The 72,089-nt window shown below is 45.8% G+C and overlaps 1 protein-coding gene, 1 long non-coding RNA gene and 1 pseudogene across 4 annotated transcripts in view; 2 read left to right on the top strand and 1 right to left on the bottom strand.

Annotated features, from left to right (window-relative positions):
* card14 (caspase recruitment domain family, member 14) overlaps positions 1–17,928 on the top strand; it is a 46,955-nt gene extending 29,027 nt beyond the window's left edge. Inside the window, exons 16-20 of one of the 2 annotated variants that reach the window (XM_084318043.1) lie at positions 1–83; positions 5,219–5,383; positions 6,518–6,636; positions 7,859–7,974; positions 16,349–17,928. The exon at positions 1–83 is cut by the window's left edge and continues 35 nt beyond it. In XM_084318043.1, the coding sequence (XP_084174169.1) occupies positions 1–83; positions 5,219–5,383; positions 6,518–6,636; positions 7,859–7,974; positions 16,349–16,556 (691 nt within the window). In that variant the 3' untranslated portion in view covers positions 16,557–17,928. Of the gene's footprint in view, positions 84–5,218; positions 5,384–6,517; positions 6,637–7,858; positions 7,975–16,348 lie in introns of those variants that run through there. The other variant, XR_014619871.1, reaches the window with a different exon arrangement.
* Positions 17,929–46,134: 28,206 nt separating this feature from the next.
* Positions 46,135–47,035, top strand: LOC311231730 (Y-box-binding protein 1-like; annotated as a pseudogene). The gene has a single exon. The product of its transcript is annotated as a Y-box-binding protein 1-like (transcript).
* A 15,819-nt stretch (positions 47,036–62,854) lies between these two features.
* Positions 62,855–67,544, bottom strand: LOC311231349. Its single transcript, XR_014619859.1, has 6 exons — positions 67,486–67,544; positions 66,571–66,600; positions 66,345–66,399; positions 65,293–65,377; positions 64,781–64,854; positions 62,855–62,923 (listed from the first exon to the last, which is right to left on the bottom strand). It is a non-coding gene; the product is annotated as an uncharacterized lncRNA (long non-coding RNA).
* Positions 67,545–72,089: the final 4,545 nt, after the last annotated feature.

Here is a 72,089-nt window from a genome sequence, read left to right as displayed (position 1 = left end):
CGTCAGCACCGGACGTCAGGGGAGGAACCCTCTCTGGATCAGTGTGGAGAAGGACAGTAAGACCAAGCTGAGTACAGGGCCAGGTAGGACACGCGCACACACACACACACACACACACACACACACACACACACACACACACACACACACACACACACACACACACACACACACACACACACACACACACACACACACACACACACACACACACACACACACACACACACACACACACGCACACACACACACACACACACACACACACACACACACACACATACACATACACAAACAGGGTCATCCTGTAACCATTCCCTTTCCAATACAAGCTACTCAGGAATATACTGCTGTGAAGGTGATTACTGTGTGTGTGAGGGTCCTTTAGGACAGGGGTTCCCAAACTTTTCAGGCCGGGACCCAGAAAATTAGGCGTCAGAGAGCCGCGGCCCAATGCACATCGTCAGGCTTTTTTTCTTCTTTTTTTTTGCCAGGCGACCGATTTTTTAAGCCAAATATCACTTCAATCCTATTAAGTTAGTTCAAGTTAGTTATTCATTTATATGTGCTATTTATGAGAGGGCTAACTTGTTGCAAAATAATAATGATAATAATAATAGCCTCATTAAAATACTATTATTGCTTCGGTTGTTTTCAGCGTTTTATGTGCATAATCTGTTATTTAGTTTGAAATGTTCATTGAAATAAGTAGATTTTTCGTTTTTGTTTATTTATTAAGTTAATATAAAACCATATAGTCACATTTTAGAATAGAATAGAATAGAATTTTAGAATACAACTAGAAACACTGTCCTGGCCTGCTTCTAAGTTCAGTGGCCTTGTTTTTTTTTTTTTTTTGATTTTTATTTTTTTTTTATCATCTCTCTGCCCTCCCGTGGCTGCTCGCGGCCCACCTTTGGGTCGTGACCCCGACTTTGGGAACCACTGCTTTAGGACTGCAGTCTCTGCTGAGGAGGTGTTTGTTCAGACTCTTCATCAACACAGCTTGATGTGATGTTTCCAACAATAGTGTGGGACAGGCTGTTCCATGTTGTTATAGCAGAGTGAAGAAAGCTCCTGTCAAGGCTTTTGGTGTTAATCCTGGGGAGTGACAGGGCTAGGTGGTAACCTTCAGATGTTATAGTCCTAGGGAGTGACAGGGTGTGGCTTGGTGGTAACCTCCAGGTGTTATAGTCCTGGGGAGTGACAGGGCTAGGTGGTAACCTCCAGGTGTTATAGTCCTGGGGAGTGACAGGGCTAGGTGGTAACCTCCAGGTGTTATAGTCCTGGGGAGTGACCTGGCTAGGTGGTAACCTTCAGGTGTTATAGTCCTGGGGAGTGACAGGGCTAGGTGGTAACCTCCAGGTGTTATAGTCCTAGGGAGTGACAGGGTGTGGCTTGGTGGTAACCTCCAGGTGTTATAGTCCTGGGGAGTGACAGGGCTAGGTGGTAACCTCCAGGTGTTATAGTCCTGGGGAGTGACCTGGCTAGGTGGTAACCTTCAGGTGTTATAGTCCTGGGGAGTGACAGGGCTAGGTGGTAACCTCCAGGTGTTATAGTCCTGGGGAGTGACCGGGCTAGGTGGTAACCTCCAGGTGTTATAGTCCTGGGGAGTGACAGGGCTAGGTGGTAACCTCCAGGTGTTATAGTCCTGGGGAGTGACCTGGCTAGGTGGTAACCTTCAGGTGTTATAGTCCTGGGGAGTGACAGGGCTAGGTGGTAACCTCCAGGTGTTATAGTCCTGGGGAGTGACCGGGCTAGGTGGTAACCTTCAGGTGTTATAGTCCTGGGGAGTGACAGGGCTAGGTGGTAACATTCAGGTGTTATAGTCCTGGGGAGTGACCGGGCTAGGTGGTAACCTTCAGGTGTTATAGTCCTGGGGAGTGACAGGGCTAGGTGGTAACCTTCAGGTGTTATAGTCCTGGGGAGTGACAGGGCTAGGTGGTAACCTTTAGGTGTTATAGTCCTGGGGAGTGACAGGGCTAGGTGGTAACCTCCAGGTGTTATAGTCCTGGGGAGTGACAGGGCTAGGTGGTAACCTTCAGGTGTTATAGTCCTGGGGAGTGACAGGGCTAGGTGGTAACCTCCAGGTGTTATAGTCCTGGGGAGTGACCGGGCTAGGTGGTAACCTTCAGGTGTTATAGTCCTGGGGAGTGACAGGGCTTGGTGGTAAGTGGTAACCTTCATGTGTTATAGTCCTGGGGAGTGACAGGGCTAGGTGGTAACCTCCAGGTGTTATAGTCCTGGGGAGTGACAGGGCTAGGTGGTAACCTTCAGGTGTTATAGTCCTGGGGAGTGACATGGCATGGTGGTAACCTTTATGTGTTATAGTCCTGGGGAGTGACAGGGCTAGGTGGTAACCTTCAGGTGTTATAGTCCTGGGGAGTGACAGGGCTAGGTGGTAACCTCCAGGTGCTTGTTACTTGGCACATGAGCTGTTTCAGCTCTGCTGGGCATTTTAAAAAGCTGCGATGGTGGCGCTCCAGTAGCACACTCTAAGGTTGCTCCATAGAGACAACAAATGGGGCTTGTAACGATCACGGATGCCTAGTCTCGCTAGCCCTTTCGTTGACTGTCGCCTGTGGTCTGGGCTACCTGGATTCGATTCCTGGCTGCCCCCTGAATTCGCTACTTTGGTGTCAGAAGTGGGATGGTGGACCGTGAGGCAGTGTTAATTTAGTCAACGAAAATGATTACTAAATATGGTCGTCAACAAAGCTTTTTCCCCTGACGACAACGAGACGTCACGTTAATGGAGATCATGTGACACTAACGTGACTAAATGATTCATGCAATGTTGTTGACTAAAAACTACAACACAAAATGTAGTTTACAAAATAAAATCTTGCCGAAATCTCTCTTCATTTTAAGACGAGACAAAAATAATTATAACTTTTAGAATAATTCATGTTATTATTAGTGCAGCATTTCCGTTTCCTGTTATGTGCAGCACAAACGCTTTGAATAATTTCCTCACCCGCATTATTTGTTCTTAGCCAGCATTCTAGATAGCAGTAACTGCACACGGCATGGGTTTAATGGAACAATGGCGGGGCAACTGGGTCTCGGTGTAACCAATGTAACCGAGGTATAGTCCGCCTATACTTTCAAATTATAGTCAAATAAAATCACGGGAGAATTGATATCTGGTCATCAACATAGCGGTTTTATTCACCTTCTTCCTCTTTCCACTCCACAACAACAGACCTGTCACAGGCGCACACCCCACTCTTCCCCAAAACAAAACCCCAAGAGGGCGTGCAACTCCACCTAATAACGTCAGCATCAATAATAACATAGTGTAGCGCCGAAGAATTGGAGTCGGAGGTGGGGTGTCGAAAGACAGCGCTAAACGTTTATTCAACATCAACTTCAACGTCAACACTCTGTTTACTAGCTAGCTAACAGCTAGCCAACAGGAAAGTAACAAACAATATTGTCTGTGCGGAACCCTTATCCCCAACACATAGTTCCGTGGGTGAATTAAGTTGATCCACCACAATACACATTAAATAGCTTACATAAGTTGAACCAGCTAGCACTAACGTTAGCTTGTTTTCGTTTAGAAAAAGCTCACGCCGGGCGGTCAGGTGGCGTGACGGAGATTGCGTTCGTCACCAAACCCCGGAGCGGCTAGATTCGCCTGTTCGAATCCAGCTCACAGCTCCGGGGTTGTCACCAGCTTGGCTGGCCGTTCACACTAATACAATTGGCAGTATTAGAGGGTGGGAGAAGCTGGCGGGGTGGGTCCGGGTCGTTGTAAACAGCGACTCCTACAGTTCGGTCGGGGCGCCTGCTAAGCACGGATAGGACTTGAGTGGGATAGTGTGATCCTTCCACACGCTACGCCCTCTCAATGAGAATCCGCGCTGCCAGGTGAAAAGAAGCGGTTGATTGGCTGGACGTGTGTCGGAGGAAGCACGTGATAGCCTCCACTCTCCCAGACCGACTGTGGGGGGTAAGTGCGCAGCGACCAGGAAGGGGATTGGGAATTGGCATAACGACTAACATTGGGATGGGAGAAAATCGGAGGAAAATGGAGGGGGAAAAAGATTTAAAAACAAAAAAAAAACAAAAAAAAAGAGCTCACGCCAACTTATGAGGCTGTAACTGAGTGGCGAGACTAAACAAAAAAGACTAAAACTAAAATGCTCAGACCTGTAGTTGACTAAAACTTGACTAAACGAAAAATAGATAAAGGTGTCTAAATATGACGAAAACGAAAAAGAGCATTTGAGACATGACTAAGACTAAAACAAACAAAAAATATTGCGAAATGAACACTGCCATGAGACCATCAGAAGCGAGTGCGCCCAGAGGTGAGGGAGCTGATAGACTGCAGCGTGGTTTCTTTCGGGAAGCGCGCCCCCAAATCAAGTTTATATTCTAGCATATTCTAGCCAGAAGGTCTGAACGAGAATTAAAACCTTTGGGTGTTACAGTACGTTCAGATAAAAAAGAGAAATTGTACCTTTACAAAGATAAATATTGTCTTGCTTTACTCACGTTAGTTTGACAGTTGATAACTAGACATGCTAGTGTGTTTGGTCTCAACAGTGGCATTCTTGACCTTTACAAAAACAAGACCATTTCTAAATGTAACCTAATCAATATATCGATGGCTGAAACACAAAACCTCCTATCTGCTAAATTTCTGATTTTCTGATTTCATTTTGGATGATGAGAAACATCCTATCTGCACCTATTCAGTCTGTCTGCAAGATATTTTCCAAAAGCCAAAAGCAGTGTATTGTACTGGGTATCCTTTTGCGTTTCAGCCATCGATATATATGTCACAGAGCATTCATAGCAATCTATTTCATATTCATGGTTAAGATAAACCTATATTTGCTTGATATCGCCTCGCTCAACTTGAAATATTTTCACCTGGAGCAAAGCTGCGTCTGTTTGCATCTTTCAACTGACTTTGTATGCGTTCTTGCAGCCTCTACATTCTGCTTTGCGTTGTATTTGAACACCATAAGAGCTCACACAAACATGTTATGGCCTCAAAAAGTCATCCCCATTCATTGTCTATGGAACATTTGCTTTTATAGGCTCTTTTGTAATGTTTTTGGAAATGTTTTAATCTTGTGATGTTTCTAATGTTTATTTGTAACACCATTTTAACACATTAATACTGTACAGTATTTCCCTAATCCACTCTGTTACTACCTGGTACACATGACTAAAGTTGATTTTATGATTGTGCCTCCAGGTGACACATGCTCGCCCAGAGGATGGGTGACCCTAATGCCTTACACTCTGGTCACCCCCCACTACCCCCCCATCTGCAGGCCGGTCCTGGTGCTGCCCACCATCCTGGGACGGGTCCTGGACAAGAAGCTGGCAGAGTGGCAGGGCTTTCAGCTCTGCCAGCCTGGTGAGGAGCGCTGACATGCTTTATTATTACATTTTTAGATTTGATTAGATTCAAAGATTGTCGTCATACAGCATAAGTACAGTACAATGAAAAAAAGTTTGTCGTCCAACCAGAGTGCAAATGTAACAGTAAAGTGCAATAGTAATATATAATGTACAGGTGATTAAACATATACATTTATATAAATAATATATAAATTAGTACTACTGTGTATAGTGCTAATCGGATGTATGTACAGAGTTGTAGTATTAATATGTACAGTGATACAGGTATAAAGACACTATGGTAGTAGTCATACTGGCCAGCAGTGTAACTAGTAAGACTAGGTAAGGGATATGTACAGATATAGATATAGTATCTACCGATATGTAAAAAGGATTTATATGCAGGTATGACAGATGTGTTGAGTTGTGCCCTTCCTGAGTTGTGCTCTTCCTGATGCCTTGTCGTACAGAACTTGTAAGTCGCTTTGGATAAAAGCGTCAGCTAAATGACTAAATGTATATGTGGATAAATATATATACGGTAAGAATAAATATATATATATATATATATATATATATATATATATATATATATATATATATATATATATATATATATATATATATATATATATACGGTATATAAAGCATTAATGTACATGTTATCATACAGAGTTACATGTATATTAATTATATGCAGCTGTATAAGTACAGAAAGAGGACCATGCTGCCATGATGATGATGATGATGATGATGATGATGATGATGATGTAAACACATATCGGTGTCAGAGCAATACTAAGATCTAAGTGCTGCATGTATCGGCGGGTATTGGCTGATACTTAAAGGATCTGTACTGGGTATTGGCTGATACTTAAAGGATGTGTACTGGGTATTGGCTGATACTTAAAGGATCTGTACTGGGTATTGGCTGATACTTAAAGGATGTGTACTCGGTATTGGCTGATACTTTAAAGGATCTATACCGGGTATCGGCTGATACAAGGTTCAGACTCAGAATCGGTACAGTATCTGCAGTGAAAAATAAATAAAATTGGTGCTGTTGGTGTATTCCTAATAATAGTAGAGGTAAGGATTAGTAATTCCTAATCCTTACCTCTTAATCCACCCTCCCCCCTCTTTCGTCCAGAGGTGTTGAGCTCCAGTGAGCATGCAGCCAGGCAGCAGAAATCTGAGGTTCTGGAGCAGAGTGATCAGGGAGAACACCACTGTTACACCCTGCAGAGTGTGGAGAAAATCATGAAACAGGTCAGCCCCCTTCAGCGGTTCACACACAATCGCAGTGATCACAGTGCAGAGAGTAGCCAGTCGGACAATAATGCCCTTTGTTCAGAGACACCCGGCTGCTCTATCGCTGCACTACGTACAGATGTAGCGTTTAGGAAATGCATGCAGTCATTCCATTGTAAAGCACTTTGGGTTGTGCTCGAAAAGTTCCAATAGTAATGCAGCCATTCATTCTACTGTACTATTGAAACCAGCAGTAAGCAATTTGATGCACTCAACACTGGACATTGTTACTCAGCTGATAGAGTTGTGCCCTTCCTAATGACTTGTCGTACAGAACTTGTAAGTCGCTTTGGATAAAAGCGTCAGCTAAATGACTAAATGTAAATGTAAGCAGTCGTACTGTAATTTTGCACATTCACTCATTCTTATCAGTTTCAAGACCGCCTTTTATTTAGTGAGGATATGAACTAAATTAAATAAACGTTGATACTTTGTTACTACTATGGTGTCCATCCGCCTGGCGCTTGAAAACAAAACCTTCTTGTCTTTGTCGACAGAATGGGATAGACCACTGTACTTCCACGTTACATTGAGCTCATGGGAGAGAGAGCGGGGGGAGAAAATGAATGAATGTGGATGAGAGCCTTGACATTAAGTGGTTGTAGCTACGGCTGTGGGGGTGCAGGAGACATGATCCAATATACCTTTTTATACGCCTGAGTCTCCTGAACACGGAGAGACTAGTCCCAGTCAATCGACACTTTCTCTGCCGAGCTATAGTCACTTTTCCGCACCTACTCCCGAACTCGCCCAGATTGTCCATGTAGGTGCGGAAAAGTGACTACAGTAGCTCGGCCGAGAAAGTGCTGATTGACTTGGGACTGGTCTCTCCGTGTTCAGGAGACTCAGGCGTATACAAGTCTATTGTATCATTTCTCCAGCACCCCCACAGCCGTAGCTACAACCACTTAATGTCAAGGCTCTCATCCACATTCATTCATTTTCTCCCCCTGCTCTCTCTCCCATGATTTCAGAATACCGGAAGTGTTGCGGTCGTCTATAGCGTTCTAAGTTGACCGATCTCAAACCCTGCCCCTCTTTCTTGATCCTCCAATCACAGATCAAGAAAGAAAGAGGGCGGGGTTTGAGATACTGTAGGTCAATTAATAACATCTCCTTCCTCTTTCTGCCCCATCTGTCCCCCCCCCCCCCCCCCCCCACTTCATCCCTCCCTCCACAGGGGACGCACTGCATCTTGCCTCTAGGGCTGGACTGTGTGCGCCGTCTGCACAGAGCGGAGATCTTCCCCATCATCATCTTCATCGGTCAGTCTAAAGGCAGCGCACGCAAACTCAGGTAATTCTCTCTCTTCAAGAGAAAAGAGCCCTTCTCTATTACTTTTGTTATTTCTATTGTCATTATTGTTGTTATTATTATTATTGCTATGTCCTGTGAAGTCCTGTTTATTGTTATTATTACTGTATTTTGTTTTGTCTTGTTTCATGTAAGTATTTTTACTCAAGTACTGTACTTAAGTAAAATGTCGAGCTATTTGTACTTTATGTGAGTATTTTCATTTTATGGAACTTTACTCCACTACATTTCAAGGGTAATATTGTACTTTTTACTCTACTTCATTTATCTGAACCCAAGAAAAGGATTTTGCATAAAGAACACAATATATACTAAATAAAAAATTTATGAAGATTATATACTTTCACATTTTAAGCCTGTCAACGTCAAGAGGACTTAATCAGAGCAGCATAACTGGACCACATACCACTTTAACATAACCTTTAATCAGAGCAGCATAACGTGGGGTTATTCTATAACCCTAGTTATATGAGTATAGCGAGCGCTCTGCTCTTAGTGGAACTATCCCTTTAATCCATTCTAATAATGAAAAAACGTTCTCCACATGTACACCCCTATTCACCTCCGCCTGGCCACACTCACATCCGCTCCTATATAAGCGGGGTCGTGGCCACACAATCAGCTCCTTCCCAAGTCTTTCACCACCAGAGGAGAAGACCGTGGGGTCCTCAGTGAGTCAGAGCAGAGCGCTCGCTATTCTCATATAACTAGGGTTATAGAATAACCCCACGTTATAAATCGTATAGCTTTACGCTCTGCTCTTAGTGGAACACAGGAGCTGAGCAGAGCGAAAAGCTAGACAGATGTACCCGCTGAGGCCCCCTACAACCATCAGCCGGAGAGGATCCGAGCCCCCCGGCCCCCCCTAGTGGAGGATGGGAGGGAGATCGGATCCGACTGTGCGAAGAGGGTTTAGCACCTCAAACGCACAGGGTGAGCAGACCGTGGGACTTACCTTTGTTTAGAATGGCCCGCGACCACTCGAGCGCGCATCACACATGCCACCAGGGAATGGACGTGAAGCAAAAAAAAACGTCACAGCCCCCAATATCACGGGGTCGGGGGTTAAAAAAAGCCAAACCCTGTGGCAAGGCCGTAGCAGCGGAGCGCGGAGGAGGTCCCAGCCCTAGGCCACAACCCAAGGACTAGGACCCCCTGAAGAAGGGGCCTGGTGAGGCCAACGAGGCTGCGGCATCGAGACCCCACCAGACGGTCACCACCCCCCACATCACCAGCGTATCGGACAGGGCCTAAATCAAGTGAAGGCCCTTCCCCCCTTGGCACGTCGCTCTGAAGCGCTCTTTTTCAAAGAGGCTACCCCCCCACAATACTGTGGGGCCAGTCGGCGTGCCAGGGAGACAACCCTCCAAGGAGGTTGATCCCTCAATCCAGGCAACAGGCCCCAAGAGCAGAACTCGACCTGTGCCCGGAGCACTGCGGACTAGACAGGCGCCTAAAGGGTCTACTGCAAAAACAGTATCCCGGTGGAAGGGGTGTTCGGTATGCTGTGCACTATGTCACAACCTCCACAAACCCGGCCCCGCCAATTCTCAATCCAGCGGGTTCAAGGTTCAAAGAAGAGGCTGACACAATTGGCAGACGTCATGAAAGATGCAGGGGCATACTCTCGGGCAGACGGGGTCAGGCCTGGCCTCAACCCGAGAGTCTACTCTGCTACCAACACACCGGGGAACCAACCACCCCCCTATGTTTAGTTTAACAGGAGGCGGTTGTTCCCTTAACCCACAAAGAAAACTCAGAAACATAACTGCGCGTATACACAGGCTATACAAGCAGTACAAGTGTTTCAGCCTTCAAAGGGTTAACCCAGGCCAACAGGTCGACGAGAACGAGTTCGGACCTGGGCCTGGCGGACCGGGACCTACACAGGGATGCCTAGAGGAGTTGACAGCAACCTCCCCGACAGCCCCCTCCCATCCCCGTTCTAGCAGGGAGGGAGGGGTGAAACAAATGGAGAAGGACCAAGCCCCCTAACACAGCGCAAGGTACAACACAGTATGGACCAAGCACGTCACTGTTAAGGGCAACTCGTGGTGGCATACATACAACACACACATCCATGACATCAATCCCCGCAACGCCCGGCCCGACCCGGCCCAGCATTTTCCCCCCGGAAAAGCACAAAGTCCTTCGGGGTACCAGAACAGCAGATCTGTGCCCCAGTGGGCAACAGGGTTAAACTGACCTGGTCCGGCACGACCAGAACCAGTCCCGTGTCCTAGTCACACCGCCATCCCCAGTCCTAAGGGGCAGGTACGCGTGTCGATCCAAAACATCACAGAGGGCGCCACCAAGACGGTCAGTACGCGAACGCACTGCTCCTGGTGGCCCACCTCATGGGCGTGAGACCCCTCCGCCAATGTTTTGATCTACTCCGTCATCTCCCCCCGGAGATGCACGTGAGCCGCCGAGTCTAACCTAGTGCACTGGCGCTCTGTAGAGATAAAAATCTCCTTCCCAGTCGCCCGCATAAAAAACGCTGTTTCTATGAATTGGGCAACCAAGGCGCGCCAGCCCATAAAGTGGTTCCACATTGAAAGCACCCAGGGCCAGCGCTATATGCACGTCGAGAGCCCGAAACACATCGACGGCGAATTCTAATAAGAAACACCAGACAACGTTTCCTCCATGCTGTCTGGGACGAGCAGCAGGAAGCCGGCCTATAAGACACAGACACAGGTCTCATATAACGCGTCTGAGGGTAAACCCTGTCAATTCTGCTCTTTATATAAGAGGGGAAGACAGAAGTTCCGACAGAGAGACCTCTACGTGAGTAACAATTGAAAAAGATATATGTAATAATTGGGCCAAGTGACCAACAGAGCAGAGCAGAAAACAAACAGTCCTCGAATGCATCGCATCACCCAACTTTGACAATGACAGCGGTCTGCAGCACAGAGCCTGAAAACTCACGGATGTCTCATGGCCAATAGGAAAAACGCGCCTAGTGACGTATTCCATGGCCGGGGAAATCCCGTGACCCACCCATCCTAATATGGAGTGGAACCAGGGAACCCCCCCCCCCCCTTCCCCCTCCCTGTGACGCGCTGACCCCTCAGCCCAACAGGGAGACTGACAGGCAGGAGGCCCAACCTCCTGGCCAATCAGTAAAGGGGGGGAGGGGTTTATTAGTCCACCCCTTATGACCCCTCACCCCTGATACAATGCAACAACAAAGCAGAGCCATGACACCAGTTGTAGCACGCTACATGAAAGCGCAAATACCTGTTAGGGTAATAGCTTCACATTCTGCACACCAGCCACAGACGATAACCTTGTTTGTGCAAAAAAACTACACGGCTCAGGCTTATGTGCGAAACTTGCCACCTGAATTTTTATACCTTTACCCTAAAGTAAAGAAAAAACAACAGCCAAAGAGAGGGGCCAAAGGACCTTGGTACAAGAGCTATATATGTACAACTTCTGCAGGCTAACACCCAACCCAGTTGTGGACTCAATGCCACATTTACTTAAACATAAAAACACGAACACACACACAACCCTCTTTACACAATAAAAAAGGCAAAAGTTCACTCTTACTACTGCAAGAAGAACACCGTCTTTTATGACGAGAGAAGACATAAGTCCTCGACCAAGTGCTAGCTACAGGCCTTGCTAAGTCATACATAATAGCGACCAAAACTATTTTCAGAGAAAACTGCACCACTCCCTAAGCAAGAGCGCAACCCCAGCAGTAGCTGAAGGTTTACACCGTATCCCCAAATATATAGTGAATCAACACACATCTTGTAACAAAAAACAGTCCCTCACCAGGAGGGACCCTTTATTTAATAACAAAAATCATATTTGGGGGGGGAGGGCGGGGGCAAACAGGAGAGTCACTAGCGTCGCCTGCCGCATGCAGAACGCTGTTTGCCCCCACGGGAAGCCGGCCCGGAGGGACGGTGCTGAGGAGCCTCCTGGCGATCCCTACCGTTCCCTCCGGGCACAGGACGACTGGCTGCAGCGGTAGTGGTACTTCCTCCACTCCTGGCCTTCTTCCTAGAAGGCCCAGCAGCGGCGGTGGTGACGGTGGCGACGGCCGCAGACCTCTGCCGATGGCATCGGGTCGGGGAAAGTGGGGTTGGAGTCATCTGCTGCATAGCCGACCCGAAAAGTCCAGCATCGGAGAGGGGGGCACCTCCGCCTGCTCCAGCCAAAGGTGGCGCTGGATGAGAGTGGCCAGGGCGCGCTCCTTCCCGGCAGCTATCGCCTGCAGCTGAGTCAGATGCAGGATGGCTCCAGCCACCTGGGCGTCGAGGTACCGTTGACAGTCATCCAGTACCGCCCCGCCCGCCATCAGCCCTGACATGTAGTGCGCCAGCTGCGCAATGTTGGAGGTTGCAGTCAGGCTGTGTCGAGGCGATGTACACCTGGTCACTCCATGAAGCCAACTGCCTAGCCGATTTCCCCTGGGGAACTGGCTTCAGTAATGGCTCCCACACCATCTCGGGGCAAAGGATGGATGCCATCGGGCTATCAAGTCGAGGCACCCGGTCCTTTAGCCCCTCAACCAAACCCACCACCCGCGTGACTAGCACGTAGGAGGGGGTAAGGCCGACGATGCGGGATATTACCTGTCCCTGCGCTACGTAAGCCTCCATCGATGGGAAGAATGGGCAGACAACGCCCGCCTCCCTCACAGGACGGCGTTGCCAGAGATGACCTATCATGTCATCGGGAACAGGTGCCGGCAGTGGCTGCGGCAACGCCACGCCATTGGCGGCTGCGGCGGCCGCCATGAGCTTGGGGAACAAGGCAAGCAACTCCCCTTGCATACCTTCTTCCACGTCACTTGCGTCCCTCGCGTACGGGAGGCTGCACCGGGAGCCATCGTCCGACACGGCAGATAGCTGGGCATCTCGTCTCCGGGGTGGCGATTTTAACCCAGTCCCAGAGTACGAGGGTCCCCAGGGAGACGTAGCACTCTCTGCCACTCCCTGAAGGGGAGAGTGTCTCGTCTCCGCTGGGCCTTCGAACAAGAGAGCCCCTGCCCCCTCCATGTAATCCTCAGTCTCCATCGGATATGGAGAAGAGGCGAGGGAACTCTCGCTCGGATCCAGCACAACACTGCCACTAGGCCGTTCACCCCCGCTGTTCGCCGTCCTACGACGAGAACGAGCCGAGGCGAAGAGTCTGCGACGCAAATCCTCGGCCACCAGAGGAACTGTCCGCCTATCGGCCGACTGCCCTCTGGCGGGAAAACCAGGGCCGGAACTCAGCCACCTCACAGGAGATGGGAGCTCAACGGCCCCTCGGCGAAGCACACTCCCCTCCGGGCGCCGCTCAGGCGCACCTGCCTGCCACAACCATGGAGCCAGGAACGCCCCACGACGCACGGAGGACGCCGCAACAGTGAAGCGCTGGTGGAGGGTAGAGTTGTAGTCGTCTAGACCCTCCGACGGTGAAGACATTATCTCTTTGTTTTCCCGAAAATTAGCGAGAGAGAAAAAACAAAGATACAATGTCAACGTAGCTCCTTTCCAACAAACTACTTTTAGCACTAAACTAAAGTGGTGTATACACAAACTTCTCGGTTGTGAAAGTAGGGAAGGAGCTGATTGTGTGGCCACGACCCCGCTTTTATATAGGAGTGGATGTGGGTGTGGCCAGGCGGAGGTGAATAGGGGTGTACATGTGGAGAGAGTTTTTTCATTATTAGAATGGATTAAAGGGATAGTTCCACTAAGAGCAGAACGTAAAGCTATACGATTTATAACTGGACCACATACCACTTTAACATAACCTTTAATCAGAGCAGCATAACTGGACCACATACCTATAGAGGTCAATGGATACACAAATGTATACTTTTACTTAGATAGATACTTAAGTGCATTCAATAGCAAATACTTCTCTACTTTTACTTAAGTAAAGGAACTGTGTACTTCTTCCACCACTGGGTCCACCATCGGTCCCACTCGACATTAACGTCTTCTGGTGGTCTCTGTCTCTCTTACTATTACTTAATCACACACACACACACACACACACACACACACACACACACACACACACACACACACACACACACACACACACACACACACACACACACACACACACACACACACACACACACACACACACAATCGCATACGCATAGCCTTCACTATCTAACTACACACACTACCCCCCTCTCGCTCTCTCTCTCTCTCTCTACACATCAACTTGTCCACACATGCACACACACACAGCTGTCTCATAAGTATACATCACTATCCAGATATCTCTGTACATCATATCTATAATTCATATTATGTACGTCAATGCTCCTCTTGTTTTATTGTTTTGTCTACTCTCCTGTATAAATACTCTGTTAGCGTGCCATTCTACAGAGATGTAGGCTAGGGCCCATTGCCGTAACCTAGGTCTCTCCGTGTTGCAACCGAATACCCACAATGCAACAATAAAATTAGATAACCATCTGCCCTCTGCCCTCAAAATAAAGGGACAGCTCAAATACCAAAAATAATAGGTTTTACCTAATTTCGTGAACTACAACACAAACCTTGAAAGTAGGATGTGAAATTGAAGTGTACCCCCCCCCCCCTCACACACACACACATGTACGAAAGAGAGAGAGAGAGAGTAATATAATTTAAAAACACGCCCAACTTGTGGAAACCAGCCCAAATTCTGTCCACCCGCCCAAGCCCATTTTCCCCTGCGCAATGCAAGCCAAACCAGACCAATTGAATGAATGAAAAGTTTATTGAATGAATGAATGAAAAAGTTAATTTTTGGACATGTTATTCTCCATATTTCTCCAAACAACTCACGATATCTTGTTCCGTCGAACCAAACAATCATAGCAACAAATTAAAAAAACATTAAAAGAAAAACATAAAAAAAAGAAAAAAAGAAAGAATTATAAACAAAAGGTCAAGAGCAATGTGTTTGGTTAGCAGACATGTCCAAAAAAGGAGTAGAGGGAAGCTAAGCTTATTCAATTGAGCGGGGAAACCGCAAATCCGGCAACATGGCCCACCGCAATCAATGTGATAAATAGTTCTCCTCACTCCACCTGACTCCGATCTCTGATCTGAGACCTGATCAGCAGTGTTGTGCTAGTTACTGAAAAATAGTAACTCAGTTACTTTACTAGTTACTTCATTTCAAAAGTAACTCCGTTACTTTACTAGTTACTCACACCCAAAAGTAATGCGTTACTGTGAAAAGTAACTATTTAGTTACTAAAAAAAAAAAAAATATTGCTCCCATGCCCTTACAGATACTCAAAATCGGTTGATCAACTTGACAGTTTCCATTCACATCACTGAACTCTGCTAAGCAATGTGGTCTATACAAACACAAATCTGACACAAACACAAATGTTGTCCCGAATCCCGACGTAATAAGAAATGCGCCGTGCCTAATTGTATCGCCGCTTAGGTTGAAGGAACAACCTTGATGTCGCTGGAGCGTTTCATTATAAACGTCTTGCAACGTTGTTTAAGATATCAATCGTGCATTGCAACGTTAGAATAGTTAAGATATCAATTGTGCATGAAAGGACTATATTTATATTGTTTGATTATAGTATTGATGAGATTCCCTGGCAGATTCGTACAGTAAAAATCCGTTGATCAACTTGAGTTTCCATTCATTTGCATTCACATCACTGCACTCACCAAAGGTGGTCGAGATGTAACGTTAGTCCAGCCCCTCAAACATTTTCTTTATCTCATTTCCATGTTGTATATTCTCTCTCCAAGTAGTTGGAAAAAGTGTTCCGTCCCATTTGCTGTGTGTCGCCTGGTATCATGCTAACTACTGTAGATCCCTGAAAGCGAGTGGCTTCAGATGAGTCCTGGTCGTTAACGTTAGACTCCGCTACTAGCTTCGTTGAAACACAAATGACATTTAACTAAAACGTTATTTTCTTTGTGCTTGACAAAAGAGAAATAGTGAGAATATCCATGTGTACAAACGCGAGTAGCTGGGCGCTGCCATGACAGTCAGGAGGACTATAGTAAACAAAACACGGCCACAGCACAGCGTGTCCCCACAGGTGAGTGACACACAGACAGGAGTCAGGAGGACTACGCTGGATCACTACCGCTCGCTATCAATCTACATAAAAATAACGCAGTAACGAACCATTCAGTAACGCTAACGGCATTACTGAATTTCAAAAGTAATGCATTAGATTACTAGTTACCGCCAAAAGTAACGGTGTTACTTTGTAACGCGTTAGTCCCAACACTGCTCATCAGCTATCAAAACATTCGCGCACGGTCCCGTCGCCACCGTTTTCATGTTGAACTTCCCATTGTTTTCCGTTCACCCTTCCCTCACTCTGACCTCTGACCTCCCTTCCCTCCCGGCCCAGGTCCAAGCTGCAGCGTCACGGCTGGTCCGAGGAGCAGTTGCTGGCGTGCTCGGAGAACGAGGAGCCCCTGCTGGACAAGCTGGCCTGCCTGTGTCGCAGCATGGCGCCGGGCTCCTGGTGTGACCACACCGCGCTGCTCACCAGCCTGCGCACGCTCATCTGGGAGGAGCAGAAGAAGATAGTGTGGGTTGAACCTGACCTCTGGTAGAAAAGTAGAGAAGAAGAGAATAGAACGGCGTTCAAATTTGTCAACATGATGAGACGTTGAGGAAGAATCTAATAGAATAGATGAAAGAATCAGCTTTACAAGTGTAAACATTTCTGTGTATGTATCTATGATACCAATATGAGTACGGCTTTATGCTTGTGAACGATCCACGTCGCTCAGCATTGTTAACAGCGCAACAGAACGTGCAGGGCTTTTTCCCATCTGTTTTGAGGAAAGCCTGTCTAACTGACCAGTCAGATCAACTGTTTTAATAAACGGCTGTTAGTAACCACTCGTATGTGCAGTTTAAGTTTTCCAGGTGCATGTAGAGTCTCTAAATCTTGCGGATGTCCGCAACTCTTTGGTTTTATGTGCAAGTCGCACAAGATTCCAATCTGGTTTACGTCAGAAGCATTCCACTTAGACAGCTCTTCTCAGAGTCTTCACTGACATAATGATGCACAGCTTTGGATGATATAGATCACAGAATCCTGACTGAGAGGCTTGGACTGGTTCTCTTCCTATCTCTCGGGTTTTTCTGTTACTTGATCCCTACATGTCTGAAATTGCTGCTCTTGCCTGTGGTGTGCCTCAGGGTTCTGTCTTGGGTCCTATACTATAAATAGTATACATATACATATACATATACATATACATATACATATACATATACATATACATAGTTTGCTATGTATATGCTTCCCTTATGTCATTATTAGCAATTCTAAAGGTATCTCATATCACTGTTATGATGATGATATTAATGATCATCTAATGATATTCAGCTGTATGTATCTTGTAAGCCTGCTGAGACTGATTAACTGTCATGTGATCTCCTGCTCTACGCGGATGATTCGGCTCTCATGGTGTCAAATAAAAACAAAACGGATATTGAAAGCAGACTTAGCATGGAGTTAGGGAATGTCAGTCAGTGGCTTTCAGAAAACCGGCTGTCTCTCCATTTTAGGTAAAACAGAATCCATTTTATTTTCTACCACAAGGAAACAGAAAACACAGGAAGGTCACCAGTACCAAATCAGTGGTGTATCTAGGGTGTACTTTAGGGGAAAGCATGGCGAAAAAAGTAATAGCCAAGGTCAACAACAGAATAAAATTCCTAGCTAGAAACTCAAAATACCTGGACAGGAAAGCTCTTAGAGCACTTGCAGGGGCACTGGTTCAGTGTCATTTTGACTATGCTTGCCTTGTCATGGTATGACAGTGCCCCCAGCAACTTGAGAAATAGACTTCAAACTGCCCAGAACAAGCTAGTTAGGATAGTCCTGCAGCTCCCCACTCGTACTCACTTAAGACCAGCCCCACTTCAACAGCCTGGGGTGGCTCAGGGTGGACAAAAGAGTATCAATGATAAAGCCAGGGGCGTAGCTGGGGGGGGGGGGGGGTAGCTTAGGATGATTCCAAGGGCCCAGCACTGGGGGGGGGGCCCAAACATTATTTTTATTTTTATTTTTTTTTACTAGACATCACTCAGGTGTATTATTGATGCTCTCATTGATACTATGTTTGTTTCTGAAGTGTGTGTGTGTGTGTGTGTGTGTGTGTGTGTGTGTGTGTGTGTGTGTGTGTGTGTGTGTGTGTGTGTGTGTGTGTGTGTGTGTGTGTGTGTGTGTGTGTGTGTGTGTGTGTGTGTGTGTGTGTGTGTGTGTGTGTGTGTGTGTGTGAGATATATATAGAGAGAGGGGGGGCTTTGGTAGACTATTGCATTGGTCCATTCATTGAAGATGAACGCAATGCGACATCCTTTACTAGGCTCACCCGCCAACAGTGCAGGTGCTGAACTGCTGATCCGAATGTATAGGTAAAAACCATATTATGCGTTTTCATCAATAAGAAAATGGCACAAAAAAAATCGCTCGCATTCACTGGGGGCCTACAAATACATTCTTTCATGGGGCCCAGAATCTGGAGCTACACCCCTGGATAAAGCTATGCCTAGTATATAGAATTTATAAAGGGGAGGTGCCAAGCTACCTTCAAAATTACTTTCAATATGTAAAAAACAACCATAGCCATGAAACCAGAGGTAGAGACACAAACATAGTTGCATTTAGATTTAAACTCATTTAGTATGGCCAGCAGACCTTCCTTTACTCAGCTGCAGTTCAGTTAAAAAAAACATGTACGATCATCGGCATAGGAAAGAGAGGGTAGCATATTTATTTATTATTATTTTATCTTCAACTGTATATGCATATTGTATCTTAATGTTTTATGATGTTGTTTTATGTTGATGTATGTCCTGTTTTTTAATACCAGGGACCATGATGGAAATACGTGCTTACATTTTATCATGTTTTTATCCCTTGGATGATGTCTCTAATCCACAATAAAATCAATCAATCAGTCTGTTTTGCACAATTGTCTGACTGCCATTAAAGGACTGGAACAACTTTTTTTTTTACAGCAGATAAGACTGAGGTTCTTATAATTGCTTCAGATAGCGTGGTTCCACGGTTGCTCAATGTATTGGGTCCCTTTGGTATTTATCTTCTTGTCTTGACTCTGGAGAAAACAGTAAACACACCCATAATGTTGGCATGTTCCTTTAAGGTTTTCACATAATTGAGTCATATGTGAGCTGCTCCATCCTTATAGACTGTTTCAAGTTGACAACATAAACAATTTAAATGGACCCAAGTTTATTTCCTGTTGCAATGTTTGCTAATGCAATAATTGACAGGAAATATACTTGGGTCCAAGCAGTTCCATAGCAACAGAATTCCAGTGAAACCGTCTATATCACCAGTAGGTAATTTAGGTCTTCTGACCAGGGCTCACTGGTTGTTCTTCACTCCTCACTCTCAATTAAAACAAAAGGTGATGCTTCCTTTGAACACTCAGACATTGAGGAACGCTCTTCCTGTAAACATACGGTCTGCAGTCTCTGTTAACACTTTGATTGCCACTCACAAGTTTTCTCGGATTTATAATAGTTACGTTGAAAGCCACTCACGAGATTTCTCTGATTTTTATTTTATTTTTTAGCGATCTGAAATCATATTGCATCACGCGAGCCTACCCTAGCCTACCCAAGAGCCGCCGGCGATCAGATGTGGAAAAAAGCGCCCCCTATCGTCTCCCAGATGACATCAGGGATTTTGGAATGGACTCAATGAAAATGGATGGGGGAAAAAATCCTGTACTCCACATTTTCCAGTCCACTGATGCAGCCGGGGTTACCAGAGTTCATTATGGATCCTCTGAGCGCCGCGGATCATGAGTTCTACTGTATACACGTTAGATCTATACACTTATCGATTTTTTCGAATGGTGATCAGGAATTGGAATATACCAGTTGGATACCATCTGATGTCAGGTAAGGAATCTATGTTATCAGTGTTAGGATAATCAGACTCGTTTTGATGAAGATATAAGCTGTTTTGTGAAATGTGCTCTCGGTTTCACTGTAAAATCCATGAGGAAATGAAATCGGCTATTATCAGCGCGCGGCTCGAATGGGCGTGCGTGTACCTATAATATTGATCATCTAGCGTTTATTTGAAAACGATTCATAAATAGGCCGACAAATATCAACGTTCTGGAATATTCCAGTAAAAGACGATTATCACAGAATGGCCCAGAATGGGCTGTTTTTTTACCTCAAAACGGGTGCTTTTCAAAATGCTCTCAAACGGAAATGAAGTGATAAAAAACCAATCTGCCTTGACAGCACTGACTGGAAAATGATTCTTTGATAAGCGACGGGCAGATTAGACACATAGCCATAATTTAAAACATAGATTAGGCAATATTAACGTTAACATTGAAGTGGATGGTGGCATTCAAGCACTAAGTTGTGCGCCCCCTGGTGGCACTGAAAGTTAATGCCTTTAAAAAGTTCCTATGGTCTTATTTTTTTACTATTTGACTCTTGCAAAGCACTTTGAGACGCCGCTCTGTGAAAGGTGCTACACTAAATAAATGTGACTTACGTACAACCATTAATCTGCCATAAGAGGGGTAGTGATAGAACTGATGGAGCAAGGCTTTCTGTCTCATAATGGGCTTTACTGTTTTCCTCTCAGGAATATCTTCTATCTTGTGTACTTGACTCCCTATTTGATGTATTGGGGGTGTTGGGTTTTAATATAGAAATCTACCATTAAGATAATATCATTCTATACTGTGTATTGGGAATCGTATGGACTAGGGCTGTAGCGGTACGTGTATTCCTCCTGTGACTTCATGGTACGGACGTCACGGTTCGGTACATGCAGCCATACGACAAATATGTCTCAAGGGGGGACTATACGACACTAGGTGGAACTAGGGTTGAATACGTCTCAGGGGGGACTATACGACACTAGGTGGAACTAGGGTTGAATATGTCTCAGGGGGGACTATACGACACTAGGTGGAACTAGGAATTGAATACGTCTCAGGGGGGACTATACGACACTAGGTGGAACTAGGGTTGAATATGTCTCAGGGGGGACTATACGACACTAGGTGGAACTAGGGTTGAATACGTTTCAGGGGGGACTATACGACACTAGGTGGAACTAGGGTTGCACATTTTACAAAATGAAGGCTTACTTTGATCTTTAACCCTCCAGTCACCCTTGTTGCAATTCTGGTCAAATAGCCTTTTTTTCACGTGTGTTTGTGGATAGCGTTGGCTAGATTTTATGTAACGGATGGTATCGTGAAGCGCAGTTAAGAAGGGCTGGGGTGAGTAGCGGTGCTATGGGTTAAACTCACTCTCACATCCTCAAAAGACGCATAGACTGAGCGCTTAGAAGGGATATCCTTTCTTGGCGCAGCGGTTTGTGATGTCGGCCCCGGTGCGGGAGACCGGGGTTCAACTCCCACTCGAGGCATCGAAGTTTAAGGTGACGTTGTCACAACCGTTACATATATGCCAAAAAAGTAGCTCAGTATCACATCTTGGACACACATTACAATAATCCATGTTTTTCACTATTAAGCGCATGGAACATAAGTGTCACACCTTTCACCCTAGTCGCAGAAATGAACAGGCTAGGGTTAGGGTAACCCTAACCCCCTAACCCTAACCCTAATTTAAGAAATGGTTAAAATCCTGAAAATGAATAAATATTCGATAACTATGGTGAGGACCACTGGCGGACTCAGGGGGGGGGGGCAGGGGGGGCGACCGCTCCCCCTGGTGCCCCCACGGTCGAAAAACGCGCGCTTAAGTGCCCTTTTGAGTGAAAGAAATTAGAGGGTGTGCCCTATTGGTGCCCCCACGGTTGAAAAACGCGCGCTAAAGTGCCCTTTTGAGTGAAAGAAATTAGAGGATGTGCCCTATTGGTGCCCCCACGGTCGAAAAACGCGCGCTTAAGTGCCCTTTTGAGTGAAAGAAATTAGAGGATGTGCCCTATTGGTGCCCCCACGGTTGAAAAACGCGCGCTAAAGTGCCCTTTTGAGTGAAAGAAATTAGACGATGTGCCCTATTGGTGCCCCCACGGTTAAAAAACGCACGCTTAAGTGCCCTTTTGAGTAAAAGAAATTAGAGGATGTGCCCTATTGGTGCCCCCACGGTTGAAAAACGCGCGCTTAAGTGCCCTTTTGAGTGAAACAAATTAGAGGATGTGCCCTATTGGTGCCCCCACGGTCGAAAAACGCGCGCTTAAGTGCCCTTTTGAGTGAAAGAAATTAGAGGATGTGCCCTATTGGTGCCCCCACGGTTGAAAAATGCATGCTAAAGTACCCTTTTGAGTGAAAGAAATTAGACGATGTGCCCTATTGGTGCCCCCACGGTTGAAAAACGCGCAATTAAGTGCCCTTTTGAGTGAAATAAATGAGAGGATGTGCCCTATTGGTGCCCCCACGGTTGAAAAATGCGCGCTAAAGTGCCCTTTTGAGTGGCAAAAAATTAGAAGGTGTGCCCTATTGGTGCTCTTCCAATGGTCTAAACTTGACCATGTGCCCCACGGTTAAATAATATCACGCAAAAGTGCCCTTTTGAGTGAAAGAAATTAGAGGACGTGCCCTATTGGTGCCCCTCTAATGGTTAAACGTGACCATGTGCCCCCACAGTTGAAAACATCGCGCTAAAATGCCCTTTTTGAGTGTTGAAAATGAGAGGACGTGCCCATTGGTGCCCTTCCAATGGTCTAAACTTGACCATGTGCCCCGACGGTTAAATAATGTCACGCAAAAGTGCCCTTTTGAGTGGAGAAAATTAGAGGACATGCCCTACTGGTGCCCCTCTAATGGTTAAACGTGAACATTTATGCTAAATATGGGGTATGCTTGGGGATAACTATATAAAACGTTATACACTGTTATCTTCATTTTAAGGGTAAATTGGTTTTGCGGCTCCAGATGTATTTTAGTTTGTGGGAGGGGATGGGGGGGGAATGGCTCTTTTGATAGTAAAGGTTGCTGACCCCTGCCCTAGAGCAGTGGTTCCCAAAGTCGGTGTCGCGACCCAAAGGTGGGCCGCGAGCAGCCACGGGAGGGCCGCGAGATGATTTAAAAAAGAAAAAAGAAAAAAAATCAATTTTTAATTTTTTTTTTGTCACTGAACTTAGAAGCAGGGCAGGACGCGTGAATATTAAAGGCAACCAACTTGTGTTCAGCTTTTCGTTCAGCGTTTCTCTGATTGGCCACACGGCCAATCAATCAATCCACTAGCACACGCCCTCGCGCAAAGAGAGACGCGGCAAAAGCGCTGGTCGAACCAGCGGTGTTCTGTTGTGTGACTGTACTCTACAGCGGTGTTCTGTTGTGTGACTGTACTAAACACTTCCACCACATGACCGACATTTGACATACAGTACACCTCCTATCTATGTTGGGATTATGTTTGGTCATGACAAAACAATAAAAATCGCTTCGCAAAATATGAGAGCGCGCCGCTGTCATTGAAGGGCTTCCTACAACAGAGCACCGCCGCTGCTGCTGCTGAAGCTGTATCAAGCCGGCGGCGGTGCACGGACGCCGGGGAAAAACCACCGCGTTGCCCCGCTGGCGCTTCAGGCTCAGCAGCCTCCACGGGCGAAATAACATATAACGTTACAGTTCCACACTGATGTACAGTGAGTGTCTAATATGGCTGTCGCGAAGTCATGCCTCTCCCTCTGAAAGCCCATCCACGCTGTGTATCATAGACTACGTTTCGCGTTCCATTGATTAACGCCATTACCTGCTGTGCTGTAGGAAGCAGAGGTACAGTAAGTTACAGTAGGTGTAGGTTACATGTTTAATCAAAGCCCATACAATTTTTTAGATGAATGATTGTGGATATAATATAGAAAACACATCATTATGATATTTGAAATATTATGAAAAATTGTATGGGCTTTGATTAAACATGTAACCTACACCTACTGTAACTTACTGTACCTCTGCTTCCTACAGCACAGCAGGTAATGGCGTTAATCAATGGAACGCGAAACATAATAACTTTACGCTTTCTAGTTCAGCGCATTTCATAACTGTATGGGCTTTGTTTATACACGAGTGCGAATCTGGTAGTCTATGATACACAGCGTGGATGGGCTTTCAGAGGGAGAGGCATGACTTCGCGACAGCCATATTAGACACTCACTGTACATCAGTGTGGAACTGTAACGTTATATGTTATTTCGCCCGTGGAGGCTGCTGAGCCTGAAGCGCCAGCGGGGCGACGCGGTGGTTTTTCCCCGGCGTCCGTGCACCGCCGCCGGCTTGATACAGCTTCAGCAGCAGCAGCGGCGGTGCTCTGTTGTAGGAAGCCCTTCAATGACAGCGGCGCGCTCTCATATTTTGCGAATGCATAAACTATATCCGCCATAATTTAAGATATAGTTTATGCATTCGCCAGAATATGAGAGCTCTGTCAGCGATTTTTATTGTTTTGTCATGACCAAACATAATCCCAACATAGATAGGAGGTGTACTGTATGTCCACTGCTACCGCAGCTGAACACAAGTTGGTTGGAACAGCAGCCTGCCGCTCGCTTGCCGCTCGCTTGCTCCTTGGATTTCATTTGGGACGTGCGCTTGCCTGCGCATGGGGGCGGGGGGGGGGGGGGGCGCGGCCAATCAGAGAAAAGCCGAACACAAGTTGGTTGCCTTTAATATTCACGCGGCCAGGACAGTGTTTGTAGTTGTATTCTAAAATTGTATTCTAAAATGTGACTATATGGTTTTATATTAACTTAATAAATAAACAAAAACGAAAAATCTACTTATTTCAACGATTAATTTTAAACTAAATAACAGATTATGCACATAAAACGCTGAAAACAACCGAAGCAACAATATTATTTTAATGAGGCTATTATTATTATTATTATTATTATTATTATTATTATTATTATTATTATTATTATTATTATTATTATTATTATTATTATTATTATTATTATTATTATTATTATTATTATTATTATTATTATTATTATTATTATTATTATTATTATTATTATTATTATTATTATTATTATTATTATTATTATTATTATTATTATTATTATTATTATTATTATTATTATTATTATTATTATTATTATTATTATTATCATTATTATTTTGCAACAAGTTAGCCCTCTCATAAATAGCACATATAAATGAATAACTAACTTGAACTAACTTAATGGGATTGAAGTGATATTTGGCTTAAAAAATCGGTCGCCTGGCAAAAAAAAAGAAAAAAAAACCTGACGATGTGCATTGGGCCACGGCTCTCTGACGCCTTATTTTCTGGGCCCCGGCCTGAAAAGTTTGGGAACCCCTGCCCTAGAGCATGGCCCAGGGAGTGCTTAGTGTGGGGGGTTTTGTACTTTTGTTTCACTTCAGGTGCATAAACAAATAAACAAACTTGAAACTTGCATCTGCACCTGCATCTGGGTCTCTTGGCAGAATAGTCAGCCAGGCTGGGGTCAAAGCCAGACACACACACACACACGCACACATGCATTAACGATAGGTTATGACTATAACCAAGTTCTGTTAGTTAGGGGCGATGCTTGGCATCACACTGCACTATCTCGCGTACGTGCACGCGTACTGAATAAACCACAAATGTACCTCTAATACCAGTATTAGTCTGACCACACCCCTCATCAGCTTACCTTCATAAGCAGGTGTGTGGTCACCTGCTCTCCTCCTTCCCAAGCTTTCACCACAAGGTGAGGACAAGGGCTGCAGCGGCCGTCTGATGCCAAGCATCGCCCCTAACTAACAGAACTTGGTTATAGTCATAACCTATCGTTCTGTATCGTTAGTGGCTTAGCTTGGCATCACACTGCACAAGGGAGGCCAAGCGGAGCCACTGGCTGACAAATACACCCCGCTGACAGCCCCCCCACAACCATCAGAACAGGGAGGGCCGAGCCCCCCCGACCCCCCCTAATGGCGGGTAGCCCCCCTATTAGGGACGTCACGGGAGGGCGACGGACCCGACCGTGCGAAGAGGCACTCAAGCAACTCAACGCACAGGGTGAGCAGACCGTGGCTTGACCCCACGACTACACACACGCACAACCCGCATGCCACCCGGGAACGAACGGAGGAACAACCTCGTTACTGCCCCCAGAATCACGGGGTCAAGGGCAAACCCAACCCCGTGGCAAGGCCGTAGCAGCGGAGCACGAAGGAAGACCCAGACCCACCAAAAGGACTGGACTCCCTAGAATGGGGGCCCGGAGAAGTCCATGATGCCAGCATCAAGACCCCACCAGGTGGGCACGTAGTGCCCCGCCCCCCACATCGCCAGCGTATTCGGACAAAGGCCCCTCAGTTACTGCACCTGGTATTCCCAGGCGGAATCCCATCCAAGTACTAACCAGGCCAGAACCTGCTTAGCTTCCGAGATCGGACGAGATCGGGCGTGTTCAGGTCGGTATGGCCGTAAGCCGAGCGGGCCCCGTCCCCCCAATAGTACACCGCCTGGCACACTGACCCTGCAGAACAGGCAGTCAGCATGGCCGTAAGCACACAAAAAAGGTTAACCAACGGAAGCAGGCAGCGCACCGGGGAAAAACCAGGCAACAGGCTGTTAACCCTAGCCTGGAGACTGCGGACGAGACAGGCGCCAGAGGGGACAGCTGAACACATAACCCGCAACGTATCCTAAATGCATTGCAACAACACACGTTTTGGGAAAAAACACCGTTATTCACAATACATTTAGCAAAGTAAAACCAGAAGACGTGTTATGAGGTCTGGTCAACCCCGTTCCTACCCGGAACGCAGATCAGCGAAGTGCAGTCACAAGACACCGTAGAACACAGCCGTCCTGTGTTGTTCGATCCGGGCAGCGTCGCCGCTCCAACCAGTCGCTACAGTCCTCTTTGTTGACGCAATCCCCGTCCAGGCTCAGGGCAGGGTCGACGAAACATCCCCTGTCAAGGATGACGTCGCGGTCAAGAGTGTAAAACATGTTAAAATCAAAGCACGTTCAACAGAATAGCATCAAGCTAACGGCGATCAGAAGCGAGCTCCCGGCGGCGCGCGAGAAGCTAAGCTACCCCGCGCCAGCCATGGCCATAGCAGCAAGCTAACGTTACCTAGCGACCACGACATGCTAGCCCCGCAGCTAACAGCTGACTGGCTAATAGTAGGCCTTAAGCAGGCCATGCAGCGATCCAGCAGGCTAACGCAGCAGTTAACAGCTGACTGGCTAACCGTAAGCTATGAACATGTAAACAATGACATAACACTCACCCAGACAGGCCGCCGTTCTGAACCTCTCCTCACTTTTTAAGAGAAAAGAGAAAACAAGATGTCAACACCGCTTCACAACGGTGACTTTACCACATCCGGCGGAATCAGCACAGTACCAACTGGCCTGTGTAGCTGACTTCGAACATGAATCTGCCGCTATCGCACATTACATGCACATATCCCCTCGTGAAGGAATACTCTCATTTGGATATGAAAGATGGGGCCTTAACACGGTGACAGAGAGAATCCACTCGTCCAGAACACACAGGGATCACCAGTGTCAATGGTCGCGGCCCACTAGTTAAAACTATAATGGTCTCCAGACCAAGGCCTTCTGTCGCCTAGGCGGCTAAACAAAGGACCCTAGCCTGGGGCCGGTTTCCATAAACTTTGTCAAGTAGCCCCCATAGCACTAACAGACAAGTGGAGCCCGCCAGCAAACACTACTCACCCAACCTGGAACGCACCGCTTCTCACAACAGCGGCATGTCCGACAGTTCAGCTGTGGCCTGACAGGTTTCACCCCAACAAACACAGCAAGGAACTGCAGTTGAGAAGCATGCAGCGGCGTGCTCCCAATACGAAAACCGGTGGAGGGTTTTTAGAATGATCATCATCTTCTAGACACTCCAGTACGAAGACAATATCGCCGTATTTTCTCGAAAAATAGTGAGAGAGAAAATAAAGATATGATGTCAACGTATCCTTGTTTCCCAAGCTGTTCCTAATCCAATTTCTTCCATCATGGTGTCAAGTGTGGGGATCTACCGAGGCACTTCTTCCTTGTGGTGAAAGCGAGAAGGAGGAGAGCAGGTGACCACACACCTGCTTATGAAGGTAAGCTGATGAGGGGTGTGGTCAGACTAATACTGGTATTAGAGGTACATTTGTGGTTTATTCAGTACGCGTGCACGTACGCGAGATAGTGCAGTGTGATGCCAAGCTAAGCCACTAACGATACAGAACCTGTTCATTTCTGCAACTAGGGTGGATGGTACTGTAGGGCTGGGCAATTCTTGCTCAAATGTGAATCACGATTTTTCTCTCTTAAGAATTGAGATCACGATTCTCTCACACGATTCTTATTTTTTCAATAAAATAATTGATTGCACTCTTTCTTAAACAGACAACATAACATATCAAATTGCTTGACTTAAACTTAAACATAACATATATGAAAGTGCTTGACTTAAACTTAAAAGTCTATTGTAACATACAAAATAACTCAAGTCAGAATCGTCATCATTTAAAAAAGTTAACTTAACTTTTTTAAATCTTTTTTAATAAAAAATATCTTCATAATTTAGAAATGAAATTGCATAGGTCTATGAATCGAGATCATGATTTTATTTCGATGAATTGCCCAGCCCTAGTGGATGGCATGACACTTTTATGCCACACGCTTAAAGGGAAGATGAAGCAGTGCGATAAATACATATTCATAGCATCACATTAGTATTTAGATAAGCCACAGAAGAAGTCACGTTATAAAAATAAGCAGTTTCTAAGAAAAAACGATTTGTTGTGTACATTTCTGAAGCATTTAGCATTATGGGCGCGGCCATTTTGTTGCTGACGTCATACCGTGGCTTGGGTGTATACACTCTGGTTAGCTGCCTATATTGAATGGGTCGGTCAGCAAATAAAATGTTGCCTACAAAACAACGGGACCGCGGTGGTTCTGTTTGTATTGCTCCTGGCTGTTCAAACTAATTTTACCATGTGAGAGAGAGGAAAGTTGGTTAATTTCCACAAACTACCAGTGAAAAAAACAGTGTTGTTGACATGTTGGCTCGGGCTGCCTGCACCCAGACGGCGCGACCAGCCTGTTGGACAGGGAAGGAGGATCTGCAGCGAACACTTCATTGCCTCGGATTATGTTGTTGGGGTGGGATGTTTGTCCAGAAGACCACTAATCAGCTGAAGCCGGACGCGGTTCCCTCGGTCTTCGACAGACAGACCGGCGTTAGCTCTCGGGGCCCGGCGTTAGCTCTCGCTAGCTAGCGTTAGCAACCGGAGCGTCGCGGAGCATTCAGCCTGCTGGCTACACAGCTTGTGTAGCCAGCAGGCTGAATGCTCCGCGACGCTGGTTGAAGTGGGTCTAGGTAGCCAGCAGGCTGAATGCTCCGCGACGCTGGTTGAAGTGGGTCTAGGTAGCCAGCAGGCTGAATGCTCCGCGACGCTGGTTGAAGTGGGTCTAGGTAGCCAGCAGGCTGAATGCTCCGCGACGCTCCGGTTGCTAACGCTAGCTAGCGAGAGCTAACGCCTGGCCCCGGCTGGTGCCAACTAGCTAGCGATCGCTCCCGAGAGCTAACGCCGGTCTGTCTGTCGAAGACCGAGGGAACCGCGTCCGGCTTCAGCTGATTAGTGGTCTTCTGGACAAACATCCCACCCCAACAACATAATCCGAGGCAATGAAGTGTTCGCTGCAGATCCTCCTTCCCTGTCCAACAGGCTGGTCGCGCCGTCTGGGTGCAGGCAGCCCGAGCCAACATGTCAACAACACTGTTTTTTTCACTGGTAGTTTGTGGAAATTAACCAACTTTCCTCTCTCTCACATGGTAAAATTAGTTTGAACAGCCAGGAGCAATACAAACAGAACCACCGCGGTCCCGTTGTTTTGTAGGCAACATTTTATTTGCTGACCGACCCATTCAATATAGGCAGCTAACCAGAGTGTATACACCCAAGCCACGGTATGACGTCAGCCATGACGTCAGCAACAAAATGGCGGCGCCCATGTTGAAAACAGGGATATTATATTATATTTTTCAGACAAATAAGATAGATTTCACATTTGATTATAGAACCCTGTCTTACACAAGGTACACAACAAACAAACTAGGATCACATTGCTCACTGCTTCATCTCCACTTTAATAGTGATTTAAAAAAAATATATATATATGGATTATTGTAACCTGAGTCAAAGATGTGATACTGAGATACTTTCCTGGCATATACATAAAATATAGCCAACGCTATCCACAAACACACATGAAAGAAAGGCTATTTGCAGAGAATTGCGACAAGGGTGACTGGAGGGTTAAGTTTTAGACACACCCCCTCTTGAATGTTCAGATGCCAGATGGCTGTAACCCTGCATCCTACTGCTGTGTGAGGTGGTAGGTAATACAGCAAGCTTTCTTTGAAGTTGCAAAGATTGAGTTTGTTTTACCAATTATGCATTACTAAATACTAATGTATGTAGGCCTACACTGTAAGTGTTTTTATTGATGGCAGTATGTTTTAGCCTAGGCTAGTGTAGGCTAGCTTTATTACTACTGTAGCTAGCTAACTAAACAGGTACCTTGCTTAGCTGATTATATGCTATAATGCTAACCTGTGTTCTCAATTTAGAAATAAAGTGTACACATTACTTTAGGATAGTTTGCACAAAATATACCCATAGCACTTTAAAGTTCAGTGTGGATTGCTTTTTAAAGTTAATTTAAGAGTGGTAGTAAACTTAAAAGTGGGTTTAGCATTGGCCTATATTCTATGATTACAGAATGCCGAGAGAGAGAAATCGGAAGAATGTTAAAAAGCATCTGAGAAATGCTGCGAGAGGCAGCTTCTCTTTGAAGAATTGGGTCCAAAGCAATAATAGTAATGGAGGAGATAAGGATACAGGTAGCCTATGTATATGTAAGTCCTCACTACTAGCTACATGTACAAGCTGCTTGTCTCACAGAGCCATAGTTTAGATTATAACTGAGAATCTGGTGCTAACATGGTCAATAATGCTTATTTTGGACAGAAAAATGTGTCTTAAACATTTAAATTGACCAACCATAGACCGTTTTTATTCCAATCAAGGCAAGGAGGCTAGTGGTAGTGCTATATGACATATTATTTTATAATACAACATTGTAGGCTACAGTACAAATATTATATACAGTACAATTATATTACTATTATAAAACTAATATTATTTGCTCCACCTTAGATAAAGACAGTACAGACAATGAAGATGGAGATATTCACAAGGGAAATGGTGAAGAAGTGGAGGAAGGAGAAAATGCAGATGATTGTATGGAGAGAAACGATGAAGAAGTGGAGGAAAGAGAGAATGCAGATAATGCTATGGAGAGAAATGATGATGACACAACAACAAATAACTTGAATGCTCTCCTGTTTCCATTAAAATATCCCACTGATCCAGCCCATGTTCAGAAGCACAGCATAGACCACCACAATTGAAAATGGGGGACCCTGATGTAAACAAGATGAAAGTCTTTCTCTGGTCTGCATCCCCTTAACAATTGTATGTATTGAGCTGTACTGTACTGTACCCATTCTGCAATCTGTTAATAAACTTTTCAATCAATCAATCAATCACTCTGATAGATTTGTTGAGTTTTGTTGCTCTATTCTGAAGATAGGGAGGGGGAGGGAGAGAAAGAGAGGGAGAGAAGGAGAGGACAGGAGGAGAGGACAGGAGGAGAGGAGGAGAGGAGAGGACAGGAGGAGAGAAGGAGTGGACAGGAGGAGAGAAGGAGTGGACAGGAGGAGAGAAGGGGAGTACAGTAGGAGAGTAGGGGAGTATAGGAGGATAGAAGGGGAGTACAGGAGGAGAGGACAGGATGAGAGAAGGAGAGTAAAGGACAGGAGGAGAGAAGGAGAGGAGAGGACAGGAGGAGAGAAGGAGTGGACAGGAGGAGAGAAGGGGAGTACAGTAGGAGAGTAGTGGAGTATAGGAGGAGAGAAGGGGAGTACAGGAGGAGAGTAGGGGAGTATAGGAGGAGAGTAGGGGAGGAGATGAGGATAGAAGGGGAGGAGAGGACAGGAGGAGAGAATGAGAGGAGAGGGGGAGTACAGGAGGAGAGGACATGAGGAGAGAAGGGGAGGAGAGAGAAAGGAAGAAGCTCAACGGCACTCGAATTAACTTTAACTGTTAAACTGTTTTATGAAATAAAAATGTTAAAGGTGTATTGTTCCCTGTGTGTTTTTATCATAGATGTGTGGTTATACTATTAATCTGGATTGTCTATGTTATTCTAATGTTAATCGGATGAAGACTATTTCATCATACATGACGCATCATAGCTTTTTGCTTACTGATGGGGTCCCATGTTGTGCAGTAGGTGCCCTTTTTTATTTTCGCCCCTGCCCTTCAAACAGCCTGAGTCCGCCACTGGTGAGGACTGAAGTTAATAATGATATTCATGAAGAAAAAAAAATGAACAATACATGAAAAAGATATGTTTTACTGAGATTGCAGTTTCGGTCACTAGGGAGACAGGTAGTGGGTTTTTTGAAGGGTGACTGGAGGGTTAAAGTTGAATATTAAGTTTGTATTGCCAAATTCAGATGGTATAAATAAAATGTTGAAGCTTGTAAAGGCATGATGACAAGCGGACGGAGTGTAGCATTTCCCAGCGGGACTTTACTTCAGACCAAATGAGATCCTTGAGAACTGATGGCCATTTGTCAACCATTTATTGACAAAAGTTCACCATTAGACACCGTAAGAGCTGAAATAAGTGAAAACATAGTCATACGTTTATCCCGTATCACATGGAAATGTACAAAACACTGGCTAGCATCTTAGCTAACTTAATTCAGCTCTATACACAAACATGAATATCGAAAATATAGCACAAATTACACATTCAATCCTTCAACACATACCTCTTCGCCTTCCAGCTAGGTGCTAAAACAAGATAAAAAGGGGGGGTTTCCTTCACGAACGGTTATAAATGAGAGATATCCATATTTACGTTAGTCACTCTCGTCAACCATTTCTCTGACGCACGCCAAAGTCAACCGGATATCGTTGTTACGCAAGAGTAGCCACGGCGCGAGGGGAACCACCAGTGTTTTCAAAATAAAAGACAGCGAAAACAATTCCACGTATAAAGAGAGGATTTTGGTTCTTTACACTCCCATCAAATCATTGGTGTTACGAATATTGTAGGAAACCATACATAAGCAAACACAATGATTTCTCAATAAACCATAAGCAATAACCAAAAATATGGTATTAAAGTTTTGTCAAACACTTCAAATAAAATAAAATCAAATACATCTTTAAGATGCAAGGGTGCGTTACTCAGTAAACATCTAGTCACTATCTAGCAATAAGACCTCAAGAACTGACTGCTTGGTGAGACGTTCACCTTTCTTTCCGTTTTCTGTCACCTAGACATATTGTCACTCTCCTAACCAGACCATCTCTATCCACTATAGTTTTAGAAACTCTACCTAATCTCCATTCATTTCTCAGCAGATCATCATCTTTCATCATCACTATATCACCTATCTGGAGGTTTCTCTTTGGCGTGTGCCAGCGTTGCCTGATGGCGATAGTAGGTAAATGGGGGAGATGGATCCACACGCTCTGGAGGAGGATCGGCCATTCTTTGTGCTTCTGTGTGTCTCCTGAGCTTTCTGCAGGTCACACATTGACGGAGATGAGATGCCACGACCCAATCAATCCCTAAGATCCAGTAGCCCTTTGATCTGATCTTGTTTATGGTCATTCCTTTACCGTGATGTTTAGCCTTTTCATGGCAGTGTGTGATGATCATCTTCGTGATGTGATGTTCCTTCGGAATGATCGCAGGGTGTTTGACTGCATGGGGGAGATTGGAGTCACAGAGCCTTCCTCCCACCTTGATTACACCATCCTTGTCTAGAAAGGGGTTGAGGCGATGCAACTTGTTATGGAGTGGCAGCCGAGAGCCTTTCTTCAGTAACTTCAGTTCCTCTGCATATGTTTGTCGCTGTAGGTCTTTGATTATGAGGCACTCCACATCCTCTCGTTCCATTACTGTGGAGAGACCATTTGACTTCTCTTTGTTGATGCCGTTCTTTAGTTTGTCTAGGAACAGGATGTCATCCTGGGAGACTGTTTTTCCATCCTCCTTGGCATCCTTGAAGTCTGACTCCAGAACACGAATAGCATCTGCAGGGGTGACTGGTGGGAGCTCTTTGACAGCGATCCGGAAGCATTCTCTCGCCTGGCTTGGAGTGTCAAGGCGCAGTGAAGAGCACCCCACAATGCTCCATCCTAAATCGGTTCGAACTGCATAAGGTTCATCATTTCCTCCTGATATTACTTGTCTTGGTGCCATGGCCCTTGAACAGTCATATCCTATCAAAAGACCAACCTCACAATCCTGTAGCGGTGGAATCTCGTCTACTACTGTGGAGAGATGATTCCATTTCTTGGCCGTTTCCTTTGTTGGAATGTGGGTGCGGTTCACCGGTATGCAATCCTTGGTATAGGCAGGAGGAAGATCGATGTGCAGGGAGCTGTAACCTCGTACACGAAGCCCTGAGACTCTTTGGCTTTTGACTATTGTGTCTCGTCCTATCATTGTAGTTAACTTCAGTTTAACTGGACAGGAGTCTGCCTTTAGAGTGTTACTGACTTCCTGGTCGACGAAAGTGGTGTCACTTTGTGTGTCCAGCAGGGCGTAGACCAGTTTTTCCGTTCCTGACGTGTTCCTTGAGGACACGCACACGGGCACAATCATCGACGTGTTGGTGGCTTGTCCTGCTCCAGCAGTAGTGACTGCCAGTGGCGTTATGGCAGCCTCTGTTTGAACGTTGCTTTGGGAAATGTTTTCCCGTGGTGCAGGCCTTTTCTTTCTCACATAGCTGTCATCATGAAGACAAGTGGGATGTTTACCTTTGCAGGTGTCGCAGGAATGTCGATGACGGCAGTCCTTGGCACTATAACCGGATTTCGTGCAGCCATACCAGAGCTTATTTTCCTTCACAAATTCCTGTTGCTCCGCCAGAGTCTTTGCGATGAACTTGGGATATCCATGTAGACTGTTGATTGTCCTGACAACATACAAGGGGGCTTTACGTTGTAACATGCGTTACTTTATGAAGAAGATGTCAATGTGTTGATAAATGAAGTGTGGGCCCAATATGTTAGGATATGCCAATGTCAGCATATTTGGGTCACTTGACCTTTAAGATTCCAGGTATGGGTGTGGTTAGGGGCGGTCCTAACCATCAGGGGGCCATCTTGGATTGGAATCATGGCCTCATGGAGTTTTGTTTGCTTACTGCTATTGTGAGAGGAAGGAGGGATTTTTCCAGGCCTCCTAAAAGATTCTCCAGTAACCAAGGACAGTTCAGCTGCAGTGGTGTTTCCCAGTGGATTACTTCCTTTTCCTTTCCTTTTTTAAGATGTGGATCAACCCAGGACTTATCACCTTTTGGACACTCAAAGGTTTGAGTGTTGTTGGACACTACTAGCTCTACCATGCAGGCTGCATGGTCTGGTAGGCCTGAACATTATACATGGTAACATTATACACGGTACATTATACATGGTAACATTATACATGGTAACATACATGGTAACTGTTGTGAAGAGCCAGATTAAACCGAATATATATAATTATTTATATATATATATTTAATTGTATTTGTATATTCTCTAATATTCCCTGATATCCCTTGTATATTCCTTGTACAATATGCATTGAATATCCATTCTAGCCTACTGAACATCCCATAATAGTCTCCATTCTACTATTGGTCGAGACCTTGGTGCCAGGCTGCCATACCCCTCAGACCCAGTTCAAACGTACCGCTCAACATGTACGAACAAGTCCTAGTTCCGCGTAGGAATCTGGCTACCGCACCACTAATGGGACTATTTGTTCATAGTGCGTATATATACTGCGCTACTAAAGTAGGACTTTCTTTTCAGTCCAGTTTCTTACCCTCCAATAGAGTCACAGACGTAAAGCCTCCCCGCGACGCCACGTGTGGGAGTAAGGCCAAGTTCGGCTTACCATCGGTATTGAGACATCGTGTATATTAATATTTGAATAGTCATATTTGGCACTATATCGTCGAGTTGGACGTAGTCTATTAAGCTAATAATAGTCTGTTAATGTATAGTGCTTCGTGCGGTGAGAATACTACCGTAGTCAGTACCCCATCGTTTCGGGCAGAGAACTGGCTGTTTATCCAGGGTGGTTGACCCCACGTGAAGCTGCACCCGAGGAGCCCCAGAGCCGACGAGCGAGTGGACCTGTATACCGGATTATTCTACCGACGACAGCCCGCCTTCCCCGGCACGGATTATGCTTTGTATACGTTGATTATTCCATGGATAAAGACCCCCGACACTGCCGTGTGTTGGAACCCCCCCCCCCTGGAGAGGACGCAAGGTGAGGAGACGCTCTGCAAGACGAGGTCGCTTCACGTCTCTCCTCCGTGGACCGGAGGACGCCGGCCCACAAAGAGTCCACCTGCTTTCATCTGTGGTCCAAGGATCGCCGGCGCATTGAACGGCACTACAGTGGGTTCACCTGGGATACCCTTGGCCGGATGAGGCAGCCGGATTCTACCCCCCCCCCTTCCTACTCCTGTCGGCTTACAAGCGACCGGATTAACCCCCCCTAGTGTATCCAGTCTATAATCATTCAAGTATCATTGCTGTTATTCCTTAAACTATTCCAGGTCGTATATGTACCACCTGCGCCTTCAGAGATTGGACATTCTCTATTGATATACCGACGAATACTCTTGCCATAAAAGTGCATACTAATTCCCATTCATAAATGTGATTGATTTGATTAAGTGCTTGCTCTACACACCATCGCTGTGTAGAAATAAAGACCTATTTCTAATTCGTACATTTGTGTTGGATCCGTTTCATCTACGTGACAGTGTTCATCATAATATATTTATGCCGAGTACTGGGTGGCCGAATATTAAGTACAAAGGTAGTGGTAGTAAGTATCATATCTAGTAATACAGTCAGGGAATTGTACCCCTCAGTTACAATTGGTCCTTCGAGCCGGATGGTAATTAGTGTAATATTAATATAGTGTTATTAATATTGAAATGGCCTATGATGAACACTCCACGAAACGATCCTCCTAACCAACGCCCGCAGCGCGAACGACGGCTCCCTCAGTACTTAGAGGCTTACGCTGTCAGTCAACAACCTAGTCTTCTACTAACAGTAAACGCGGTAAAACTAGAAAGTAAAAGTATGTCTAACCCCAACGCCCAGACTACCCCGACCATAGAGGCCCCTACGGGTTCTAATGTAACTGACCAAGTTCACGGTGGGGACCAGTGGGAACCAGACATGACTTCACACCCCGCCAGTACTGAAGAAGTAGTCCCCGATGAGTCCCGGGAGGAATACAACGCTACCGAGAGAGAACTCGGCACGGAAGAAGACGGGGAGAGCACCGTGGAGATAGAGCTCCAAGGCTCCGCAAGGAGTACCCCGAGGGAAGGCTCCCCTATACAACCGCCTTCTCCCAGCGAGGCAGAGAGGACCCTACAGCAGGCCTTCCTCATCAGCCTGAACGCCGCTGCTGAACGCGACCGACTGCAGATCCAGCAGCGGAGCGAAGAAGAGCATATACGTCTAGAAATAAGACGCATTCAGAGAGAAGAGAATGTGGCCCGAGACCGAGCAGACAGCCAGCGAGCAGCTGCTGGTGCTCTACGGGACGCAGAGCGCGACAGACAGCAAGCGCAACTAATAGAACAGCTTATCAGACGGACAACACCCTCTCCCTCCGCCAGAGGCTCCAGGAACTCGTCTAGACACACCTCCAGGGCGGCATCCCCTAGCCGAGTAAACAACCCTGAACTTGACCAACAGACGAGGTCTATACCCCCCACAGACCACCTCCCCCCACCGGTCCAAGCGAGACCTAGCAACCGGGAAGGAGCAGCATATCCTGTGGAGAGGCTAAACCAGAGACTACAAGCATTGGATGACCTAACTGAAGACGAAGAGGAAGAGGAGGAGAACCACGCCCGACGACAGCACAGTACTCTACCGGACCAGGAGGTCCGGTACAGCCCAGGCTATACTCCCGCGGAGCTGCGCTACAGACCCCCGACTCTATACCCGGGTGAGCACGACGCACGACCCGCACCGAGGAACAGCACCTGGACAAGCGGGCCATGGTACACTGCCGGTACCAGCCCATACCAAGGAGCGGGAGGAGACTCGCCTAGGAGGCCTCTCCCCCAACGCTCGCCGATGTATCCACAGTCAGCGTCATACATTGGCACGCCTATGGTACCCGACTTCACCCAAGAGAACCGGGCCCAGTATACAGAACTCCGCATGTGTCTGGAGACCATGTTGGTGGATGTATTGGATGAACGCCACAAATACGCCATCCTACTGAAGCACTTAAAGGTACCCCGCGCACATAATATAGCGCTCGCCTACGCGACTTCCACCACCCCATACACAGCAGCGCTGGTAGCATTGGACCAGAGGTATGGGCGCATATGGGATTACGTGATCCAGGAGATCCGACACATCGACCGCTTACCCCCAGCAATAGACAATCGAGCACTGGACGACCTGTCCATCAGAGTGCAGTCCCTGGTAGGGATGTTGGGAGCGCAGAGAGAGAAGGGGAGGCATGAACTTTACGCCAACTCAAATGTGGAAAGGATCTTGGAGAAGCTGCCGCCCACCCGACAGGAGCGTTTTAGGCGGCAGAGAGACCACGAGACCCGAATGGCCCCGAACCGAACCTCCTCGATCTAGCAGACTTCCTGGCGAGAGAAGTCAGCAGCCTACGGCTAGATACATTCGGACGGAGCACCCCTGGCTCCAGAGAAGGAACCAGACGACTAAATGATGGAAGAAGATCGGTGACTGTGATGCACCAATCGGAGTCAGTACCGAGCAGCAGGAGCCACAGTACCCCCTCCAGAACGGAGAAGTGGAAGATAGTGTGCCCCTACTGTGAGAAAGAACACTGGCTAGCGCAATGTGACTCCTTCCCCAAGCTGAACGCGGAGGAAGCAAGTCAATGGATAAAGTCCAACAAGCGCTGTTTTCGCTGTGCGCGCTCACACATGGCAGCCGAATGCCGCTTAAAGAAAAGGTGCACCAAGTGCGATGGAGCCCATCTGGACATACTTCACGACAGTAACAGACGGCGCCCTTCACCCGCACCATCCAGCAGCAAAGCAAGCGTCATGTACATCGATCCCGCCAGCAGCAGTGGAGCCCGAGTACTCCTAAAAGTAGTGCGTGTGACACTAAGCTACCAGAATAAAGTCCTGGACACTTACGCCGTCCTCGATGACGGGTCAGAGAAGACCCTTCTGCTCGCCTCCGCTGCGGCCCAGCTAGGGCTGCGGGGAAGCGAAACCCAAATGACAATTCGGACAATAAGACGAGATTTGAAGACGATAAAGGGCGAGAATGTCTCATTCTCTATCGCAGCAAGCGGCCAGCCTGAGCGACGGTACCAGATTACAGACGCTTTCACCAGCCAAGAAATAGGACTGTCGCGGTACACATACCCCGTCGCCAAGCTGATGGAGAAATATGTTCATCTGCGCAAGCTACCGATCCCGCTCATAGACAATGCTATGCCGACCCTGTTGATAGGCTCCGACCATGCAGACCTCATTGTCCCGATAGACCGGGTTCATACCGGACCCCGAGGCTGTCCTGCAGCAGTCGAGACCCGTTTGGGATGGACTCTCCAAGGCCCGCTCGCCAAATCTCTCAACCGAAGTACAGCCACTAGATGTCTCCACTCCCGAGTCACGGAGGGAGAAACCGCACTCCTGCAACACGTAGAGCGGCTATGGACCTTGGAACAAATGCCCTTTAAGAACGGAAAGAAAGACATTCGCTCTAAAGATGACATTTACGCCATTCACCTCCTCGAGACAGGGACCAAGAGAGTCCCGGTCAACGGCGTGTTGAGATACGCCACGCCACTCCTGCGGCGAGAAGGAATGCCTACTTTCCACGCGAAGACAGACGCCACAGAACGGTACCTGCTGAACACGGAGCGGCGCTTAGCCAAGAACCCCGCCCAAGAGAGTGTATACCGCGCTGAGATTGAGAAGCTCATCACAGCGGGACACGTCACAAAGATGGACATTAAAGAGGCTGACCAGACCACTGAATCGTGGTACGTGCCTCACCACAAGGTCCATCACAACGGTAAAGACCGCATAGTATTTAACTGCAGCTACCAGATCGGATCCCAAAATCTGAATAAAGAGTTACTGCCCGGTCCCACACTCGGCCCCTCCCTACTCGGCGTTCTACTCCGCTTCCGCCAGGAAAAGGTGGCCATCAGCGGGGACATTAAAGGAATGTTCCTGCAGGTGAGATTAGTAGAGGAGGACAAGCCCCTGTTACGGTTCCTATGGAGAGAGAAGCCAGGAGATGAGCACCCAGCCATCTACCAATGGGAAGTCCTCCCCTTCGGAACGACGTGCAGCCCCTGCTGTGCTACATTTGCACTACAGAAACATGTAGCAGAGGACCCAGCAGCGGACGAAGAGGTCCGACACAGCGTAAAGAACAGCTTCTACGTAGACAACTGTCTACAAAGCCTTTCAACCCAGGAAGAAGCCGAGGCTCTCCTGATTAAACTCCGCGCCTCATTGATCAAAGGCGGCTTTGATCTCAGGCAGTGGGCCAGCAGCGATCCGCAAGTACTGCGCAGCCTCTCCTCCGAGGACAAGGCAGCCAGCAGCGAGACCTGGATGGCTACAATCCCGGGAGAAGCCCAGGAGATGACCCTGGGATTGGTGTGGCGATTCAAAACAGATTCGCTTCACTACAGACACAAGCCCCTGACTACGGAGCAGGGAAGGCCGGCGGCGGCGCCGACCACCAGACGGAGTGTGTACACAACACTCGCCCGACAATATGACCCGCTAGGATGTATTCTACCGTACACCACCAGGGCAAAAATGATTGTACGAGCATTGTGGGACAAGGACAAGGGCTGGGACGACCCCATTCCCGCACACCTTGCATCCACCTGGAGAGAGTGGGAGATGGAGCTCCACTCACTCCCAGGCGTTAATATGCGCCGAAGCTACTTCCCACCCACGGTGAGGCCAGAGACATGTAAAATGGACTTACACGTCTTCAGTGACGCCTCAGAGGTCGCATACGGATCAGTAGCCTACTTGCGGGCCCAAGAAAGGGGGGGAGAGATCTACACAGCATCTGTCCTCGCCCGCTCGAGAATAGCCCCACGCAAGCAACAATCTATCCCACGTCTAGAGCTCTGCGCAGCCCTAGCCGGAGCGCACCTAGCCACGCTCATCCAACGTGAGCTCACCATACCGGTGTCTAGAACAATCCTGTGGTCAGATTCCACGACAGTACTCGCCTGGATCAAATCGGACTCATGCAAGTACAAAGTCTTCGTGGGAGTCAGAGTCACCGAGATTCAAGACTTAACCGAAGAGTTAACCGGAGAAACAGAGTGGCGCTACGTTGATACAAAACAGAACCCAGCTGACGTCATCACCCGGGGGATGCCCCTGGATGACCTCACCCGTCGCAATGTCTACAGTGACGGCCCAGCATTCCTAAAGCTCCCGGAAGGAGAGTGGCCCACGCCTATCCCGAGGGAAGCCAGTCAGGAGGAGGCTGAGAATAAGAAGCCTGTGTTCTGTGGATTGAGCACTGTTATCTCCGCAGACCCCAACACACTCCTGATGGGGCGGCTAGATCCCGCGTTACCCCAGACAATGTACCGGCCTGAAGAAGCGAACGGCCGACGAATGTGGAGGTACAGCCAAGTATTAGCCGACAAGTTTTGGAACAGTTTCCTACTGCACTACCTACCGTCTCTACAGACCCGCCAGAAGTGGGTAAAGGAGAGAGACAATTTGACAGAAGGAACAGTCGTCATGATTATTGATCAATCACTGCCCAGAGCTATGTGGCCGGCCGGCCGCGTAAGCAAAGTGATCACCGGTGCCGACGGCAAGGTCCGAGCAGCTGAAGTGCTCGTCCAGGGTCGCACTTACACCCGTCCCGTGGCGAGGCTCATAGAACTGCCCCGACTCCCAGACACAATCGATGATGACCATGACCCTATAACCCTATGACTTTGTGAAGTTGACTGACCCCTACAGCAAACCCTTATGTGTAAATAGACAACGCGATTAATCTGTCTCTGTTTAACTGATTAGGTCTGGGACCAATCAGGGGGTGGCTGTTGTGAAGGGCCAGATTAAACCGAATATATATAATTATTTATATATATATATTTAATTGTATTTGTATATTCTCTAATATTCCCTGATATCCCTTGTATATTCCTTGTACAATATGCATTGAATATCCATTCTAGCCTACTGAACATCCCATAATAGTCTCCATTCTACTATTGGTCGAGACCTTGGTGCCAGGCTGCCATACCCCTCAGACCCAGTTCAAACGTACCGCTCAACATGTACGAACAAGTCCTAGTTCCGCGTAGGAATCTGGCTACCGCACCACTAATGGGACTATTTGTTCATAGTGCGTATATATACTGCGCTACTAAAGTAGGACTTTCTTTTCAGTCCAGTTTCTTACCCTCCAATAGAGTCACAGACGTAAAGCCTCCCCGCGACGCCACGTGTGGGAGTAAGGCCAAGTTCGGCTTACCATCGGTATTGAGACATCGTGTATATTAATATTTGAATAGTCATATTTGGCACTATATCGTCGAGTTGGACGTAGTCTATTAAGCTAATAATAGTCTGTTAATGTATAGTGCTTCGTGCGGTGAGAATACTACCGTAGTCAGTACCCCATCGTTTCGGGCAGAGAACTGGCTGTTTATCCAGGGTGGTTGACCCCACGTGAAGCTGCACCCGAGGAGCCCCAGAGCCGACGAGCGAGTGGACCTGTATACCGGATTATTCTACCGACGACAGCCCGCCTTCCCCGGCACGGATTATGCTTTGTATACGTTGATTATTCCATGGATAAAGACCCCCGACACTGCCGTGTGTTGGAACCCCCCCCCCCTGGAGAGGACGCAAGGTGAGGAGACGCTCTGCAAGACGAGGTCGCTTCACGTCTCTCCTCCGTGGACCGGAGGACGCCGGCCCACAAAGAGTCCACCTGCTTTCATCTGTGGTCCAAGGATCGCCGGCGCATTGAACGGCACTACAGTGGGTTCACCTGGGATACCCTTGGCCGGATGAGGCAGCCGGATTCTACCCCCCCCCCCTTCCTACTCCTGTCGGCTTACAAGCGACCGGATTAACCCCCCCTAGTGTATCCAGTCTATAATCATTCAAGTATCATTGCTGTTATTCCTTAAACTATTCCAGGTCGTATATGTACCACCTGCGCCTTCAGAGATTGGACATTCTCTATTGATATACCGACGAATACTCTTGCCATAAAAGTGCATACTAATTCCCATTCATAAATGTGATTGATTTGATTAAGTGCTTGCTCTACACACCATCGCTGTGTAGAAATAAAGACCTATTTCTAATTCGTACATTTGTGTTGGATCCGTTTCATCTATGTGACAGTGTTCATCATAATATATTTATGCCGAGTACTGGGTGGCCGAATATTAAGTACAAAGGTAGTGGTAGTAAGTATCATATCTAGTAATACAGTCAGGGAATTGTACCCCTCAGTTACAGTAACATTAGACATGGTAACATTACACATGGTAACATTATACATGGTAACATACATGGTAACATACAGGGTAACATTATACACGGTACATTATACACGGTACATTATACATGGTAACATTATACATGGTAACATACATGGTAACATTATACACAGTACATTATACATGGTAACATTATACATGGTAACATACATGGTAACCTACATGGTAACATTAGACATGGTAACATTAGACATGGTAACATTACACATGGTAACATTATACATGGTAACATACATGGTAACATACAGGGTAACATTATACACGGTACATTATACATGGTAACATTATACATGGTAACATACATGGTAACATTATACATGGTTACATTATACATGGTAACATTATACATGGTAACATTATACTAGGGGTGGGAATCACCAGTTTCATCACGATACGATACGATATCGATTCTTTGGAAAATGATACGATATTTGCCGATATCACAAAGTCTGCCACGATACGATACGATACGATTCGATTCAGGTGCCTGCGATCGATATGAGGCGATATTATGTGCCCATTTAACACAATCAGTCACATTTAGATCAACTAAAAAAAGGCTACGGAAATATCAATTGATGTTTTTATTTTTGAGCTCTTCCAGACATTTAAATGAAAAACAATCTATTGTTTTTAATACAAATAGACCTCCTGTTAACTTTTTATATATTGAGCTTTAAACTTTAAGTAAAATGTTTTGGAACTCACAACACGCAAGCTAAAACCCTTTCCTCTCCCAAACGTCCTACAATTGTTTTATGTTGCATGATGATCATGAATACATATATTATGTATTCATGTTTAAATATCAACATTATCTGTCCATCCTCAGTAACACACACACACACACACACACACACACACACACACACACACACACACACACACACACACACACACACACACACACACACACACACACACACACACACACACACACACACACACACAGAATGCCCCTCACGCAACCCAGTCCCCCACAGAAAGGTAGACTGCCCAGTGCCCCCACCCTTGCTCTTTCCCAAGTCCCCTCTCCTCTCTCCTCTCCTCTCATGGTTAGCTGCAGTGCTTAGCATAGTTAGCTCACGCTAACGCAACGTTCATTTCGGTATTTAATGCGACATATTGGGCATAAAGGAATGGAGAGGATGGAAAGCATGTTAGATGCATTTAACCCCTTGTGGGGAAAAAACAACAGGCACTTATTTCGGGCAAAATAGGCGGACTATGAAGCAATACTATCTAACGTCTACACACGGAGCTGCGCTGAGCTTGTTATTCCGGCCGGGCGGAAATGCTCACGAGGGGATTTTCAAAATAAGAGTATCGCAATATGAATCGATCTTTTTACGTTGCATCGATCCTATTTGATTATTGATAATAGATCGATATATCGATCTGGATCGATGTATCGTCCCACCCCTACATTATACACGGTAACATTATACATGGTAACATTTATGTTGGGGCTAATGGACTGTAAAGCTGACAGGACCGTTCTTATTGGTTTGAGATGATTTTTGTTGTACCATACGTTGCTATGGGGTGCCCCATTTATTTTGATCCTCCTTTTGGTTAATACAACACTTTGAATTTAACACTGTTCCAGTACTCTCATTCTTTATTGCTGAACAGGTTTGTTTATTATTTCAAGCTTGTTACAGAAATGGCAACCACGAAGGGACTTTAAAAAAAAAAAAAAGGAAAAAAACAGTGTAAAATATTCTCTATGTTGTTGTTAAGAGCTTTTGTTTTGTTTTGTTAGTTTGAGGTTGCTATACCATGGCTACATCTATGCATTCTCCTATTCAAGGGAGTATTGTTGGAGAAGAGGTTTCCTCAGACCAGGGAGAGGGAGAACTTGCTGAGGCTACTGACATTACACAGCTTCAGTCACGTTTGAGTGCTGTGGAAAGAGAGATCCAGGCTTTCCATATAAATACAACTAGACAAGATGACATTCTCAGGTATTACATTGACCGTGAATGTCAACGACTACAACAGACTTTTCAGAGCGATATTAATAACCTCCAACAGTCAATGGTGGAGTGTTTGAAAAGACGAGACAAACAGCTTAATGCTCAACCACAAAACCCCATCAGGAGGGCTAGCACTCCTGTACGGGATGATGCACCATCTGTTCACTTTTCAGAAAATTTTGAACATGGTGGTATTGAAATGGAAACTGAGGAGCAAGGTTCCCTGCCTTTCATGCCTAGACCCTTGCCCTTGCCTCTACTGCCTGTAGTAAATACTATACTGCTGCCTGGAGTAAGTCCTCTACTGCCTGGGCCAGACCCTCCACAGTGGCAGCCAGGTGAGCTGAACCAGTTTGAGTCTTCCTTTGAACATTCGCATAATGAGCACGAATCTGTGGAACAAGGTCTCGCACCACTATGGGATGGGGCAATGGCTGCACTGCATAAAAAGAGGAAGCCCTTGGTGGGGCTGTACTTAGCAGCGACCCCTATAGCCCAGTTCGATCGGCAACAGGAGCGGAGAGTGGAAAGCAGAGAGCCCGAAGGCAGCAGCCCCCACCACCGCCGGTCCAGGTTACTATCTAGCACCGGGAAACACACTAGAGAGTCACCGCCGGCACAAGACCACCATTACCAACCAGTAACCATGAGCAGCGAGGCCGCCGAAACGCAACAACCACCGCAGCCCGCTGACGACGCAGAGAGCCCGTCCAGCCCGGCAGCCGAAGCTTCCGCGGCGGATAAGAAGGTCATCGCAACAAAAGTCTTGGGGACAGTCAAGTGGTTCAACGTCAGAAATGGATATGGTTTTATCAACAGGAATGACACGAAAGAGGACGTGTTTGTACACCAGATGGCCATAAAAAAGAACAACCCAAGGAAATACCTTCGCAGTGTTGGCGATGGAGACACTGTGGAGTTTGATGTGGTTGTAGGGAAGAAGGGAGCAGAGGCGGCCAACGTCACCGGCTCAGCAGGCGTTCCAGTCCAGGGGAGCAAGTACGCCGCTGACCGGAACCGCTACAGGCGCTACCCCCTGCAGGAGGGGCCCACCCCGCAATGGAGAATACCCTGAGAACTACCAGAGCGAGGGCGAGCCGCCGAGTAGCGGAAGCCGTGAAGGCCGCGAGAAGAGCAGCCGCGAGGGGGCAGAGAGCGCCCCAGAGGGAGACATGCAGCCACAGCAGCGCAGGCCCTCCTACCCAGGCAGACGGCGCTACCCGCCATACTTTGGAGGCGAAGGCGAAGAGAACCAGAGAGGTCCAGACCAGGGCGGCGACAAACCAATGAGACAGACCTACTACAGAGGCTTCCAACCAAGGGGTCCACCCAAAGTACCTCTTAACTCCATGTTAGAAAGGCAACAGCAAATCCTGCAACAAGTTCAGCAAAATGTGGCTCAGGCCCTGGAGCATCAAGCTTGAGGCTTCAATAGAAGGAGGTCTCCTGTCACATACCAAGTAGGAGAGAGGTATGGGTTAAGTTGCACCCACTGTCTGATGCCAAGGCCATGTTTATAGCAAAACTTGCTCCAAATTGGAGAGGGCCAGCCACAGTTCTCAGACGTTTAGGGTCAGTGACCTACAGAGAATGGCCATGGATAGCAGTCCTAACACCCATGAAACCTTGCATGTTGAGAACATGAAGATGTTTTATGGCAGTGGTACTACGCTTGGTGGGGGATGTGTAACATGCGTTACTTTATGAAGAAGATGTCAATGTGTTGATAAATGAAGTGTGGGCCCAATATGTTAGGATATGCCAATGTCAGCATATTTGGGTCACTTGACCTTTAAGATTCCAGGTATGGGTGTGGTTAGGGGCGGTCCTAACCATCAGGGGGCCATCTTGGATTGGAATCATGGCCTCATGGAGTTTTGTTTGCTTACTGCTATTGTGAGAGGAAGGAGGGATTTTTCCAGGCCTCCTAAAAGATTCTCCAGTAACCAAGGACAGTTCAGCTGCAGTGGTGTTTCCCAGTGGATTACTTCCTTTTCCTTTCCTTTTTTAAGATGTGGATCAACCCAGGACTTATCACCTTTTGGACACTCAAAGGTTTGAGTGTTGTTGGACACTACTAGCTCTACCATGCAGGCTGCATGGTCTGGTAGGCCTGAACATTATACATGGTAACATTATACACGGTACATTATACATGGTAACATTATACATGGTAACATACATGGTAACATACATGGTAACATTAGACATGGTAACATTACACATGGTAACATTATACATGGTAACATACATGGTAACATACAGGGTAACATTATACACGGCACATTATACATGGTAACATTATACATGGTAACATTATACACAGTACATTATACATGGTAACATTATACATGGTAACATACATGGTAACCTACATGGTAACATTAGACATGGTAACATTAGACATGGTAACATTACACATGGTAACATTATACATGGTAACATACATGGTAACATACAGGGTAACATTATACACGGTACATTATACATGGTAACATTATACATGGTAACATACATGGTAACATTATACATGGTTACATTATACATGGTAACATTATACATGGTAACATTATACATGGTAACATTTATGTTGGGGCTAATGGACTGTAAAGCTGACAGGACCGTTCTTATTGGTTTGAGATGATTTTTGTTGTACCATACGTTGCTATGGGGTGCCCCATTTATTTTGATCCTCCTTTTGGTTAATACAACACTTTGAATTTAACACTGTTCCAGTACTCTCATTCTTTATTGCTGTACAGGTTTGTTTATTATTTCAAGCTTGTTACAACGTTTCCCTTGGCTGGTCTTTGCCTGTCACTGTCGGCCTCAGTTTGAGTACTGAGAACACTCGCTTTGTTCCTCTTGGGGTCCCTGTTGTTTCGTTTTTCTGTGCTGGATTCAGGGGTGCGGAAAGCATGGAATGAGGTGATCGGATTGCAAGCAATTTTTGCCTCCATCGCCACGATGGTGGCGAAGTCCTTGAAGCTAGGGAACTCTTGAGTCCTGTTCAAAGATTCTGTAGTCTTTATGTTCCAGCTTGACATTGCCCAGTCTGGCATCTTTTGGACTAGCCTTCTATTCTCTTCACAGTCATTCTATATTTCGAGACTCTTCACATGCCTCATTGCCTCTTGACAGGAGTTTAAGAAGTCTGAAAAGTCTCTTAGTCCCTCTGCATCCTTTGGTTGTATTCTTGGCCAATCTGCGAGCCTGTCTCTAAAGGCTCTCTGTACGACGAAGGCCTGGCCAAATCTGTGGTTTAGTTTGTCCCACGTGTCCTTGTAGGCTTCGCTGTCATTTCTATAGAAGGTTCCTTCCAGGGTTTTACGAGCAGCGCCCCCTACATACTTCCTCAAATAATAAAGTTTATCAGCAGATGAGATGGCTCTTGTGTCAGTCAATGAGTGACATAAATGAGGCTTTCCACTCAAGGAACTGGATAGGATCGCCATTAAATACAGATGGCTCTGGCACTGGAAGTCTATTCAGAGCTATACTATCTTGGAAGGCCTTGGCTAGGGACGATACATTTACATCAGTTGACAAAGTTGTGACGTTGGAGGGTTGTCTGCTTGCCACCGAGGAGGCATAGTGAATTTCTTTGGGACTATTTGAGTAGACGCTGCCTTCCTGTTTGTAAACTTGCAGTCTGGCCCGGGCTGTCTTCACGTCCTTCTCTGTCTGTAGGCGTACAAGCTTGCGCTTCTCAACTGCAAGCTGCTTTCTTTGTTGCCCCTCTAAATCTTCTATTTTCTCTGTTTGCTTCCTTTCTTCCAGCAACCCTTCATACTCAACCTCCTTAGCGGCCAGATCTGCCACCGCGTCCACTAGTTTGACTGTCAGAGTTGCGCTTTCATGAGTGATGAATGATTTGTGACTCACTCTCGAGACAGTGGATCCATAGATGGACCGAGCATAGCTGCCTTTAAGCAGTTATTTGAGACGACATTGTACTTGTTCTACATCGAATTCTTCTTCAATGTCAAAAATCCTCTCATAGATGATTTTCTTAATCTCTGTTGTAACTGCCTCACATGTATCGATGCGGCTTCTCAGTTCAACTGATGGTGTGTTGTGACCTCGTATTTCAAGGTAGGCGCTCAACACAGCCTCTTTCTCTTTCTCCAGAGCTTCGGCCATTAATGCCAATTCGTTTTCATTAAGGTCCGACTTGAGCTGCTTTCTTGACTCACGGACTCCAATTCTCCACCTTTCATACGTTGAGGCGAGTGTTCTCTCCCTCCTTCTTGTTGCTTTTCAAGCATTTTAGGGGTCGGATACCTTATTCGGCCTGAGCATCGGAGGTGCTCCTCGCCGTCCTCCTGAATTTGACCTTTGAGGCTATTTAGGGTTTCTTTTTTGTTTAGAATTTGCTTCTCTATACGTTCCATCTCAGTAGTCTCTAGCGTTTGTTTGAGAGCCACTTCAAGTTTACTAATTTTAAGCTGTAGGCTATCTATTTGATTTTCCAGCTCTAATTGTGGAGAAAGGTACTCTGCTTGCTTCATTTTAAATATGCAAAATTAAATCTGATCTGAATAATAAACTTTTGTTTTTACTATTACTATAAAAGACCAGATAATCCTTACTATTTTTTACTGCGCAGAGAATCGTAATTATTTAGACTATTCAGAGAGAACCAAAACCTAACACATGTGATGAATAATGAATGTTATAAACATTTCTTTTCATTCCAGTGAATACCCAGTTATGTTACAATTTAGACTGCACATAGTTATCCATAGAAGCATTTTACAGTCAAGGCGATCAGGTAACCAACAGTAGTTATAATCACAGTGCAAAAACAAGGTTTCTATATAAATCAGAATTCTTGCAGAATTAGAATTCTGCATTGAATTAAGAAAAGTTATATATCGTAATAGCTTACGCTCTGCTCGTAGTGGAACATATCCCATATCCAGTCTAATACTGAATACATTTCTTCACATGTACACACCCATCCGCCTGGCCACACCCCCATCTGCTCCTCTACATAAGCGGGGATGTGGCCATACTAACAGCTCCTTCCCTATTTTCACCACAGAAAAGTGTCTGTATACACCACTTGAGTTTAGTGCCGAAATAGTTGTTGGAAAGGAGCTACGTGGACATTGTATCTTGTTTTTTTTCTCTCTCTCGCCAATTTACGAGAAAAGCTAAGTCATAATGTCTGCACCTTTGGGGGGTTCGAGCGCTCACAACGTCACCCTTTACCAGCACTTCTCCATTGCGCATTGTCCGCCGTGCGTCGTGGGGCTGCTCTGACTCCACGGTCGTGGCAGTCAGATACGCCCGAGCGGCGCCCGGTGGTGAGTCTGCCTCTCCGAGGGGCCGTTGAGCCGCCGTCTCCCGTGAGATGGCCTGGTTCCGGCCCTGGTTCCCCCGCCAGTGGACGGTCGGCCAGTAGGCCGACAGCTCCTCTGGTGCCTGGGGATTTGCGACGCAGGCTCTTCGCCTCTGCTCGCTCCTGTCGTAGGGCGACAAGCTGCAGGGGCAAACGGCCTGGCTTTGGGGTTGTACTGGAGCCGAACAAGAGTGCTCTTGCCCTGTCTCCATTTCCGATGGAAACTGAGGATCACATGGAGGGGGCGAGTGCGCTCTTGTTTGATGCCCCAATGGATTCGTATCATTCTCCCCCTCGGGTGTGGCAGGGAGTGTTGCGTCTCCTTGGGGTCCCTTATTCTCCGGTGTTGGGTTAGAACCTCCGACCCTGAGACAAGATGCCCAGCTATCTGCCATGTCAGATGGTGGCGCCCGACATGGCAGCCTCCCGTACGTGAGGGACGCGAGTGACGTGGAGGGAGGTCCGCAAGGGGAGTTGCTTGCCTTGTTCCCCGAGCTCATGGCGGCCGCCGCAGCCGCTAATGGCGTGGCGTTGCCACAGCCGCAGCCTCTGCCTGCACCTGTTCCTGATGACATGATAGGTAATCTCTGGCAACGTCGTCCTGTGAGAGAGACGGGCGTTGTCTGCCCATTCTTCCCTTCGATGGAGGCCTACGTGAAACAGGGACAGGTAATCTCCCGCATCACTGGCCTTACCCCACCTACGTGCCAGTCACACGGGTGGCGGGTTTGGTCCAGGGACTAAAGGATGAGGTGCCTCAGCTTGATAGCCCGATGACATCCATACTTTGTCCCGAAGTGGTGTGGGAGCCGTTGCGGAAGCTGGTTCCCCAAGGGAAATTGGCTAGGCAGATGGCTAATTGGAGTGACCAGGCGTACATCGCCACGACTCAGAGCCTAGCTGCGACGTCTAACATCGCGCAGCTAGCGTGCTACATGTTGGGGATGATGGCGGGCGAGTCGGTATTGGATGACCATCAACAGTACCTTCACGCCCAGGCGGCTGGAGCCATCCTGCACCTTACCCAGCTGCAGGCAATAGCCGCCGGGAAGGGGCGCGCCCTGGCCACTCTGTCCCAGTGCCACCTTTGGCTGGAGCAGGCGAGGGTGCTGGAACAGAAGAGGATTCCCCTGCTCACGGCCCCCCTCTCCGATGCTGGGCTGTTCGGGTCGGCCATGCAGCAGATGACGGCTGCCTGCAGAGAGATGGAGGAGGAGCGCTCTGTGCTCCAACCCCATTTCCCCCGACCCGATGCCACCAGTGATGGCCGATGAAAGCAACCCCGGCAGAGCACCGCGACCGTTGCCTCCGCCACCACCGCCGCCGCTGCTGGGCCTTCGTCCAAGAAGGCCAGGAGTGGAGGGAGTGCCTCGTCCGCCGCAGCCAGCCGCCCCACGCCCGGAGGTGACGGTAGGGATCGATGTGACCAGGCACCCAAGAACCGTCCCTCCGGGCCGGCTCCCCGTGGGGGCAAGCACCGCGCTGCACGCGGCAGGCGCCGCTAGTGACTCTCCCCTGTTTACCCCTGTCCCTTTCCCCTCCCCAACATATAATTTTGTTACTAAATAAAAGGTCCCTCCTGGTGGGGGACTGTTTTTTGTTACAAACTGTGTGTTTATTCACTGTTATATATTGGGGATACGATGTATAAACCCTCACCTAGCTGTGGGGTTGTGTGTTGTTTAGGAGAGTAGGACAGTTTCTTGTAAATCGTTCTGGTCGCTATATATATGTGTGCTTGGCAAGGCCTGTGGCTAGCACTCGTCGAAAGACTTGTCTTCCCTCATCATGAAGAAGACTGTTCTTCTTGTAATGGTACATTTTACCCTTTTTTATCTGAGGGGGCTGTGTGTATTCTGTTACGTTGGAAACATGGCATCGAGTCCACAACTTGGTTAGAGTGTTAGCCTACAGAAGTGCTCATATATGTAGCTTGTACCAAGGTCTTGACCCTCTCTTAAACGTCTTTGTTTTTCTTTAGGCATAAAACACGGTGACGTGTTTCGCACATAAGCCTAAAGTCTTGTATATAAAACCCGTTCGCAAACGAGTTGTCGTCTGTGGCTGGCGTGCATTGGTTTAGCTTATCCTAGCTTACTTTTCATGTAGCATGCTAGGTACACGGGTATCATCGCTGCTGGTTGTTTTTCATCGTATCCGGGGTGTGGGGTCATGAGGGAGTGAACTGATAAACCTCCCTCCCCTTTTTTTTTGATTGGTCAGGGGGTTGGGCCTCCTGTCCTTCTGGCTTCCTGTCACACTGTTGGGTCAGCGCATCACAGGGTAGGGAGAGGGGGGGGGGGAGTTCTCTTGGTTGCTCATCATGGAAACTGCGTTTTTATGGGGCAACTAGGATGGAGTTTGTCTCTTCCGAGTGCGAGTGTACTAGGTTAGTCTCGATGAATTCTCGTTCATCTCTGGGGGGAGATAACGGAATAGATCAAAGCATTGGAGGAGGGGTCTCGCGCTTTTGGGGTGGGCCACCGGGCACGGTGCTTTTATGTTCTGACCGTCTTGGTGGCGCCCTCTGTGATGTTTTAGATCGACACACGTGCCTACCCCCTCTTAGGACTGAGGATGGTGGCGTGATTAGGACACGGGACTGGTTCTGGTCGCGCCGGACCAGGTCAGTTAACCCGTTGTCCGCCGGGGCGCAGATCAGCTGTTCTGGTACCCTGAAGGACTTGTGCTTTTTCAGGGAGAAAATGCCGGGTTGGCCCGGGCGTTGCAGGGGTTGATGTTATGGAGGTGTTCGTGGTTATGTCACTGCGTATTATCCTTCACTATTGCTTGGTCCATATTGTGTTGTACCTTGCGCTGTGCTAAAGGAGCCTGGTCCTTCTCCATTCTTTTTTCGCCCCTCTCTTCTTCTGCTTGGCGGGGCTGGGAGGGAGCTGTCGAGGTGGTTCTTGTACCCCTCTGGCATCCCTGTGTACGTCCCGGTCCGCCGGGCCCAGGTCCAGACTCGTTCTCGTCGACCTGTTGGCCTGGGTTAACCCCTTCTTGAGAACTGAAACACTTGTACTGCTGTATAGCCGGTGTATACCCGCAGTTGTATTTTGGTTTTTTTTCTTGGGGGGGTTATAGGAACAACCGCCTCCTGTTAAACTAAACATAGGGTGGTGGTTGGTTTCCAGGTGTGTTGGTAGCGGAGTCGACTCTCGGGTTAGGCCGGGCTTGACCCCGTCTGCCTGCGAGTGTGCCCCCGCACCCTTCATGACGTCTGCCAATCGTGTCAGCCTTCTCTGCCTCGGCCTCTCTAGAGGGTCGGGTTTATTTTGTGGAGGCTGCGACATGGTGCACAGCATACCAAACGCCCCTTCCACCGGGGTGCTGTTTTCAGCAGACCCCTTAGGCGCCTGTCTAGTCCGCAGTGCTCCAGGCACAGGTCGAGTCTTTTTGACCTGTTGCCTGGATTGAGGGATCAACCTCTTTGGGGGTTGTCTCCCCGGTGCGCTGCCTGGTCCCGCTGTGGGGGTGTAGCCTCTTTGAGTGCTTCAGAGCAGCGTGCTGTAGGGGGGAAGGGCCTGCTCTTGGATGGGCGGCCCTGTCCGATACGCTGGCAATGTGGGGGGTGGTGTCACTAGTGACCGCCTGGTGGGGTCTCGATGCTGCGGCGTCGTTGGCCTCACCAGGCCCCCTTTTTCCGGCGGGTCCTGACCCTTCCTGGGGCTGGGTCCTTCTTCGTGCTCCGCTGCTACGGCCTTGCCACGGGGTTGGGTTCTTGACCTTGACCCTGTGATATTAGGGATTGTAACAGGTTTTTTTTTCTTCCCGTTCGTTCCCTAGTGGCATGTGGGTTGCGCGCCTGTGTAGTCGTGGGTTCTTCTGTGGGAAGGTAAGTCCCACGATCTGCTCACCTTGTGCGTTTGAGTTGCTAAACCCTCTTCGCACAGTCGGATCCGATTCCCTCCCGTCCTCCACTAGGGGGGTCCGGGGGCTCGGGTCCTCCCCGGTTCTGATGGTTGTGGGGGGCCTCAGCGGGTACATTTGTCGAGCTTCCGCTCTGCTCAGCTCCTGTGTTCCACTACGAGCAGAGCGTAAGCTATTACGATATATAACATATGGTTATCCTATAACCATAGTTATATGAGTATAGCGAGCGCTCTGCTCGGACTCACTGAGGACCCCGTGGTCTCCGCCTTCGGTGGTGAAAGACTTGGGAAGGAGCTGTTAGTATGGCCACATCCCCGCTTATGTAGAGGAGCGGATGGGGGTGTGGCCAGGCGGATGGGTGTGTAGGCCTACATGTGAAGACATGTATTCAGTATTAGACTGGATATGGGATATGTTCCACTACGAGCAGAGCGCTCGCTATACTCATATAACTATGGTTATACACTGTAAAAAAAAAATCGGTAGAAAAACGGTAAAAGTCTGGCAGTTTGGGGACATAGAATTAGTGTAACATTTACATTGAAATACCCTAATTAAAATAAAGTGGAAAAGCAATACATTTACAGATAATTCTGTTTATTATTTGAGAACCCGAGAACAGAGAATCACTGTTAATTGACAGGTTAGGTTCAGCAGTGAAACACTGTTATTTTACAGGTTTTTTCCTACATTATTATGATCAAACACCTTCAATAAAGTGACAGAACTTAAAGTTCAGCAGTGAAACACTGTTATTTCACAAGTTTTCCCTACATTTACGATGAAACTCCTTCAATTAAGTGACATAACTCAAAGTTCAGCAGTGAAACACTGTTATTTCACAGGTCTTTCCTAAATTATTACGATCAAACTCCTTCAATAAAGTGACAGAACTTAAAGTTCAGCAGTGAAACACTGTTATTTCACAGGTTTTTCCTAAATTATTATGATCAAACTCCTTCAATAAAGTGACAGAACTTAAAGTTCAGCAGTGAAACACTATTATTTTACATGTTTTCCCAGAATTATTACAATCAAACTCCTTCAATTAAGTGACAGAACTCAAAGTTCAGCAGTGAAACACTGTTATTTTACATGTTTTCCCAGAATTATTACAATCAAACTCCTTCAATTAAGTGACAGAACTCAAAGTTCAGCAGTGAAACACTGTTATTTTACATGTTTTCCCATAATTATTACAATCAAACTCCTTCAATTAAGTGACAGAACTCAAAGTTCAGCAGTGAAACACTGTTATTCTACATGTTTTCCCATAATTATTACAATCAAACTCCTTCAATTAAGTGACAGAACTCAAAGTTCAGCAGTGAAACACTGTTATTTTACATGTTTTCCCATAATTATTACAATCAAACTCCTTCAATTAAGTGACAGAACTCAAAGTTCAGCAGTGAAACACTGTTATTTCACAGGTTTTTCCTCAATTATTATGATCAAACTCCTTCAATAAAGTGACAGAACTTAAAGTTCAGCAGTGAAACACTGTTATTTTACAGGTTTTCCCATAATTATTACAATCAAACTCCTTCAATTAAGTGACAGAACTCAAAGTTCAGCAGTGAAAGACTGTTATTTCACAGGTTTTTCCTAAATTATTACGATCAAACTCCTTCAATAAAGTGACAGAACTTAAAGTTCAGCAGTGAAACACTGTTATTTCACAGGTTTTTCCTCAATTATTACAATCAAACTCCTTCAATTAAGTGACATAACTTAAAGTTCAGCAGTGAAACACTGTTATTTTACAGGTTTTCCCATAATTATTACAATCAAACTCCTTCAATAAAGTGACAGAACTCAAAGTTCAGCAGTGAAAGACTGTTATTTCACAGATTTTTCCTAAATTATTACGATCAAACTCCTTCAATAAAGTGACAGAACTTAAAGTTCAGCAGTGAAACACTGTTATTTCACAGGTTTTTCCTCAATTATTACAATCAAACTCCTTCAATAAAGTGACAGAACTTAAAGTTCAGCAGTGAAACACTGTTATTTTACAGGTTTTCCCATAATTATTACAATCAAACTCCTTCAATTAAGTGACAGAACTTAAAGTTCAGCAGTGAAACACTGTTATTTCACAGGTTTTTCCTCAATTATTACAATCAAACTCCTTCAATAAAGTGACAGAACTTAAAGTTCAGCAGTGAAACACTGTTATTTTACAGGTTTTCCCATAATTATTACAATCAAACTCCTTCAATTAAGTGACAGAACTCAAAGTTCAGCAGAGAAACACTTTTATTGTACAGATTGTTAGAAACAAAAAGCTTCAAGTGTTAACAAACGATCAGGATTGTAAAACTGCTTTATTTTGGAAGCAAGTGTGCTGTATAAAACAGATTCAAATGATTTAAACCTTTAGCTTGCAGTGTTTGTTCAAATATAATGTTTAAATACAGTATGTAAAGTTAAAAACCTATAGAAGTACAATCTAAACACTATTTATGGATCAATATGCATGGCAGCTGCCACCATTGGTGTGTGAATGTGTGTGAATAGGTGAATGAGAGGCCATACGCGCTTTGGATAAAAGCGCTATTGCTATATAAGTGCAGTCCATTGAACATAACATAATGGCCAAGTAGTAAATTAAACTTTATGTCCACAATTCTGAACTATCCCTTCAATGTCATCAGATGATTTCAACTTTTAAAAGCGGAGAAAGCAACATATTGTGCTGTTGAACCGAGGGGGTTGTGGTCAGGTCTACAGTTTTTTAGCTTTACCATTTCAGTTTTATATTGTTTTCCACAATATTCTCCCGACCCCTGGGGGCTCCATAATATATGTGAACATTATACTGTTTAATTCAGAATCCCAACTATACAGTGTATTACTAAGTAAAAATCAAAACATACCACACCACAAAAGGTCAATGAATCAGTGGCACAAGTGAAGAGCAGATAAGGAACAATCCTCCAGATTGGCAGTAATCAGCTGGATCCTTGGTGCATGGTGCATCTGGGAAAATGAAAAAAAAGGACACTATGATTCACTGGAAAGTCCGGGACTGTACATTAGGAGGGGGTGGGTGGTAGGAAAAAAGATATATACGGTGGGGAGGAGACTGTCTACAGATACACCTGTGTGATGTTGCTACGGAGTTAAGCTAATAAACGTATACTATACTCACAAGTTTCACAACCACAGCAGGGGACACAACTATTTTGTTACCCTGCCATGTGGCGGACAGACCTCGCAAATGTCACTCGCCCAATAGCCTCCAGCTGCAACCACTCGAGTCCCTGAGTGATGACTGCTTGGCGCCGCCTCGGTAGAAAAAATTCCCTTTTCATGATATTTGGCGCCTCTGATTGGCTCAATTTTGTTTCAATCTGTATGCATCTACAAATCATATTATACCAGGTAGTCAATTCCGTTAGACTGCGAATCAAATTGACGGATCTCCCCAATCAAATTGACGGAAATCCGTCTTGAAACGGAACACTTTAATGCCTGCATTCAACATCGATTATCTATTGTTCAGGATGTAGGAACGTTATACTTTTTCATTCATACAAAAATACAAAAATACCTTCTAGAATATAAGTATGTTTTATCATTTTCTGTAGTAATTCCTAGAACGTGAGTTATAGACCTAAATGCATCGATTGCCGTTTATTCCCTAGACACGCTATATTAAAAAATTCAACTGTATATGATCGTATACGTTATGCGTCATCATGCACGGAGGAAAGGGGGGGGGGGGCGGCGTTTATAATTACGTGATCGTCAGTAAATGCTTTATGTAGTATGGGTGATATATTGATCAGATGGTTTGCAGTGAAATGAATAAATTGGGCTGAAAATAACCAGGGTTTAGCCCAGTCAGATTTAAGGCTTTAAGACTTTTTAATGCCAATCAGAATTAAATTTAATACCAATTTCACGATAACAAAATGGCAAAAATCATGGGTACTCTCAGTACTCATTCAAGGGTACTACGACTATGCCTGCACCTCATGGTACCAAAGCACCTCAAAGGCACTAAAAACAAGATTACAAACATCACAAAACAAACTGGTCAGACTACTGCTTAACCTCACTCCTAAAACCCACTTTACCCCTGCCCACATTCAAAACCGCTCTTAAAGAGCACCTACGGGAGACTGCAATTCGAAACTGGCCACCGTAAATGTCCACCTCCCCCCCCCCCCCCCCCCCTCCTCCTAATGTACAGTCTCATCCCCATCATATATATATAATATTTTCTGTTAGGATCTCTGGGTAACAGTACTGTATATTATTTGCATATCGTATATGTCACAAATGTAACAGTACTACAGTATATACCTGTATGTCATGTATGTCCCTATGCCATAAATGTCATGATGTCATGTATGTTTTTACTGTATTTATTTCTGTATATGTTCGGACAGAGATACGGGATGGTTTGAAAGCTCGGCGTTGCTAATAAATATTTTTAATATTTTTTTATAAACTGCTCAAAGCGGCATTATTTCCGCCGTTGGGTGATCACAGCGCCTGCGCACCATCCCGTATCTCTGTCCGAAACCCTCGTGCAACTGTGAGCACATTTGTAATGTCTCTGTGATACTTGTATAACGAACGGTTCGGCCAGAACCAGTCCTTCAGGGTAAATCTAGGTTGGTTTCCCATTGAGGAGCAAGTGACTGTGGATTCACTCGGTGCAGCACAGTCACGAAAGGGGCTAGTATGGACCCTGATGTAAACAAGACAAACGTCTTTCTCTGGTCTGCATCACCTTAACAATTGTGTGTATTGAGCCGTACTGTATTGTACCCATTCTGCAATCTGTTAAATAAAGTTTTCATTCATTCATTCAGCCAGCCGCCGCGCTCACTGGGGCTATTGATAGCGTCAATTAATTGTTGTTGTTGTTGGTACTGCCGCTGCGGATGTGAACGGGGCCGGAGGGGCTTTGGGAGGATGGGAAAGTTATTATTATTATTATTATAATAGTAATTGGCTATCATACGTGCCTAGCTAGCGTTAGCTAAAAGAGCCCTCGCAGTGAAGTTATTATTATTATAGCTATCATACTGCAATATAAACTGAGTTTTATAGTGAAAAGAGCAGCTTTATTTTGGTCAAGATTGAAGGCTCTATATTGCAGGAAATTGCACATACAGGTGTTCATTAAATGTAAAAAAAATTAAATAAAAAAGAATCTTGCACCCCCACTTTCAACTATAACTAGGCGGCCATGGGTGTATATATGAATTTTGAATGCCATGGCGAAAAAATTCAATATTGGTCTCAATAACGCTGTACAGCGAGATCCAATAGGGTCCAGCTGCAGACTCGGAGCCTCGGTCCAGATTGGAACTTCCGCCCTGCCACAGGACTATTACTCCTGTGACAGGGCAATGCGCTGATTGGCGGAAAGTACGGAAGTATCTCGAAGTACGTCTGACGTATCTCGAATTACGTCTGACGTTTCTCTACGTTAGCGAACATTAAACGTTGTATTCATAAAATAATATAAATTCAGCAGCATGGGGAGGGCCGGGGGGAGGGGAGGTACAGGTAGTAGAAGACATAGTTATAGTACAGTGGAGAAGTAAAAATAGAATAAAAAGGCAGTGGAAACAATATACAATATTATTAACTCTAATAATAACACGCCTCGCGGGCTCATTATAATACGAGAGCCGTGGGTCTGCATTGTATAGAGCGGATCCCCCGGCCGATATTCAAGCGCTGGAGCGCTTTGCCATGGATAAAACTGTATTAATATAGTAGTAATAATAGTAGTTGGCTAGTTGCGCGCCTTCTGGCCACCTCCCGCAGTGCGCGCATACACACATACTGTCTGTAGCCTATACAGTACGTGCAAAATTAGGTTGTCCAAGAGCCAATCGCACAGGTTGCCTCATCTCATCTGGCTCTGCAAATAGATCTAGAGTCTGAATATCATATATAGCCTGCTGATGATCTCTCTCAAATCCATTCTGAGAACGGAATGCAGTGCCTGCGACGCGGGTCTTGATTGATTGATTGATTGATTGATTGATTGATTGATTGATTGATTGATTGAAAATTGTATTAACAGATCATGCTGGACCTACAAAAGGCCTTTGACACTGTCAATCACTCCATTCTTGATTGAACATTTTATTAACAGATTGCAGAATGGGTACAGTACAGTACAGCTCAATACACACAATTGTTAAGGGGATGCAGACCAGAGAGACTTTCGCCTTGGGGGGGGGGGTGGGGGGGGGGGGGGGGGGGTCGGGTAGGAGGGGGTGGGTGGGTGGGTGGGGGACACTGTACAAACTGTACAAGCAAAACTGTACATTGGAATATTGACAAAACCATACTTGGTCATTTACTGTACATTGGAGGGGGTTGGGTTACAACACAGGAGCAGAGTATAAACAACAGTATAGGAATGAGAAACAGTACTGTACTGTTGTGTATACTCTGCTCCTGTGTTGTAACCCAACCCCTCCAATGTACAGTAAATTACCAAGTATGGTTGTCAATATTCCAATGTACAGTTTTGCTTGTACAGTTGTACAGTGTCCCCCACCCACCCACCCCTCCTACCCGACCCCCCCCCCCCCCCCCCCCCCCCCCCCCCCAACCACACCTCCAATGTACAGTCCCCCCCCCCCCCCCCCCCCCCCACCTACCCAACCTCCTCCAATGTACAGTTTCTACGTCAAATGTATATACTCTCTTTTCTGGACTCTTTTTGTATCACAAACAATACTGTATTTGCAAATCTGGTATGTCATAAATGTATAGATGTAGCAGTACTGTCTATCTGTATGTCGTGTATGTCATATGTTATGATGAATTGAAAATGGGGGACCCTGATGTAAACAAGACAAAAGTCTTTCTCTGGTCTGCATCCCCTTAACAATTGTGTGTATTGAGCTGTACTGTACTGTACCCATTCTGCAATCTGTTAATAAAATGTTCAATCAAGAATGGAGTGATTGACAGTGTCAAAGGCCTTTTGTAGGTCCAGCATGATCTGTTAATACAATTTTCAATCAATCAATCAATCAATCAATCAATCAATCAATCAATCAATCAAGACCCGCGTCGCAGGCACTGCATTCCGTTCTCAGAATGGATTTGAGAGAGATCATCAGCAGGCTATATATGATATTCAGACTCTAGATCTATTTGCAGAGCCAGATGAGATGAGGCAACCTGTGCGATTGGCTCTTGACAACTAATTTGCACGTACTGTATAGGCTACAGACAGTATGTGTGTATGCGCGCACTGCGGGAGGTGGCCAGAAGCGCGCAACTAGCCAACTACTATTATTACTACTATATTAATACAGTTTTATCCATGGCAAAGCGCTCCAGCGCTTGAATACGCCGGGGGAATCCGCTCTATACAATGCAGACCCACGGCTCTCGTATTATAATGAGCCCGCGAGGCGGGTTATTATTAGAGTTAATAATATTGTATATTGTTTCCACTGCCTTTTTATTCTATTTTTACTTCTCCACTGTACTATAACTATGTCTTCTACTACCTGTACCTCCCCTCCCCCCGGCCCTCCCCATGCTGCTGAATTTATATTATTTTATGAATACAACGTTTAATGTTCGCTAACGTAGAGAAACATCAGACGTAATTCGAGATACGTCAGACGTACTTCGAGATACTTCCGTACTTTCCGCCAATCAGCGCATTGCCCTGTCACAGGAGTAATAGTCCTGTGGCAGGGCGGAAGTTCCAATCTGGACCGAGGCTCCGAGTCTGCAGCTCGACCCTACTCGCGAGATCTGGCGGTCAAAGCATGGCGGGCAATAACCCTTTACAGCGTGGATGTGTTAATAATGATTTGAAGATGTTTACACTTTTTTTTACAACCCTACTGTTCTCCCAAGAATTAAATAAAGGTTTGATGATGATGACATGTCCTAGAAGAGAGATATAGATAGAGTGGGTGTGTTTGTGTTTGTACATGGAAGTTATACTCACATCAGCTTAAGGGAGATACCATCCATGTCAATTCAGCATAGGATGATTCAGATGGCCTTGTGGTCAGCAGGGTCCCCCTCTGGCTGCTGGCCTCTGGTAGAGGTGTAGATCACCAGTGTCATCCCTCTGAGAACACAATTAGACTTTAGACAGTGGCTTGCGAGCACGATGAGCCTCATTTCTTTATTTTGTGATTGCTCTATCTATCTGATCTTATTACAAAATACTTGCCTCCTAGATCACTAAATGCGGGGCTCCTATCCTATTGAACATATTTTACTTTGTGTGTTTATTTTAACAATAATTTGTGATGCCATCACACAAACTGGCATTTAAAGGGTAAAATTTCAAAAAGTCCTGCACCAGAATGCAGGAAATTAAGTTTTCGTAACAAAATAATTGTGTGTGTGTGTGTGTGTGTGTGTGTGTGTGTGTGTGCGTGCGTGTGCGTGTGTGTGTGTGTGAGAGAGAGAGAGAGAGAATGATGGACAATTGCTTGCTGTGTGAGAGAGAGAGAGAGAGAGAGAGAGAGAGAGAGAGAGAGATAGAGATTAAGTACATTTGCTGAAATACAGTTGTTCTTAATTTTCTCACTTGCTATGTGAGAATGTTAGTTATTATGTTCTCAATGCCCCTTGCATTGTATGAGTTGTGTGGAAGCGTTTGCTAGTTCTAGTGCTATCCCTTTCAGTGGCGAATCCTTATCCTTATTCTTTTTCATCTGTGCATCTGTGTTATAATTTTTTTTTTTTTTTTTTTTATGTCTCCCTCTTCTCCTTCTCACTCCCTCTAACACACTGTCAGACTCACTGTGCTCACTGATGCTAGTATAGGAGAGAGGCAGGGGGTAGGTCTCTTTCTCCAGGCTTCCAGCTTTATAGAGTCCAAATCCGATCCTAGCCAATCAGATTCGAGCTGACTGCCACACCCTAAAAGTTTAAAACGGGGCTGTGAGGAAAACACTCAGCATATTTTCCCCTCTGCACTCTGAACATTGTATTAACCCGTAACTGTTCCCACGGGCCGAATATTGCCCCGATCCTCGCGAGATTAAATCCACGGGGACCTCTCGGCGTGCCGAAGCTTTTCCTAAATCACTTCCATCATCGAAAACGAGGGGAAAAGGTCGGCTCGCGACCCTGAAAATGTCGCGTGATTTTAAAAACGCTGTATTAAGTGAGCCTATTATGGGATCCACGCGAGCTTTCTATCGTGGAAACATCTGGGCGTCCCGCAACTTTTACTTATTCACATGTAGCCCCGAAAATGCTTAGAAAAGGAAAACAGAAAGCGTGGAATAAACTCGCCGAAACGGAAAAGTGTCCCACGGGCGCGCCGTGATTCCGATCCGCGTGAAAATATTCACGGCCATAGAGGAGACCGTGGGACACCTTTTTGCAACCGAATATGTGTCTCGAATTTGCTCCCACGCGGCGCGCAAAATCGTGCAAGGAAAAATCGGACCAAAAATGAACCAATGCTCCAGCAGTATTAATGACCCTGATGTAAGACAAACGTCTTTCTCTGGTCTGCATCCCCTTATACAATTGTGTGTATTGAGCCGTACTGTATTGTACCCATTCTGCAATCTGTTAAATAAATAAAAAGAAAGTTTGACTGGCCGCCGAGCCATACTGTAGTGTACATGGTGACTGCTTGACTTAAAAAAACAAAACAAAAAAAATATTAATAAAAATATTTAATAATTTTTTTTTTAATAATTTTTTTTTGGCTTCCCCTGTTATTTTACCCACGCGACGCCACTGATCCCTTTGTACATTGTGGCTGTGTCTGACAAAAGTTAACAATAAATAATGGTATTAGGAATACATTTGCCTCCTGCGTGAACTGTGCATAGCTGAATAGACTGTATTTTAACACCGGTCATATGGTGGTACTTGGAGAGCCAGCTACATTCTCAGGTGGTACTTGGTGTAAAAAGTTTGAGAACCACTGATCTATCATGTATAAAATTCAACTCACAATTCTACATGGGCTTCAGGTGGTGGTCTGCGTCTTCAGGTGGTGACATACTTCCCGCAACTGGCGAAGAATCTCTGAAATATTGGATTGTTTGACAGTGACACACAACAGAATATTATTTTATGCCTGAATTTCCCCAAAATGGCTAATTGGACAGCACTTCTCCACCATCAGTGGCTATACGTGTCAGATAGGTGCAGATAGGAGAATCTGTCTGAATGACAAAGAAATCGCTTAACTCTCCCTCCCTCGGCCGCTATTGGCGCGACGGTGTAGCGGTCATTCCTATATGGCTATGACTATGAGCCCAGATGCAACGAGTAATTGTCTACTCAAAATCAACTAAGTGTCATGATTACGTCATTACAACCTGGGACTTGGATGGGAGAGCAGGAAAGATCCAATGTCTTCAGTCAAAAATCCGCCAATCAATGCAAAGGTAAACATACGTCTTTAGAGACGTTTTATATAAGAATAAACACCAGTGAACTTGTGTATAAAATTCAACTCACGCTACAGGCAGTCTCTGCCTGCGTGCAACTGCTGGTCTCTGGTGGTAATTCAGGAATGGCTTCAAGTTCCTCTGGCGAAGAATCTCTGAAATATTGAATACGACAATAAAAATGTTATGCCAGTGAGAGAGGGAGACGGAGATAGAGGGAGAGACAGACATAGCACTGCTGTGTCATCAAATGACAAAGGCTTTGGCAATGTAGGTGTTGTGTGAAGTGGAGGGGGTCGAGGTGAGAGAGACAGAAAGACAGAGATGAAAACACAGATAAAGGTGTGAAGTTTGAAGTGGGGTGAGAGAGACAGACAATATTGAATTGAAAGATAATTAGGGATGTCCCGATCCGATCACGTGATCGGGATCGGGGCCGATCACGTGATTTTCCGAAGATCGGGATCGGCAAAAAAAAAAAAAAAAAAAAACGTTTTTTTTTTTTTATAACTTTTTTTTTTTTTATTCAACAAACATGACCATGTTCACGTCTTAAACTCATACTGAGGCCTTAGTTTTGGTTTTAAATTGCATATCATCATTCATTTATTTATTGTCACAGAGCAGAATAATTTTGCCAAAACAAACCAATAGTATCCAGCTGCAGAACGGCAGACCAGCCACAATCTCAGACCCAAATAATTTTTTTTTATCCCAATTTCTCACATTACATTCACCCTGAATGTTGACGTTATCCAGGTGAAAAGTTAACTTCATAAATCATTTGATGTATAATTAAATCAAAGGAAATGCGTTTGGGTCTGAGAGTGTGGCTGGTCTGCTGTTCTGCAGCTGGATACTATTGGTTTGTTTTGGCAAAATTCTTCTGCTCTGTGTGACAATAAATAAATGAATGATGATATGCAATTTAAAACCAAAACTAAGGCCTCAGTATGAGTTTAAGACGTGAACATTGTCATGTTTGTTGAATAAAAAAAAAAAAAAAAAAAAAATTGATCGGATCGGGAAATATCGGTATCGGTAGATACTCAAAATCACATGATCGGGATCGGATCGGGAGCAAAAAAACGTGATCGGGACATCCCTAAAGATAATACTTACTGAGCTGAATCAATGGCAGTGTGGTAATAGGGGCTGGAGTTATACATTGGCATTCCTAGAGAAAGAGCAACATAATTAACAAAATAAGGAAAAAATAAGCACCATCAAAGTAGTTATCAATGAGCACCATATAACCTACAGTAGCAAGTGTACCTAGCTCCATATACCTAGCGCATGTCTGGTGGTAAAAACAAAACATGATTTGAGAATGTGTTAGTTAACTCACCTTGATAGCGGCGATGATTGCCAGCGAATTCTAAAAAGAAGACGATCAAAATATTCAAAAAACCTTGTATGCAATTTATCAAGACTGTGTATATTATATATATATATGTTTAGAGTAGCAGGAGCTAGAAGTTCAAATATGTCAGTCTTTCAAAGCCCCATTTTTTATATATAACAAAAGGCAGAATGAACATCACTGCCGCCCTGCTGGATTAAATTCTGAATTGCAGGTAGGCCTGAATAAGTATTTACTGTGCAAAATAACCAAAACCAGATAAATAATATCTGTTTTTTATGAAGCACAGATCATGTTAATTAAGTATTCTGAGTCTGAGCAGACAGAAAACCATCTTACCCTCAGCAAGGGATTACTTTGTGCTGAAGACCCACAATGCAACACAACAACTGCAAGCTAAAATGCCTCACATACAAAACGAAATAAAATAGAGCCATGGCTGTGTCCCAAGTTTAACACAATTGAACTATAATAAAGTATTTGTTAACACTAGTTACAACAATGCTTATGTAACTATTAAAAACGTACATTTTAATCACGAAACAAAATGGCAGACTAACGTTAGCTAGCATGCTAGCTAGCTAACGTTAGTAGCTATAATAATATGCATCACTATTTGCTCAAACAAGCTCCAAACTATTTGCCACGGCACAGAGATAACATTTAGTCAAACGATAACAGCCCGGTGATGGTATCTGAACGGAATCATACTATTCCCATAAGAACTCACTTACCAGTTAAGTATACCATCTAGCATGTTAGCTAATAATGCTAACAAGCTTCGTTCTAGCCTACTAGTTGCCACCACGGTAATAATTCACAAAGTAGCATGTAGTCAAACGATGACAGCAAGATTATGGTATGTGAATGGCATAATACATAATATTGTCAATGACTTACCAAGGAGTTTGGCTCAGACTATTTGTCAAGCCAGTCAGTGAAGACACCATCCATCGCGCCAAAGTTACGTTTGAATACCTCAAGTCCCGTGAGATCTTCTAGGTCTCGCGAGTTGCTTAGGACTATACCCTCTCGAAGGGGAGGGGAGGGGGAGGAGGGGAGGGGGAATCTACTAAATTGATTCAACGACAGTTTTTCAAATGTTGAAATGGTATCTGTAATTAAATATTGAATCAACATAGCTTTTTCAACCTCAACCAAAAATAACCAATCTGACTGTACATTGGAGGTGGTTGGGTGGGTGGGGGGGTTGGGTAGGAGGGGTGGGTGGGGGACACTGTACAACTGTACATAAATATTACAGTGACAGTCCAGTTGAGTTAATGGATGGAGGGGGGGGGGGGGGGGCGTTGACTTGCAACGGATGGACTATAGTGCAGCAATGCAAGTTCAATTCACAGTTATTACTACAGACCGGTGGCACTCACCTCTGTGGTCATGAAATGTTTCGAGAAGCTGGTCAAGGACCACATTTGTGCCTCCCTCCCCAGTGATATGGACCCTATGCAATTTGCATACAGGACAAACAGGTCCACTGACGACGCGGTCTCCCAGGTACTGCACAGCACCCTCTCTCACCTTGACCGTCAGAAGGGGGGCTATGTGAGACTGTTGTTCATACAGCTCAGCGTTCAACACCATAGTCCCCACCAGACTGGTGGACAAGCTGATCGAGCTGGGTCTGAGCTCCGCCCTGAGCGCCTGGGTACTGGACTTTCTGAGTGAAAGACCCCAGGCGGTCAGGGTGGGGGGTCAGACCTCCAACACCATCACCCAATTCAATTTCATCAATTTCATCTCTGTGCGTCAGAGTTAATTTTTTTACAGAGCGCTAGCTGCTCCCTACTTCCAGTCCTTGTGCTAAACTATAGGCTAGTTGCTTGCTTCCAGCCCTTGTGCTAAGCTATAGCTAGCTGCTCCCTACTGCTTCCAGCCCTTGTGCTAAGCTATATAGCTAGCTGCTCCCTACTGCTTCCAGCCCTTGTGCTAAGCTATAGGCTAGCTGGTCCCTATACTGCTTCCAGCCCTTGTGCTAAGCTATAGCTAGCTGCTCCCTACTGCTTCCAGCCCTTGTGCTAAGCTATATAGCTAGCTGCTCCCTACTGCTTCCAGCCCTTGTGCTAAGCTATAGGCTAGCTGGTCCCTATACTGCTTCCAGCCCTTGTGCTAAGCTATAGCTAGCTGCTCCCTACTGCTTCCAGCCCTTGTGCTAAGCTATAGGCTAGCTGGTCCCTATACTGCTTCCAGCCCTTGTGCTAAGCTATAGCTAGCTGGTCCCTATACTGCTTCCAGCCCTTGTGCTAAGCTATAGCTAGCTGCTCCCTACTGCTTCCAGCCCTTGTGCTAAGCTATAGGCTAGCTGGTCCCTATACTGCTTCCAGCCCTTGTGCTAAGCTATATAGCTAGCTGCTCCCTACTGCTTCCAGCCCTTGTGCTAAGCTATATAGCTAGCTGCTCCCTGACACATGCCTCCTCTATTTGAACGACCACATCAAACAAGAGGTGGACGCGGGCAAATACTGCGGCATGGTCATGCTGGACCTACAAAAGGCCTTCGATACTGTCAATCACTCCATTCTGATTGACAAGCTAAAAGCAATTGATTTTGATAGCTTATCAGTGAGCTGGATGCAATCCTACCTGGAGGGGAGAGAACAGATGGTAGAGGTAAACGGTATACTCTATCCCCCCCCTCACAGTGAGCTGTGGAGTTCCACAAGGAAGCATACTAGGACCGCTACTCGTCCTAATTTATGCAAATGACATGTCGTCAGCCTGTGACTGCAACTTGTTCCTGTTTGCGGACGACTCAGCCATGCTGGTCTCTGACAAGAACAAGTTGCAGGTTGAAAAAACCCTCAGCTCGGAACTATATAGGCAAAATCTGCATATGGCTCGCTGATAACAAACTATCATTACACATTGTCACAAGGAAAGACGAAATTACCTACCTGGGTTCCATCCTAGAGGCAAATCTTTCCTGTGACAAAATGGCATCCAATGTAATAAAAAAAGTCAACCAACGAACTAGATTCTTGTACCGGATCTCCTCTCAAGAAACAAGAATACCCTGAAGACTCTGGCAGGAGCCCTCATTCAATATACTACGACTATGCGTGCACCTCATGGTACCAAAGCACCTCATAGGCGCTTAAATCTAAATTACAAACATCACAAAACAAACTGGTCAGACTACTACTTGACCTTACCCCCAGAACCCACCTCACCCCTGCCCACTTTGACAACCTAGGATGGCTTAGAGTAGACGACAGAGTACAGCAACTTGCAATGGGCCTGGTCTACAAGATACACTATACGACTAAGGTACCCATGTACATGTCAAAATACTTCCCAAAGGTCAGTGAATACCACAACCACTATAGAGGAAGCTCAACAAATCATGTTAAACCCAGATTCGGCTCAAACAATGAACTAAACACGTTTCGCAATTATGCCACATCAATGTGGAACGCCCTACCCAAAGCTGTAAAGGAATGTGAATCACTACCCACTTTCAAAAACACCCTCAAAGAACACCTATACGGGATACTGCAATTCGAAACATGGCCCCTACAAATTTACATTTACATTTACATTTAGTCATTTAGCTGACGCTTTTATCCAAAGCGACTTACATGTTCTGTACGACAAGCCATCAGGAAGGGCACAAGCTGAGCAACAATGTTCATCAAAGTGTTGAGTGCTGGTTAGTTTATTAGGACAAGTGCATGACAGTACGGTTAGTTAGGGTTAGATTTTCTTTTTTTAATTCAGATAATGGTTGAAGAAGTGCGTCTTTAGTCGACGGCGAAAGATTGGACGTGTTTCGGCTGTCCTAACTGGGGTGGGTATAGTTCATTCCACCATTGTGGGGCAAGGACTGAGAATAGGCGACTTCTCTTTGATGACCCTCCCGGAGCTTGGATAGGAGTAGGTCTGAGGCGGCCAGAAGATGCAGAGCGTAGGGGTCTTGAGGGTGTGTAGTTAGAAACCATTGACCGGAGGTAGGCGGGAGCGGTTCCCTTTGCCGCACGGTATGCTAGGTCGAGGGCCTTGAAGCGGATTCGTGCAGCAATGGGGAGCCAGTGCAGGTCCCTAAGAAGTGGGGTGACATGGGCCGACTTCGGTAGGTTTGAGATCAGGCGGGCCGCTGCGTTCTGAATGAGTTGAAACATTTCCTAACCCAGTTGTCCCCCCCCCCCCCCCCTGCCCAACCCCCCCCCCCCCCCCACCTCCAATGTACAGCCCCCCCCCCCACCCCACCCAACCCCACCCCACCTACCCAACCTCCTCCAATGTATACAGTTTCGACGTCAAATGTATATACACTCTTTTTCTGGACACTTTTTGTATCACAAACAGTACTGTATTTTCAAATCTGGTATGTCATAAATGTATAGATGTAGCAGTACTGTCTATCTGTAAGTCGTGTACATATGATGCATTGAAAATGGAGGAAGTCTTTCTCTGGTCTGCATCCCCTTAACAATTGTATGTATTGAGCTGTACTGCACTGTACCCATTCTGCAATCTGTTAATAAACTTTTAAATCAATCAATCAATCAATCAATCAATCAATCAATCAATCAATCAATCAATCAATCAATCACATTATAATTACATTGTCATTTAGCTACCGGCAAAAGACACAGATACCTATGCAAGCTGTTCTGCGCATGGGAGGTTCTATATAAATCCTCATCACACAAAAAAAAAAACTTTTTCCGCCCTGAAAAACAGGAACAGCAGCAAGACCCGACCCAGTAAGACATTTATATTAAGTCATTGTTTTAAAATAGTCATTATATAATAGAAATCTGCGACTGTCGTCTTGTCTTAAAATGTACATTTCCACGTATTTTACCGTAACAATATGCTAGCGTACATGTTTGTTCGTGCAAAGCAGCTAAAGCAATGAATGTGTGCATGCACACATGTAAGAATTAAGAATGGGAAATTCAGAAATAAAAAGTATACACTTGGTAGAATCAATATGAACAAAACGCTGCATTATATTCGAAAATCATTTAAGGTGTATTCGTGCACACGTGTCCCGCATGTCTTTGGAAAGACCAGATTACTTATTTGCCATGAAAGAGTTCTCTGCAGTATATGACAGCAGTCATAGAGTGTATATTTTCAGCAATACGTTTGTTTAGGTTAAGGTTAAACTTATAACCAAGTGTTAGGAGATTTTATCTTTTTTTAAATGTGATAATATTTCCACAGAGGTTGTTACAGCAGGATCTCACTGCCACCTATAGTATAGCCTATGTACATGTATGTACCACGTGGATGGTTTGCAGGTTATTGTTACGAGACCGCCGCCATCTTATGACCGCCGCCATCTTATGAGTGAAAACAAACGAATTTCTACCATCAAATGGCATTTCACTATTTCGAAAGCCTTTCTAGGCGAGATATGCGTCAAATAAGCTTGCCCTGATTGACTTGTCCAAATTGGTTCAGTTATCTGCAATATTGGCTGAGATATATTAAACAGATTTGTTTGCGGTTTTTTGATAATCATGTCCTTAATTTGC

This window comes from Notolepis coatsorum (genome assembly GCF_963971535.1).
Source record: "Notolepis coatsorum genome assembly, chromosome: 7".
In the NCBI taxonomy this organism is placed as follows: Eukaryota; Metazoa; Chordata; class Actinopteri; order Aulopiformes; family Paralepididae; genus Notolepis; species Notolepis coatsorum.
The sequence above is the reverse complement of the archived record's forward strand: the minus strand, read 5'-3'. Positions and strand labels throughout refer to the sequence as shown.